Source organism: Oreochromis niloticus, linkage group LG23, assembly GCF_001858045.2.
Source record: "Oreochromis niloticus isolate F11D_XX linkage group LG23, O_niloticus_UMD_NMBU, whole genome shotgun sequence".
NCBI classification, from domain to species: Eukaryota; Metazoa; Chordata; class Actinopteri; order Cichliformes; family Cichlidae; genus Oreochromis; species Oreochromis niloticus.
In genome coordinates this window covers 14,662,169-14,732,741 of record NC_031986.2, presented here as the reverse complement: position 1 = coordinate 14,732,741, position 70,573 = coordinate 14,662,169, and the positions used below count along the sequence as shown (strand labels likewise).

Here is a 70,573-nt window from a genome sequence, read left to right as displayed (position 1 = left end):
TGTACAGCAGCTTTAAATGTTTTCCAAAAGCACACATACACTTATCAGTGTTTCTCAAACTTCTTACAGTGTGTACCACCTGATAAAAATGTCAAGCTCTCCCAAGTACCACTATGAAAGCATGAAACTCATAAATCTTACAACACAAAATTAGTATTATTAAATTAGTCGAATTAGTATCTGCAGTAAAGATTTTTATTTGTAATAATTTATTCTGTTTTGGGAGTGCTTTTTTTATGTATCTGTATTATATTATACATACACATTAAAAGTGAATCTCTGTCCAAATGCACTCAGTTTACTTCTTACTCACTATGAGCATCATTCATTATTTTCCCCCAGTAATTAAGGTTAGGATAGGGGTTGGTTTTTGTTTGGTTTTTTTTTTTTAATTCCAATCCATTCTTCTTTTGCAGCATTTAAATAACCTTTATCAGATTTGATGGTTGTGTTACTCTTCAAAAAAAGTGTTTTGCCTTTCTTTCTCAAATGTGGGGATTAAATTGTGTTAAAATGTACAAAACAGTGATGTCATGTTTTGAGATGAGGACCCAGGCACAGAGAGACTTGATGAATTTAAGAATCTTATGATTTAATAAAGAAATTTGCAGACTTGCACAGAGATGGTAAAATTATGATGACTGATAATGGAAATGAAGACAACAGACGATGAGGACAGGGAGGAACAGGGGTTTAAATGCACCCAGGAGACAGTCAGAGAGAACTCGGGACAACTGGAGACATTTAAGGATGCAGGGATTGACAGAGACGGGGAAGAAGTCTCATTGTGACGTGTAAAGTTTCTTGCCTGGCTGGGCAGCTCTCTGGGTGCTCAGCACCCCCAAGGCTCTGATCCTAGAATCACCTGTTATAGATTATATACATACATAGTTTGAAAGAGCTACTTGTGGTATATCAGAGAAAACTAATTGATAATTTATATATTAACAGTAGTTTTTAAGTTAGATTTGGGTGTTTAGAATGTTTATCATATCATATTTATTTTGGAATAATGTAATAGACTACTATTGGTGTTTTAAAATGGAGTTTCTCATTCCCACCATCAAAAAGGGTTCATAAGAAGTTGATTGTTGGGTTTTTCTCCCATACTGTATATCATAGTGGGGTGCCTGTCAATTATTGGCTTTTCTCTCCCTTCTCACATCTGTCAAGCCATACTGGTACTCTCCTTTCCTGTGGGGTAGAGCTCTGTGGTTTCCCACGCTTTAGCCACAGCACCCGTTGCTCATCTGTTGCTCAAAAAGTGAGTATATCATTCAAGACTGCTAAAACTGCGCTATGTGGAAGCTTGAATACAAGACAGAATTAAACTGTGGATACATCCTTGTAATTTAGAAAAACTTTTTGACGAAAAAATTTTTGACCAGTGAGTCCAAAAAACTAAAAAGAAAACGAAATGATATTTTCTGTAAATTAATAAAAACTACATTTTGAACTACTAGAAATTTTTCTACAACTTTACAAATTTAATAAGTTTTACTCGTCCGGCCTACTACTAATCAACTTTGATGACTCATTAAGCATCTAAAACTAATTGTAAAGCTAATTTTCCTCATGGCTGCACCACTTTTACCAACAGGCGGCATTTCAAAATGGATCAAATGTTTGCTTGTCTAAATGGTCACGAAAACCAAAAATTGTTTTGTGCATAACTGTATGCATGGCTGTGTGTATCTTACATGCATGATTTTAGACGAGGAGTTAAATATGGTAATGTAGCTCTTCAAAATATCAAAATGAAAAGCTGGAGTCAGCAGTCGTCTTTTGCGAGACCAAACCTCGCCATTACTGATCAACACACTGTGTCCTGAGACAAAAGAGAAACAGAGTAAGTCATGCTAAAAGGAACATCCTGTAAACTATGTAATCACAGATGAGAAGAACGGAAATATTTGACTCACCCAGCCAAGGCTGTAGGTGGTGATAAATGAGCCCTTTTTTCACCGTCATGCTGGCTAAAGGAAGTAATTGATGGATGATGTAAGAGAAAAACAGAAACTGTGGTTTAATTACTGACTTTTGATGTTTTACCCTACCAGGTGCCATTAACAGAGGTTTGACATAGTCAGGGTGGAAGAGTCTGATCAAGTGATAGAAAGGACCGAGGAACCAGCAGCAGGAGTGTTTGTATGTCTTCACCAGATCATCCATCTGCTGGAGACCTTCTTCTGTGCTCTGGATCTGTCATGTTTTATCACAAAACAAGACAAAATTTTTCACTGATTATAGCAATCAAAGAGCAAATGTTAAGAGCAACAGAAAGTCCATTCTGTTTAACTGTGAAAGCTATAGTTACATCCTATGATGTAGAGATGATAAAAACGTAAACATAAAACTAGATGGTGCCTGTGTATCGTACCTGCCCCAGATGGCCCAACAGCCATGAGCGTGCCTGTGGTTTGCTGAAGCATGACAGCCTGTGAGAGTACCAGACTTTCCTCACAGTCAAAACTGCAACCACAGCAAGCAGTCCAGTACTGAAAATGTACATTAGTGAATAGAGACGCATCCAGCTGAGGACCGGAGAGAGGACACTGTGCAGGAGAGCCATCGCTGAGAGAAAAGTTAATATTCAGAAGTAGAGATGGCATGATACCACTTTTTTATGTCCGATACCGATATCATAAATTTGGATATCTGCCGATACCGATATGAATCCGATATTGTTTTTTGTTTTTTTTAATCAATAAAACGTTTTTTTTTTTTTTTTTAATGGTGCATTTTGTATAAGTTCATACTCAAGTTTAAATAAACAACAACACTAAAGCTATTCTGTTATACCTGTGTGTTTTTAAAAAAAAATAAAAATAAATAAATTACACTGCACCCTAAATATTTCATAGTTCAGCAACACTGATCAATCTAATAAACCTTACCTAACTTAAACCTACTCCATCCTCCCTATTCTGGTATTTTAAAGAGTACTTAGGTTGCTTAATATTTCTGCTAACTAATAGGGTTGTAAACTCCCAGGGGGAAAAAAAAAAAAAATAGGGAACCACCCACCCTCCACCTCATGATGCTTAATCGATGTAATCAACTTTAATTTGATGCAGGGTGAGGGGGGGGGGGGGGGGGGAAATGCACAGAAATCAATTATTTTTCAAGAATAATTAAATAGATTCAAGATCTTTCTTCAACAGAATTGCAGAATTCACAGATGGTACCTTCCCAAAGGAAAAAGTACTATAGCTTACTAGGGTATATTAGACTTAACAGTTACTATATACAGTAATGGACTTCTATACATTTTACATCAGATTAAAACTTTGGGTGTAAGATTCAGATAATTATTTATTAAAAGCTAGACATTTTAAATGAGAATAAGAAAGAAAAGTAGGTCTTTGTGCCCCCTTTTCCCTGTTCATGCCCTATCGGCCCCCCTGGCTAAACTTTGCTAGATCCGCCCCTGCACAGTTACCAGCCGTCAGCTACGTAGAAAAGGATCCTGGTGTAGAAAGTAATATTAAATAAATTCTAACAACAGCTTATCAAGGTTAAACGTGCTGCTGTTGTTCAGCCGCTGGTTTCCTCTTTCTGGCGCAAAGTGAAGAGACGGACTCGACAGAAAAGCCGATCAGCTGATCGTTAAGCAGTTTCACGATTGAAGTAGCGGCAGGAGAGGGAGGGAGAGAGGCAGTCGCTCCATATATCGGTTGTTAAGCTTAAAGTGGGAATGCTTTACAAACATTCAGAGATGAACTTACACACTTGCTTTACTTCTCTCTGGGATAACTTCCTCGGAGTTGAAATGCTGGTTTGGTAGTGAGGCTACAAATACACACAGCCGCTCAATCACATGAGGCATACTGCTCCAACGTGCTACGGTTATGAGCCGAGTTACGCAGTGTTGCAAGTTTTGTGAGATGCTTTTTTGATTATAGTGATACAGTGAGTTAGCAATGTACTTATGCAATGTACTTAAACACAGTAACAACATAATTTTTATGGAATGGTGGTACAGTAAAAGGTAACTGCACAGTTAGTTTTTTCGTGTGACTCTTGCTACAACCATACAGAGGAAATTCAATTTTCAAATTCAATTTTCAATTGAATTTTATTTATACAGTACCAAATCACAACAACAGCCATCTCAAGGCACTTTATATTTTAAGGTGGACTCTACAATAAAGCATCAGAGAAAACCCCAACAATCATATGAATCATATGAAGAAATCTCCCCCAGAACCAGGCTCAGGGAGGGGTAGCCATCTGCTGTGACTGGTTGGGGTGAGGGGAGGAAGACAGGACAAAAGACACGGTGTGGAAAGAGCCAGAGATTAATAGTAACTAATGATTAAATGCAGAGCTGTATAAACATGAGTGAAAAAGGTAACTGAAGAAGAAATACTCAGTGCATCATGTAAATTTCCCAATAATCTAGACCTATTGCAGAGTAACTATGGGAGGATTCAGGGTCATCTCATCCGGTAATAAGTATATGCTTTACCATAAGGGTATTCTCTTCTCTAATGGTTACATTTTTATTTGTAAACAAATTCCCTAAAGTCATTAGTTCATGTTAAAGGAATGGTTGGCTCAACAGCGCTCTGACTTTTGTCATTACTGATTAAGTTTCCAAGAAAGTAATCCCATTACTTTACTGATTACTTATTTTCAAAAGTAATTAGTTACTTAGTTAATTTTTAAAAAAAAGATATACAACCTGAATATGTAATAAAGCAATACACCATTCAGTCCAATTCTATTTTGCCTACATAATCCATCATATAAAATTGAATCAAATGAAAAAGTTTCTTTTTAAAAATGTTTTTTTTAGTTTTAATCTTTTAACTTTATGCACATTACATCAAGCAAAAATTCAATTATGCCATATGTTAAAATAAGATCTAGAGTGTGATTAAAGTGGTGGGTGGAGTCCTTTTGCATTTTGAGAGAAGCCAGTTCAGTCTAATAACAGATTAAATGCTGTGTTCAGGCTCTCATTTTTAGTATCAAACATGGATGTTAAAATCACCAGCAGTAATTATTTTATCTGAGCTGAGCAGATCAGATAAAAAGTCTGAGAATTCAGACAGAAACAAATTAGACTGGTCTTTGAGTTTTTCACCTAGGGTGGACAAGGCTAAGTATCAGACTTTCAAAAAAATTAAACCCTGTCTGGGTATTTGATTAATTAATAAGGTGATGTGCAGGGGCGATTTTAGCCCATTTTTGGGGGTGCTTCAGCACCCCCAAAATGAATCAAAGCACCCCCAAAGATTTCTTACTTTTTTTGGACAATATTTGCTGTCTGTGTGACACACTGCTAAAAATATAAAAACCATACAGTACTTGGTTGAAACATAACATTTTAACAACAAAAGTATAGATAACACCCCCCCTCCCAAAATGGTTTGTTCCAGCTCGGCTCTCCCTTACTCTGGCTCTAGCTCTGTTGCTGCCAGAGCGGCAGCAGACGCAGCGGAGCGGAGGTGTAAGTGCCTGGCTTAAAACAGGACATATTAGCTGCATTTAACCTTCAGTTACTCTTTATATAGTTAGGTAGCAGTCAGGCCATGTTTCTTTTTAGCTGAAAAACATTACACCAGGTAACCTGCAGTGTTGAAAACATGTTTTCCGACAATGTTTGCTGCCCTACAATCCGTCCTACTCTGTAGTAAAATCAGCGACATTTGACCGTCCTGTTGCTCCCATTGAAATTTATATAGCATATTTAAAATCTAAAACTAAAAATTGTCCGTAGCCTACTGTTGTTACCACTGTCCTGTTTGAAATGGATACTAACTAGCTAACTGACTGGATGCCCATTAACCTTAAAACTACGGTTGTGTGTGTGTGTGTGTGTGTGTGTGTGTGTGTGTGTGTGTGTGTGTGTGTGTGTTTGTGTACAGAGAGACAGCCAGGTTCATAAGGGATATAAGGAAGTTTTTTCAAAAAAAGGAGCCACATTCAGGTAAAAGTGTAAAAACAAATGATCCATCAATAAAGGATAATGTTGGATCAGTGTTTCAATATTTATATCTTTTATTAGATGTTCATGTGGTTTGGTTATTTGCCTTTTGGTTGAAAGTACACTGAGAGAGGACTTTTTGTTAGTGATCTTAATAGTATTTTTTCATATTAATGTAATTTTTCATCTAATTGAATACAATCTATTTGTGTATGATTGTCAGTCCAAAGAGGGAGAGAGGAAAGAGGGAACGTCAGGAGAAAGTACAAGGTCAGGAAGAAGCAGGTAAGAAAACAGACAGGGAACAGTGACAGGCAAAACAGAAACTATTAAACTGACAAAGAGAAAAAACCTGATTTTACTCACACAGTCAGGAAGTTGTCCTCCCTATATTAAAGCTGCTATACAGAAGCTGCAAAACAAACTGGGTTGAAACATTTTTGACCCTCTTTAACAGCATTCCAACATTATCATTGATTGGGGAGATTAAAATTAATGATATATTTTTATGTGGTTCAGCCACAACTCTACTAAAACCTCAGCCAGTAATAGGTGGGCCAACTTTTGGACTGTCCAGTTGTCTGTATGACTGCTACAGTACAGTATCAGAAAGTGCCAAACAGCCCTGGTGGAGTGAGGAGCTGTAAAGAGAAGCAGAGTGCTCTGTTTATATTCTAAAAGTGTTTTAAGCTTGTTTCAAAGATTCTGTACAGCAGCTTTAAATGTTTTCCAAAAGCACACATACACTTATCAGTGTTTCTCAAACTTTTTACAGTGTGTACCACCTGAGAAAAATGTCAAGCTCTCCCAAGCACCACTATGAAAGCATGAAACTCATAAATCTTACAACACAAAATTAGTATTATTAAATTAGTAAAATTAGTATCTGCAGTAAAGATTTTTATTTGTAATAATTTATTCTGTTTTGGGAGTGTTTTTTATGTATCTGTATTATATTATACATACACATTAAAAGTGAATCTCTGTCCAAATGCACTCAGTTTACTTCTTACTCACTATGAGTATCATTCATTATTCTCCCCCAGTAATTAAGGTTAGGATATGTATTTTTTTTTTATCCCAATCCATTCTTCTTTTGCAGCATTTAAATAACCTTGATCAGATTTGATGGTTTTGTTACAGACTTTTCAAAAAAAGTGTTTTGCCTTTCTTTCTCAAATGTGGGATTAAATTGTGTTAAAATGTACAAAACAGTGATGTCATGTTTTGAGATGAGGACCCAGGCACAGAGAGACTTGTTGAATTTAAGAATCTTATGATTTAAGAAAGAAATTTGCAGACTTGCACAGAGATGGTAAATTATGATGACTGATAACGGAGATGAAGACAACAGACGATGAGGACAGGGAGGAACAGGGGTTTAAATGCACCAAGGAGACAGTCAGAGAGAACTTGGGACAACTGGAGACATTTAAGGATGCAGGGACTGACAGAGACAGGGAAGAAGTCTCATCGTGACGTGTAAAGTTTATCTTGCCTGGCTGGGCAGCTCTCTGGGTGCTCAGCACCCCCAAAGCTCTAATCCTAGAATCGCCCCTGGTGATGTGGAAGATTGCTGCCACACCGCCCCCTCGGGCTGTGCTTCGAGGACTTTGATAGTTAGTATAACTTGTGGGTGTACTAAGAGAGACCTGGAAGAGAGAGACCTAATGTTTAATAATCCACATTTCACTGTTTTACTCTTTGTGCAGTTGTATCAATCACTGTTTCACACAGGGAAAGCAGGTTTGGATTTTTTCTGCCTTAATAATAAACAACTTCATTTAAAAACTGCATTTTGTGTTTTCTTATCTCTATATAATATTTAAATTTGTTTGAGGTGCAACAGCTAGGTGTAACAAACATACAAAAAATAGGAAAACAAGAAAAAGTCAAAAACATTTTCACACCACTGTAGTTAATTTGGGCTCATCCCTACAGGTAAGTTAACAGCACTGTGCATTACATAAATAATGACTTATTTTGGCTGAATTAAACTGTCGATACTGGTTGTCATTGAAACTATTGACTTGGTCTCTGAGATTAAAAGTGATTACCGCCAGTAAGTAACATGGTTAGTAGCATGGCTTGAAGTCCAAAAACAGAAAACTGATTCAAAGCCAATTCAGTCTAATAACAGATTAGAAATAAACTTTATTTTGAACATGTAAAATTATTTTATTAATCTATAGAATATTTCATTGATTGAGTAATAAAAAATGCTTTTGACTTATAAGCAATAATAAATAAATAATTTAGATTCACCCCTGGTTGCTGCAGGTGTGCAAAATAGGACGGCTGCCATTAGCCTTCAGCAAGCTCTATAATTTAAATATTCTGGGATCAGACTACCTTAACAATTCATCTGCACATTTCAATATGACTTCTGGAGGCTTATTGCAATAAATTATTACATATAATATTGACATAAAATTCCTGCAAATAATTAAAATGTGTTCAGCAAGCTCTAACATTTAAACATAGTAAGGAGGGATATTAGACCCCTTCTGTCAAAATATTCATGAGCTTTTTGAGTGTTAGGTTCTATGAATTATTCATGAGCTCAGGAAGTAATTAAATTATGATAATAATTAAATTATGATAATAATTAAATTATGATATTCATAAAAATTATGATTTTCATAAAAATATGATATTCATCCAAAATATGCTAGTTCATTGCTTTTCTTCCCCCAAAAATAAGAACTAATTGCTTATTTTAGAAAAGTTTTTATATCAAATAGCATTCTTTTATTCTTTTAATCCAATAAAAACTTTTTCCTTTTTTCCCTAAAGAAACGCCATCTGGTGGTGGGTCAGCGTATGACAGCGCATGAGTGCACAGGGCGCGCACGAGCGCGCCTGTGTGTCTAGGCGCGCTCGTGCGCGCGCCTGACTCGGGACCATGCTTCTGTGGGGGCTCCGTGTTTGTGTATTTAAAATGTGTTAAACCAGTATAAATGTGCTTAGTTAAACTTGTGCTTTTGTAACGTTCAGTATGGCCAGACATACAGGGTGCATGCCTTGTGGGAAAAGTTTATTTCAATTTATATGCATTTGTTTAATCCAAACAAAGAAATTTAAAATCAAAGTCCGAGTCGCAAAAAACTCTCGCGATCATAAACGCACCGCGGCTCCCAGTGGCTTACAGCAAAAAACAAACAACAAAAAAAAACCTCCTGAAAAACAAAACAAAACAAAAAACCCTCCGCGTTTTTTCTCCAAAACCCCTAGAAATAACCTGTAGGCACCCTCCTATCCCCAAGCCTTATACTCGATAACAGGGCAAATCCTGAAACAAAAGCCTTAGTCTTTTTTTTCTCAAAAAACAGCCCTATCACTAGCTCCGTGTCTAAGTTCTTACTCGCGATCCTTAGGCACATAACCGGCCAATCCTCCTGAAAAAAAAAAAAAAACCTCCGCGGTTTCTCTCCAAAAATACGCAAAACAAAATACCCCTAGAAATAACCTGTAGGGAACCCCCGTATACCCAAAACCTTATACTCGATAACAGGGCAAATCCTGAAACCAAATCCTTAGTCTTTTTTTCTCAAATCCCGCTCAGAGTCTAAGTTCTCCCTTCGCTCCGAGCCGCACCGGCCCGCAACCAGAGCATTCTCTTTTTCCTTCTTGTTCGTTCCCCGGCTCATCCCCGAATGCTGCTTACCTCGTTTGAAATTTGCGCCGGAGATCCACTCCGCCTCCCAGGTGCCGCCACTCAGACTGAATTCACAATAATACCCCTTCGCCAGACCACTAAAACAATTAGCGGTACTCAGACCAATTCACAATAATACCCCCTTCGCCAGACCGCTAAAACAATTAGCGGTACTCAGACCAATTCACAATAATACCCCCATCGCTAGACCACTAAAACAATTACCGGTACTCAGACCAATTCACAATAATACCCCCATCGCTAGACCACTAAAACAATTCGCGTCACTTTTACCTGTGTGCATATCAATCATACCAGGTAAACCTTACTGCCCCGCTGACAATTACATAACAAAGGGGCGGATCCATTCGCACCCTACTCACCCAATTGGATACAGGCCCGATTTATCTTCTCAGCGATAGGTCTATTCTCTCACTTGCATCAGGATAAATAATCTCACATTTCAAGTTGAATTTAACAGTTTTTCCCTCTCAGAAAAACAAGTTTTCTCCTTTTTTCACAAAACAACATGGCCACCAGACCTACCAACCTCACTGTGGTCTCTCAGACCCCCGTAACCAGCTACAGAGCCTCTGCCACGCCAGTGCAACTCAGACGATTGCATCTCTGTAGGGTCCAACCTGCATCTGCTATCCCTTTGGAGGAGAGATTCCCTCTCAACACCGGGGGATTTTGGGGCTATGCTTTCAGCCTCCCGGAGAGCCAAATCTATTTCTACCAGCTAAAAGCAGGTGAAAGTTTTGGCCCGCTGACACCACGGATTGCTTTTAGCTCCTCTGATTGGGCTGTTTTGACCCTCATCGCGACCCCTGAAATCCAGAAGAGCCTGCAGGATACGAGCTCCCAGCAACCGCGAACAAGGGACCAAGAAACGCAGACGCCTCGTGTTTTCAAAGGGGCCCACGCGTCTCCACCATTCACCCAACAACACCGGCCTTTAAACGCGGTGAGAAAAACCGTGACATATGCGCAGTGGGAGACTAAGAGCACGCCGTTTTGCAGGTGGGTCTGTAAGGCCAGTCGTCAGACAGCAGAAAATGCCGGCAAGGATGAGTTCGTGCTGGAGCTTACGAACACCCACTCAGGTGTTTTCAACACGTTGCTTCGGATTCCCATTCAAGACTGGCTGAAGATGGTGGGGGAAAAGAACGGCAGAATTTTAGAGCTTTTTAAGCTAAGTACACGCACCTCTGAGTTGGTCCTGGTTGGAAATAACCCCCCGCACTCAAAATAACCCTGCCCCCCTCATCCGGTCCCCTTACCCCGCCGCCTCCTCCCCAGTGCTTTTAAAAACCGCAACGACCGTCTCCTCCACATCGTCTGTAAACAGCCATGAGTCACCACAGCTCTGGAACTCCCTCTGCTCTAACCCCAGCATCCTTTCGACCAGCAGCTGCTTCTACTCCAGCCGGGAACCCCGTGATGGATCTTGCTACTCCACCGCAGAGTCCCCACCGGGGGTCATCATCTCCGGCTGCTATGCTTCCAGATTCACCGCTCCTGCCTCCATCACCTCAAGGTTGGAACTCTCCCGGCCACCCTGCTCTCGGCTGGCAATCACCCGAACAGACCCCGGTAAACAACCCAGTCTCCGGTGTCTCGCTCTGGGCCTTGGGCGACCCTGTGTGCCGGGCTCTTTTCAGAGAGCCTGAAGACAATGATCCCCATCCCGGGGTGAGCAGTGGACAATCTTCGTCCCTGGACATTGACGAGGCCGCTACTCTACTCCCCACAGCCGTTTTTGAACTTATAAAACTAACTCTCAAGTACCTTGTCATGTCGCTACTCCAGAAACACCGACAAGACGTGTGTCAAGGATGCGCAGTCTCCCACCCCTCACAGAGACGCCATTCTTGTCTTTTCCCGTTGGAAAAATATTACTTTTTCAAGTACTATGATGAACTCTGTAAAAGATTATGGAATGGACATTTCACCAACACATTATTACAAATTTTACGGTTAGAAGGCTTTTCACCACCACCCGAGCAAGTCAGAGGTGTGGCCCAGGCGTATCTCTTTGAACTCAGAGACGCCCGCGATATAGAGGGCACTCTGCAAGAAATCGATGCCAGTGTCACTGAAGTTACCCGCACCATAATTGATCAAGTGTTAGATGACAATTACTCACGGTGGCTGTCCTAGTATTTGTTTTTCTTCTCTTTCCTATTATTTTTCTTACTGTTAAGTTTTTGTTTTTGTTTTTTACTCGTTTCAGATGTAATGTTTTTTTTTTGTTTGTTTTGTTTTTTCATTACATCAAATAAATTGTTTTTGGAAAAACGTTGTATCAAATAAAACTTTCTTGGAAAAGCATTGCAAGAATCAAACTCATTATTTGTTTTTACTCGTTCAAATGTATTGTTTTTCATTACATAAAATAAATTGGTTTTGGAAAACCTTTACATGAAATAAAACTTTCTTGGAAAATCATTGCAAGAATCAAACTCGTTATTTTTGTTTTTACTAGAATCAAAGTGCAATGTTTTAATGACAACAAATAAAATATTTTCATGAAGTTGTTACATGAGATAAGTAACTGCTCGATCATGAAATAAAACCATAGTTAAACATAACTTCAAAGAACACACATGGCAGAGCAGATTCTATTGAAACGTGCATATTACGACCCATCTCGCCCCGGTAGTTTTTGCGGAGTGCAAAAATTGATTAAAAGCGTGCAGGATGAAACTGGTACAAAGATTAACGCGCAAACAGCTCAAAACTTCCTCGCAGAACAGGATGCGTACACCTTACACCGAGCCGCACGCCTGCGCTTTCCGAGAAACCGTGTGTTTGTCCCCAGACCTCTTAATCAATTTCAAGCAGACCTTTGTGATATGAGGGCGCTAGCTGAGCATAACGATGGCTATCAATATTTACTTACAGTTATAGATGTTTTCTCTAAAAAGCCTATGCAAGAGTGTTGAAAAACAAAACAGGAGTTCAGGTCACTAAGGCTTTTGAGGCTGTCTTAAAAGACAGCCAAATTCCTCAAAAGCTACAGACAGATAGTGGTAAGGAACTTTTTTAATTCCAGTTTTCAATCTTTAATGAAAAAACATGGTATAAATCATTTTGCTACAGGGAGCGATCTAAAAGCCTCAGTCTGTGAAAGGTTTAATAGAACTCTTAAAAGTAAAATGTATAGATATTTCACTGCTCAAAATACCCGTAGATATATCGATGTGTTACAAGATTTATTACACAGCTATAACACTAGTTATCATCGTTCCATAAAAATGGCCCCCAATCAAGTAAATTCAGACAATGTAGCGTTAGTATTTCAAAACCTATATGGCACTTTGTCTCGTTGTAGAAAAAAGCCCATGAAATTTAAAAAGGGAGATCTTGTCAGGCTCTCTAAAGTTAGAGGTGTCTTTGATAAGCGTTATGAGCAAACATTCACAAGCGAGGTATTTACGATTGATCAATGCATACCCAGAGACCCTCCTGTTTATAAAATCAAAGATTACGATGGGGAAGAAATTATAGGTAGTTTTTATGAGCATGAGCTGCAGAAAATCGCTCTTTGCAAGGATAAGCTCTATCACATAGACAAAATTCTCTCAAAACGTAAACAGAGGGGACAGCTTTATTTCCTGGTGAAATGGAGGAATTGGCCTGAAAAGTTTAATAGCTGGATTAAAGCCAGTGAGCTTAAAAACCTGACATAACGAACTCCGTACATCACTCTCACCCCCGGCTAGCCTTTGTAACGGTTCAGCATGACTCTCAGGGCGCAGGGTTTCTACGTCACACTACCATCAAACGCAAGTCTGAATGTTTTTAAAAATAACACAAGTAGCTCCTTTCGTGTGGATTTGGCTCACCATCTCAATCTCGATGGGGCCTGGGAGGTGGCTCTCACTGAAATTTCATATCCCTATACATGGCTTAATATCCCGAATGATAAGGCTTATTTTGAATTCAGGAAAAAGAGTGACGCTGAGCAGCGGCCTGATGACGTGGTTAAGACAAAAATACGCGCGGGGTTTTACGAGGATGCAAACACGCTGAGAGCAGAGATCGAGGCATGCCTTAGACGTATCGACTCGGATATATATCTAAAATACCACCCCATTGTTAAAAAGTTTGAATTCACCGCTGGGGCATATATCAACTCAGGTTTTTTCCTCCTCTGGCATATATGCTTGGTGTACCGGCAGGTGTCTGGCAACGGTTTGAGCGCAAATTTGCCCCTTATCCTGCAGATATAAAAGCGGGATGTTATCATCTATTCTGTTATTCAGATATAGCAGCCTTGCAGCTGGTAGGTGATAGCTATTCGCCCCTGCTGCGTACTGTCAGAATAGAGGGTAATTACGGAGATATCGTTAACCTTTGCTTTAACAAACCAGACTACATTCCTGTTGCTCGGAAACACATAGAAAATATCCATATTGAAATCAAAACTGATCAGAACGAGCCTGTAAACTTTACCTACGGTAAAACGATAGTAAAGCTACATTTCCGCCCTGTCAAGGATCTCATCTAATAACAAAAATATGGATAATAATAGATTTATAAAGTATTACGAATCGCAAGCTGGTAACGGGCTGCCAGGCTTTTCAGGGGCGCCCGTAATTTACGGACGAGGAATAGCATCTATTTTCTCAAACTTGTTTAGATTTGTAACCCCATTCTTAAAGCGTGGTGTCAGCCTTGTTAAACCTCATTTGAAAACAGCTGTCAAAGGGATTGCTACAGATGTTGTGACCTCCTCGCTGTCTAACTTGACTCGCTCAAACACACGAGAAGAGCAAGAGGGCTCAGGGTTAAGCTTATTGGCGCGCAGACCCCTAAAACGTCCTCCCGGTCGCAGGCTGACGGAGTTTAAAAAGCGGAGGAAAACGGTAAAAAAGAGACAGAGCACTAAAACCACCAAACGGGCAACACGCAGGTCGAAGCAGGATATTTTCTAAAAACTAAGAAACAAGCAACAATGTCTTTACTTCACGAACGATCAAGCGAATGCACCTTGAGTGAACTGGATCTGTTCACAGCCCCCCTGACCCAATTTTCAATCGAGGACAAATGTTATTCAGAAATATTACCAGTAACAGCGCTCACTGATCGGGGACCTGTGGAATTTTACGTGCCTGGAAACGGGCTGCATTACCTGGATTTAAATGACACATTGCTGAGTTTAAGATTGAAGATAACAAACGCGGATGGGTCTGATATTGATGCTGACGCTAATGTTGCAATTATAAATTACCCTATAAATACCATTTTCTCGCAATGTGACATCACATTGGGCGACAGACTGATTTCACAAGCCAGCTCAACCCACCCCTACAGGGCTATAATAGAAACATATTTAAATTACTCAGAAGAAAGTTTGAAGACTCAATTTAGCGCTGGGCTGTTTTACAAAGATACTGCTGGTGCTTTGGATTCACACGTGGTAACCAACGGGCCGAACCGGGGATTAGTTCGGCGTGCAGCTTACAGTCAGCGGTCGCGAGAGTTCCACGTCATGGGCCCGTTACATTCTGATATTTTTTTCTGCGAACGATTATTGCTCAATAATGTGGATCTGAGGGTTAAGCTCATGAGAGCCAACGATGCTTTCAGCCTTATGGCCCCTCAGAATGCTAATTACCACCTGAATATTCTAGGAGCTTCATTGTATGTGCGGAAAGTTACTGTGTCCCCAGCTGTACGTGTAGGCCATGCTTCCGCTCTCATGCAAGCCAATGCACTTTATCCCATCTCCCGGATTAACGTAAAAACATTTTCAATACCTGAGAATTCGCGGATATCACATCATGAGAATCTGTTTCTGGGTTCACTCCCCCGTTATTTAGTCATCGGAATGGTCGATCATCAAGCATTTACAGGCCGTTATGATTTATGTCCTTTCAACTTTCAACATAACGATCTGGAGTTCCTGGCTTTATGTCATGAGAGTAAGCAGATTCCAGCCAAAGCGTTTCAACCCAATTTTGCTGAGAATCACTCCGTAAGAGAGTTTTACAGCCTGTACACCGCTACCGGAAGAAACCTAAAGGATCTCTCCTTATGCATTGACAGACAGGAGTTTGAACAAGGATATACACTGTTTGTTTTCAATTTGAATCCATCAGATGACAGTCAGGCCTTATCACCTGTGATAAATGGAAATTTGAGACTAGAAATGCGCTTCAGAGTACCACTGCCTCATACAACTACACTGATCGTTTATGCATGTTATGATTCCATTCTCGAGATCAACTCCAAAAGACAAGTTTTGGTCGATTATTACTGAGAGGCTCCACACATTTTGTATTGAATTATGAACAACCACCAATTGGAGAGTATAATGAGATTGCTAGTTGGGGACCGTTTCTTTGGAGTATATGCAGAAGATGAGTTATTATCATTACTCAAACGTTCATTTAAAAAACCTGCATATTTTATTATAAATACAGATCCACGGGATAAACCTGGAACTCATTGGCTTGCAATATCATTAGAGGAAAACGGAGGGGCCAACTTTTTTGACTCATTTGGTTTTCCCCCAGATTATGCTTTTTATCCTAAAAGCATTATAACGTTTCTGAAAAAGCATGCTAAACGAGTATCTTTCCATCAAAGACAGCTACAAGCAACACTATCCACGGTATGTGGACAGCACTGTATATTTTTCTTGGCTCAGAAATCGCGTGGAAAGAGTTATGATGATGTAGTTTCTTTATATAGCTCTAATCAAAACAAAAATGATAGCATGGTGTCATGTTTTGTAAAACGATTTATCAGATGTGTATTAATATGTAAAGCTGGCAATTTTAATCAAACTTCATGTTCTTTGAAAGCTTTTAACGATTGTCATTTGTGCTCAAAATAATTTCAATAAAACTGAAAATGTTTCTGTGAAAAAAGTGGTGTATTGTGCTTATTGTTAAATAACAACATGAGAGAAAATTAACTTTTAAAAACACAATCTTTTATTTATGGTTTGGATTACATCAGAAACTTAACCATGTGGGTGATAAGGCAATTCTCTTTCTTTTCTTCTTTTTCTTCACAATAACATCTTCATCAGAGGATCTGTGGTATTCTCCTGTTTCTCTCGACTCTTTTATTGCTGCTATTTCCCTTCTAGCCGATAAGTTTGTAATAGTGGATAGGGGTATTTTTAGATCCGCCAAAGTTCGTGCAAGCGAACTCCAGCCTGTTGGTTTTACACTTGCCCGAGAGCTCGATAAAAATTTCATCAAATCGAGCATATGACTTCCTGGTATTGGCTTCTGTCTATGCATGAATTCCCCGTCCTCAGTCCATCCTCCGTGCCCTTTTGATGCTATTATTCTATGCATTAGATATTCAGTGTTTCTCTTTGAGCGAGGGTTTATGTGGTTTAAAACATCATGTAAAACTTTATTCACACTACCCGTCTGCTCCCCCTCCTGGCTTGCCTCTTCTTGTTGGTAATCATGTGATCTCTCATTCTCCACTACTTCACGCTCCCCAGGGAGTCTTAGTGTTATTTCTCTGCTTTCATCTGATTTTTGTCTTTCAAGTACAAGGTACTTTTGTAAAAGCATGTTATACTTTTTTATCTTCTCATCGGAGGGTAGCCCCTGAGTTTCCAATACACGTCTCATTTCACTGTCGAGCTCATCTGCAGCCTTGTCTCTGATGGTTGGTCGAGAACCATTTAAATGTGTTTCCTGTAAGCGTTTGATCTGGTCAGGTGAGATCAAATACATTTTCTGCATTGTTATTTACGGATTGCGCCTATAGCTAAATCAGCTACCATGGGTAAAACTGTTGTGAGGAGCGGTAAAAGAAAACCTCCTTTTTGATTCAATAATTTTTTCTTCTTCCTAACTCCAGCCTTTCGGCATGCCATTTGTCTGATCTTCTCCTTATATCGTTTCAGCTTATGATGCTGGCATTGTGTGATTGGAATATTTCCTTTTAAGAGATTCATACAAATCTCACAAATAGCCTGAATTAAATCAGGTGGGCATTCTTGTAAATAACCTTACGAATTTTAGGCGAGCTTCTGGTTAGTGTTTTCAGCAAAGCAAAGTTTCTTCTCAATCTTACAGACATTGTTTCTGTTATTTTTTCTTCGGTAAGAAAACACACAGCTGTTCTGAGGGTAGTATCCCTGTTCTCAGTCTTAGTTGCTCTGGACAGGCGGGGGTTAAATCTATCAATAAATATCCGTGTGGCTCTCTCGTGGCTTCTTCAAAACTCTCCAAGAACAACTGCAGACGTCCTGGGCATATTTGTCTAGCTAGTGTATTAACTTGTAATTTATCACGAGGGTTTTTAAATAACACCATATAAGTACTGTTCAGACTGATCGTCCTGCTGTGTTTGCCTTGTAAAAACACATTTTGTGTCAAAAACATTATGCTCATATCTTTATGATGCCTGTATTGCGTGAAAATCTTAACTACTTCTGGATGATTAGCTGCTTGAAAAATAACATCATCCAGTACAATGAGATGACTTTGGTGTGAGGGAAACAAGCTCTCATCTTCAAAAGATTCAGGGAGACCCTCAATGAATTTAATGCTTTTATTTTTCTCTTGAAGCTCAGAATACAGAGGCTGAAAGGATGTATAAACCCACACAACATTGTCAATAAGCTTGTTCAAAACATGTACACAGTTTTCCAATACAGATTTCACAAAAAATGTCTTTCCCGAACCACTTGGCCCAACAACCATACAGGAAAATGGCACATGAAGTCTGGGATCAAACTCGATTAAAGCAGGTTGAAACATTTTTAAAAAAAAACAAACAAACAAAAAAACAAAAAAAACAAAATACAAAACAAAAAACAAAAGAATAATCAATAACCAAAGGGCAAAGTCAGACCTCCTGGCAGCAATCTACGCTTGTCATAAACAACCCGGAATTTTTTGGGGAATGATGAATTTTTCAGTGCAAACCCAGCTTTATTACGAAGGATAGTGTGCTGTGGTGCCTCAAGTGTAGACCCTCCTTCACTGTTATCAATGTAATTGTCAACCAGGTTTTTCACAGATTCAAAGTTGACCCTTTCGCAGACATCGTGTGTTTGTGTGATCCCTTTTGCTTTCAAGACAACTTTACCTTTTTTTGGTCATATAGCCATAGCTTTTGGGTCCAGCTGCAACAAACTCTGTAATGAAATCATCCTGCTCTAGTTCATTGGTGAGGTCACCCAAATATCTACCTAATTCTAGTTCAGATTGATTTTGTTTGGTGAGATAAACAACACTGTCAGTATCGTAGTAAATTGCTCTCTCCTGCAACTGATCCAAATAACTGTAGAGTTTCATACGCCCATATGAAGTAGTGAAGGCCGCAATGAAGATGTTATCTGTGGAGTTTGGCAATGGGGTACAGAGATCGCCATAACACCATTGAATAAGCGCTACATCGTCACTGACAAAAGAGAAATAGGTCACTTTGTATTTTGGAGAAAACATCAGATTAAAGAATTCCTCGGGGTCACTCACCAGTTTGCTCTGTGTGAGATTATTTCTCTGGCCAAATTTTCCCCAAAAAGAGTTTAAACACAGTTTGGCCATTTGTCATTTAGCTGGGTTTAGTTTTATGTTTTCAGGGTCTAAAGTGATGCCTTGCTTAGCCTGGTAGTCTTTAATGTAAAGCTGTTTATCCTCCTCAGTTACAACATCTGATGGGTAGCCTGAAGCTTCTTGTTTTTTGCGCAGGAAATGATGTACATAGTCTGTGAATATTGTGTTACTCTGTTTCTCAAAGTGCCACACCTCGGTGATTCTACTTATTTGATACCCCTTTTCTAATGCAAGATTAAATTCTACAGTGGTCCAAACCCCTTTGAGGGCTCTCTCCTCGTTGCTATGGTTACACGCCCCCTGTTGGTTGTTCATTTCGGCACAGGTGCGGCAGAGGGTAAAGAGAAGCTTTCCTGACTTAGTTTTATAGGGTAAAACTGGAAAATAGAGTGCTCTGGGTGGGTATACAACCGCTTTGATAAACCCAAAGTAGTTTTTAGGGTGCTGAAAATTTGGAAAGATTATTTGAGGATGTCCTAAGGGGTAACTACAGGTGCTATTTACAAACGGATACAGCGAGGTAACATCCACATAACCGATTCTCTCCCCAGGGCCTGCACTGCAGCACAGCTGTGCAGGGCTTGTACGCCCTCCAAAGAGGGCATGACGGGGGTTCAAAGGTTCTGGCGGTTCGTAATGTTTGAGGAAGTTGATTACACTCACATCAGTACGTTTCAATTCGGTCCACTCATGCTCCCAGATTGTAACAAGACACACGTTATGTTCAGTTCTCAATTTAACCAGTTTTTCTTCAGTGCGGCTGTTTAGCTCTGCAAAAGTTAGGTCTAACAAGGGATTAATGTCGGCCTGATTTGAAAAACACTTAACACACCCATGAAAGTAACAACCCAAAAATTCCCAGACATATGGTTTATTATTAATTAGGGCATATCCATCTAAATAATAACTACCCAGCTTTTTTTCTCCTTGATTTAGCGCATGTCTGATAAAAACACCTTGCGTGTACGAGAGATATTCTAGCCATTGAATTGAGGCAGAGGAAAATGATTTGACCTGATTACAGTAATTTAAGGGACATGGTATTGCTAAAGAATTGGCTGGCATGAAGTTTGTTAAAAAAGTTTTCAGGCAGGCACTTGCAAGCGTGTTGCGGCTGAAAGGATCTACTCCTGTTTCTTCAATAAACCCGTTTCTAAACAATTTGCAGCCCTCAGCTAGAATCTCAACATCGTTTTCGCAGTATAACAGGGCCTCTTTCATGAAATTGAAGGTACCGGAGCTGACTGAATCATACCATTTGTAAAAATCATCCCTGCCTTTTGTTGTCATTCTCTCTATGCTGTAAGCTGAGGGTGGAGGGTAGGGGCCTACATATTTTAGAGTTTCTCTGGAACTGAAAGAGTGAGGAAAGAAACCCTTTACGCTGTCTGAAAATCCCATTGCTTTTGGGATACCTGACAGGGGCATAGGGAGAAAGCAGCTTGAATCCATGTATCGTTGATTATAGTCTGAGTCTGTAAAACTGATCACTTTGGATCCTTGCATAATTAAATGTGGTTTTAAGCGTTGTTTAGCCATTCGGGATAAAATAAGGTACCCGTCAAAACCTTTTGCATTATGGGCGATAAAAATACAGCCCTTAAAGAGTGGACGTCTAAAATGAGCGAGAAACTTTTCTGCACAGTCCTCCCCAACACAGTTCCAGGATTTACCGTCTGAAGTTTTCGTACAAACCAGAAAAGGAGTGTGCTCACCGCTTTCATTTACAAACGTTTCAAAATCGTAAAAAATCAACTTGTTGTTGTGTTTTGTCTCGCGTTCTAAAACCTGCATGTAGCACTGATGCGTTTGCTGATCAGTGGAGATTTCCTGGTGACAGATTGGGCATTTCCTGTTTTGACATTTGTGAGGTTTTTTGTTTGCTGCTAAATAATAAAGTCTGGAACACTTGACACATTTTTTATAGAGCTGACAGTTGCTGGCGAGTCTTTCACGCCTCTGCAGGAGTTTTTTATGGCTCTCGAAACAATAGGAAGAACGGCAGGTGCGATTACAGTCGCTACATACAACAGGAGAGATGGAATATTGGCTACAGTCTGGCTTCATACAGACTGAACAGCGAGCAGGACAGAAGTGTGATAACACATGGTTGTACCCGATATAACAATGATTACAGAGATAGGATGTACCCATAAACCCTTTTAGATTTTTGATAGCATAGTAATGATTCTCAAATAAAAATAAACAAAGGGTTTTTTCTGTATTGGGTGTACTAGTTTGAAATTTACAAAGGCTGCGATCGTTTTCGTTGCGGTAAAATACTATAATTTTACATCCGAGTAACCTTTCAAATGTAATAATCTGATTAAAGCCGACAGGCGTTTGATCATTTAGACCAGCTTTTTGCTGAATTTCTCTACCGAAAACCTCTGCTTGTTGATCGTTAAAATCAGGGTGCAGAAGGTGGGCAAGGCTTATAGCAAAACATAACTTATTTGCGGGGTTATGAACAATATATAAAAAGCGCCTTTTCTTTCTGACAATTTCATTGTCAAGTATGTGTTTAAGCATCCTTTTTCCACTACCGGATGGGGGTCTAACGATCTGAGCTACAAGCTCGAGCGAGCCTTCACACATAACGGACCAATTTGACTGAACGGTTCTCAGGAACAGATTTTCAAATTCACTTAAATCACAATTGTCCCTTAAAATGACTGAAACATTATTCTGCAACTGAGGCCCTATCAACTCTAATTGTATAAGATCACCTGGACGTGCATGTGAGAAAATCCTGTCTGAAATTTCACGGGCCCCGGCCATTATACCTTCATAATATCGGGCGTAATCAGGTATATCGTTTGGAGGAGGGAAATTCAAAATTTCTCTAATTTGAACGTTATTAAATTTATTTCTGACAATTATATGCGGCTGTGATGAATTGCTGGAACACCCCTGCTCTGGATTACCCCCTTGTTGAAAGGGGTGATCGGGCGCATTATTCATGGGGTTAACAGAGACAATCTCAGACGATTGTTGTTGATTAGACTCATTGAAACCGTTTAACAACGGTGGGGGTGGACTGTGGTTAACAGACTCACCGCGTGGTGTAGAACTGAGCGAATGCTGGCTATCATTAAAAATATTTTGATTTAACCTATTTATTTGACTCAATAATTCTGGAGGTATTTGAACCTCGTGCTGTATTTGTGCTAAGGCTTCTAAAGCGCTATTAAGAGCGGCGAAAGGGTCAGAAGAGGCAATGTTTTGCTGAGAATGAGCCTCAACATGCTCGACTCCTAAATTCTCAGTGTTATTTTGGTGGGCACTTTCACTACGGGCTAGTTGTGCAAGAGCTAAATCAATCAGTTCTAGAGGATCGTTATTATTATTGATCACCTCAGGGTGTTCATGATTCTGCGGAGGTGTATTCTGTGAATGACGGGCGTTTTCATTTAACCGGGCTAACTATTTCTAATGCAAGAAAGGGGTCTGGAATATCTTGTTCCTGGTTGTCCATTGTTTTTTATTGTTTAACAAAATATATATATATATATATATATATATATATATATATATATATATATATATATATATATATATATATATCTCGTTAGCTTCATAGCATAAGTGCCTAAGTCATTTTCTGGTCAAATTGAGATTTTTGCCTAACTTTACTCCCCTACCACTGCTGCATCATCCTGTCCGTCTGCCTATGTCATTGGCCAATCACAACACTCATAAGAGTCAAAAAACATACTTGCCTAAGTCATTCATTTGACTTAGGCAGTTTTACCATTGGACTTAGGCAGTTTTGCTACAATCAATTTGACTTAGGCAGTTTTGATGTATGCAAAATGGCTGATAAGAAGAAGAGGTTGACCGCAAGTGAAGCCCTTGCTCTTCTTTTTGATTCATTTACATCTGGTAAAAGTTCATATTTTTTTAGTTTTTTGGTCACTAAATGTATTTTCATTCAATCAAAGAGGTTATGACCATGTTAAAAGATTACTTTGTTGTTGCAAACAAAGTATGATGGCTAGCTAACATTAGCGTTAGTAGTGTAGCATTAGCATAGTAATGTAGTACAAGCTAGCAGCTAGCTAACAGCAGCATGCTACCAGAGTAAATCTTTGGCAATTTCAAAGGCAATTTGAGCATTTTCAGCAAGTTTGCAAATTATATTATGTTTCAAACATTTGCTTTTTATTAGGAGGGGAGTCTAAGGACGGGGGACGCCCTGGGTTCATTGTTAATTGTTAAATTGGACTTTATATTGACTGTGTTCAAATGACTGATACTGGTTGAACTCTATTGCCAGTAATATTCATGTAGCCCTTTGAGGCGACTGTTGTTGTGATTTTGGGCTATACAAAAATAAATTGATTTGATTTGATATTAATAGTACAAATTGATTTTTTTTTTTTTTTACATAGCAGACATTTTGACTACACAAGTAGATTTAGATGTCATCTTGATTTACCATTTTAAGATACTCCAACAGCATTTTATTTTCTGTTGTATCATCAGGAAAGGAAGTTGATGTGAACTTAGAGGAGTTGGTGGATATAGATGAGGGAGAAGGAGGAAATTATGTTGATATGGGGCAACAGACTGATAAGCAGCCAGAGGAAGGAGAGGAAGATGAAGGAGAGGAAAAGAAAGGGGAAGGAGAGGAAGATGAAGGAGAAGAAAAGGAAGGGGAAGGAGAGGAAAAGGAAGGAGAAGGAGAGGAAGATGAAGGAGAGGAAAAGAAAGGGGAAGGAGACGAAGATGAAGGAGAAGAAAAGGAAGGGGAAGGAGAGGAAAAGGAAGGAGAAGGAGAGGAAGATGAAGGAGAGGAAAAGAAAGGGGAAGGAGACGAAGATGAAGGGGAGGAAGAGGAAGGAGGGGAGGTGGAAGCAGAGGAAGAGGAAGCCAGTCCAACCCCCAGCACTTCTACTGTTCGTCACAAGCGTCCACTGCCCCATACGTGGAAGAAAAATGTCATCAAAGAAAAGCGTCTGAAGGGAGAGAATTACAAGAATACAATGGGACAGGAGAGACCACCAAAGGCCATGGGCCCACCATGCACATCACAGCACTGCTTCAAGTCAACGACAAGAAGTTGTGAGCTACTGACTGAAGTTGAGAGAAGAGGAATCTTCAACAATTTCTGGTCCATGCCTTCCTGGGAGACACGCAAGGTGTATATCCAGACTGTTGTTGAAAATGTGCCCATAAAACAGAAGAAAGGTGGTGTTGATTCAAGGAGAACAACATCTCTGCTATACCACCTGCAACTCTCAGATAGATGCAAAATACCTGTGTGCAAAAATCTTTTCTGTTCCACACTTGGTATTGCCCTGAGAACCATTGGATCATGGTTAACTGCAGGCATGAAACCCAACACTCATACCCAGCCCAACCCCAAGATCAACAAGACTGGTCCTCATATGCCAATATCAGATGGAGACCAGGCCTTCCTGAAAGAGTGGCTCTCTGGAATACCTACAGTCCCATCCCATTACTGCCGCCAGGTTCCCTCTTATCAGAACAAGAAGTTCCTGGAGCCAGGAACAGTTTTGAGAGAGCTTCACAAGGAATACCAGAATGCTGCCAATGAGAATGGAAAGCGTGCTGTGAGTGAGACATACTTTCGGAAGGTTTTTGGAGAGCAGGATTACTCTGTGTTCATTCCAAAAAAAGACCAATGTGACATCTGTGTAAGCGCCAAGGTAGGAAATACAGATGAGGATGCTCTTGCTACACACTTGAGATTGAAGAGTCAGGCTCAAGCTGAAAAGGCTGCAGACAAAAATGAATCCAGTGACACACTTTCAGTGTGGACAATGGACCTTCAACGCGTTCTTCTTTGCCCCCAGACAAAAGCAAGTACAATGTACTACAAAACTAAATTACAGATGCACAACTTTACCTGCTTCAACATGAACAACAGAGATGGGTACTGTTATGCTTGGGAAGAACATGAAGGCTCCCTCAGCAGTGAGGTTTTTGCACATCTGCAGTCCAACCACTTTGAGTCTGTCCTACAGGCCAACAGAAACATTGAGAAAGTCATTGTCTGGAGTGATGGCTGCGGGTATCAGAACCGGTGTGCTACCATCAGCAACGCCTACCTTTACCTGGCCATGAAGCATGGTGTCAGCATTGAGCAGAAATTTCTAGTTGCAGGCCACACACAGATGGAGTGTGACTCCATGCACAGTCTAATTGAACGGCGCATTGTGCAAGACGTTTACACTCCACGAGATTACGTTGTCATCTTTGAGGCTGCACGCATTAATCCATCCCCATACAGGGTGACTCAACTATACCACAATGACTTCATGAAGTTATCTGGCACCTATGTCACCAATATTCGACCCGGCAAAAAAGTTGGGGACCCCACAGTCCATGACCTCCGGGCTTTGCAGTACTTGACTGATGGACGGATCAGGTACAAGCTGGATTTTGAATCTGACTGGGAAGACCTGCCTCGGCGCATCAGCATACCCGACAACAAGCCATTCAAGTGGATCCCACTCTTTCCTGCTCAGTTGCCCATCACCCTGAGGAAATACAGTGACTTACAGTCAATGAAAAATGTACTACCAAGAGTGGCCCACAAGTACTATGATGATCTTCCTCATCAGTAGTATACATAGCCTACCAAATAGTACACACACACACGCACGCACACACACACACACACACACACACACACACACACACACACACACACACATGCACACACACACACCCGCACACGAAGAGAAAGAGAGAGAAGTGAGAGACAAACACACACAGACAGATACAAACACACATAGACACACGCACACCTCTTTTATGAGCCTACAGGCCTCCTCTGCAAATTAATGGGTGGGTGAGGTGAAGTGAGTAAGTCTCCTTACTCTAGCTGCCATTTTGTGATTAAAATTGAAAAGTTACAGTGTGTTATGGTTACATTATAGTATGTCATGTTCATTTTATAGTTTGAAGAAAAACTGCCTAAGTCATAGGCATAATCTGCCTAAGTCACTTTTATTAGACAAAAGAAATGATGTTGGGTTTTGTTCTTTTTCCATACTTTTCCTCACATATACTTAAATGTTCTGTGAAAATATCAATTAAAAATATGCATGTGATATTTAGAAAATTAGTTTTTTCTTGTTTTCCGAAAACACAAAAAAATGACTTAGGCAATTATGCTATCAAGCTAACGATATATTTTTTTTTTTTAAAGAAATAGAAAAATAAAAAATAAAAACAATAAAATAAAATAAAACCTTATTATAAGATGAGTTGTACTAATTCAGCGAACAGTGATACAGCTCGAAGAGCGATGGAGGCGAGCTGGTTTCGCTGTCTGCGTGTTTGCCTTGTCCTGAGTGGCCTAATGGTCCTCCTACGCCTCCTTCTGAGATGCCCTAAGAAATTGAGGGGTAAGATAGAAATTAGTTAGTGATGTTTAATAGAAAAGGAGATAGTTTTTATAAAATGAGAGAAAAAGCGAGAGTGACTGACCTAGATTGGATCTCCGAGGCAGGGGCTGTGGATGTCTTGGCCCCGATGCAGGAGGAGAAGCTCCGAAGCCGGGACTGGGAGCGTGTGCCGCGAACAGTTGTTCCCTCTCCCGGGCGGTTAGATTCAGGTTTTTCCCCGAGGCACGCTGGGGAGCTGAAGCTCCGAAGCCGGGACTGGGAGCATGTGCCGCGAACAGTTGTTCCCTCTCCCGGGCGGTTAGATTCAGGTTTTTCCCCGAGGCACGCTGGGGAGCTGAAGCTCCGAAGCCAGGACTGGAGCGTGTGCCGCGAACAGTTGTTCCCTCTCCCGGGCGGTTAGATTCAGGTTTTTCCCCCCGGGGCACGGTGGAGCTGAAGCGCCGGCAGAGGTGGATGAAGCTGGGCAAGCCCTTGCAGAAAGCAAAGCCTGTCTCTCGCGGGTCGAGAGACGGATGTTCTTGCCTGTAGCTCGCTCTAAAACCGGTGGTGGTGAAGAACTGGGCGAAGAACTAGGTGAACTCGAAAAAACATAGTTATCCAAATCCGATATGTCTGAAAAAGTTTGATAAGTTAAAAAGAGGGTTACTGTTTTTGTTTTTCTTGTACAATTAACTGTTAAGAGGGATAAGAAGAATGAAGCAGACCTACCGATTTGATCGAGATGATCCAAAAGAGAAGAATCAAGCAGGCTTATTTCAGAGTCTAAAAAGAAATAATAAGTATTTAAACAAACAGGAAATACAGTAAAATATAAGCATTATATGAACAAGAGTAAGAAAAAAAGAGGTACCTGAGGAGGACATGATCGCTGCTAGTGTACTCAAGCTCTGAGTGATAAACTGGGAGCTTATATATATATATTTTTTAAAGTGTATTACAGGTGTTAGACTACCTATTTTCTGGATGGCTTTGAAAAGCTTATTGAGAGAAAATGGTTAAAAAAAGGAAAGCAAGAGTAACACTTACCGATTGATATGCACCCAGGTAAAAGTGCCGCCAATTGTCGAAGTCGTCTGGAGACCGGGGTAATATTGTGGATTCGCTCTGAGTGGAGGCAGCTGTTGAAGTGGTCTGGAGACCGGGGTATTATTTGTGGATTCAGTCTGAGTGGAGGTAGTTGTCCACGCGTCGGAAGTCAGACGGCTTGTGAGAGAGGACGCCAGTCTTAACCTGAGCGGGGGGATCGTGAAAATCCAAGCTGAGCGCGATTGGGTGAGCGGGGTGCGAATGGAGCCGCCCCTTTTGTTATGTGATTGGCAGCGGGGCACCTGGGAGGCGGAGTGGATCTCCGGCGCAAATTTCAAACGAGGTAAGCAGCATTCGGGGATGAGCCGGGGAACGAACAAGAAGGAAAAAGAGAATGCTCTGGTTGCGGGCCGGTGCGGCTCAGAGCGAAGGGAGAACTTAGACTCTGAGCGGGATTTGAGAAAAAAAGACTAAGGATTTGGTTTCAGGATTTGCCCTGTTATCGAATATAAGGTTTTGGGTATACGGGGGTTCCCTACAGGTTATTTCTAGGGGTTTTTTGTTTTGCGTATTTTTGGAGAGAAACCGCGGAGGTTTTTTTTTTTTTTTCAGGAGGATTGGCCGGTTATGTGCCTAAGGATCGCGAGTAAGAACTTAGACACGGAGCTAGTGATAGGGCTGTTTTTTGAGGAAAAAAAAGACTAAGGCTTTTGTTTCAGGATTTGCCCTGTTATCGAGTATAAGGCTTGGGGATAGGAGGGTGCCTACAGGTTATTTCTAGGGGTTTTGGAGAAAAAACGCGAGGGTTTTTTGTTTTGTTTTGTTTTTCAGGAGGTTTTTTTTTGTTGTTTGTTTTTTGCTGTAAGCCGCTGGGAGCCGCGGTGCGTTTATGATCGCGAGAGTTTTTTGCGACTCGGACTTTGATTTTAAATTTCTTTGTTTGGATTAAACAAATGCATATAAATTGAAATAAACTTTTCCCACAAGGCATGCACCCTGTATGTCTGGCCATACTGAACGTTACAAAAGCACAAGTTTAACTAAGCACATTTATACTGGTTTAACACATTTTAAATACACAAACACGGAGCCCCCACAGAAGCACGGTCCCGAGTCAGGCGCGCTCGTGCGCGCCCTGTGCACTCATGCGCTGTCATACGCTGACCCACCACCAGATGGCGTTTCTTTAAGGAAAAAAGGAAAAAGTTTTTATTGGATTAAAAAAATAAAAGAATGCTATTTGATATAAAAACTTTTCTAAAATAAGCAATTAGTTCTTATTTTTGGGGGAAGAAAAGCAATGAACTAGCATATTTTGGATGAATATCATATTTTTATGAAAATCATAATTTTTATGAATATCATAATTTAATTATGATCATAATTTAATTATGATCATAATTTAATTACTTCCTGAGCTCATGAATAATTCATAGAACCTAACACTCAAAAAGCTCATGAATATTTTGACAGAAGGGGTCTAATATCCCTCCTCCTATAGTATCAGACTAAGTTAACAGTTCATCTGCATATTTTGGAGACTTAAGTCTTTTCCCAGTGTAAAACCAACAGAAGTAGATGGAGCAGCTACAGAGTTTGCTTTTTCTTCAAGTCGGAGTTTGTTAATCAGGTGGTTTGATTCCCATTCGCTTTTCCCAGTAAAGGTCTTAATGTTGAAGAAACAGAGCTGCTGTTTTGGACTTCGCGGTTTGTGTTCCAGAAACAAGTTGTGCCTGTACCTGTTCTGGGACATAATGTCTGCTCTGTTTAATATCTGGACCAAAGAAAGTTAATAATAAAACCAGGACATCCTGAACCAGCTTGCATAAGAGTTTACTTTTAGCCTAGTGGCTAAGCCAATCAAAAACAACCATGATAGCTTTGATATGTCAATCCAAGCTGCTCAAGAAAACAACTTTAAAACACATATCCAAAAAACACATCAACACTCGAACTTCTCTCTGAAATAGCAAGGCTTTAGATGTCATCAATGATGTCACTCATTCTGAAGAAAGCAGGTCTCGATATGCTCTTCTTAGAAGACTTCATGGATTTCTCAATACACGCTCTGAAGCCTCGTCACAGTGCGGCCCACCACTAAGCATCACTACTCACATGTTACTTGCCTTGGATTACTTTTGAATTCTGATTTCTCCAGCCTCTTGGACAGGCAGCTAAATAAAGGTTGGTTTTTGTTTTCTTTAAAAATTCTCCTGGAGTCTGAATTCTGGGTCCTAATTCTCCAAAACCATGACAACCAAAAGCAGGGCTGCTTCACAGACACACTTTTAACCACTCTACAATAATCTGCAGCACGTGCATTGAGGACAAACAAACATTAACCTGGTCCTGTTCCTCTCTGAGAAGTCACTCTACTGTTTCAGCTTAAGCTCAGTTTAAATGTTGTCTGCTTTTCTTCATCAGCTCTCTTCTGTCTTTTCCTTTCTTGATGGTTGTTTCTCAAAGATTTCTACTGAAGTTGCACTAAAGAGTTTGAGAGAGCATAGATGACGGAGGGAGTAGCTAATTCTCAGAGTTATTCCAGTCAGAGTTTATTTCTAAACTCAAAGTTTGTTGAACATAATTCCAGGAAATGGGCCCAAATCTTAAATTTAGGTACTGTCTTTTTTTTCGAAAAACTAAGCAAAAATATAGTTGCCGTATATTTTGAAGAAAATAAGGTTTGGCTCGCAAATGTGTCCACTGTACAGTAAAGCCAGCTGCCAATAAATGTGCACATTTTGTTGTCATGGTCCTTGGTCTTTGACCCAGTATTTTGACTTTTGTTCTGAACTTATTAGTAATGTCTGTGAAAGTATGAAATAATTTATGTTCTAGTTTTATAAAATGTTATTTCCTAGTCCTTATAAGCTTGACATCTATAGTTCTTGTCTTCTTGTTTCCTTTATTCGTTGCATGTCCAGTCTGTCCAGTCTCACCTCGGTCTAACATCAGCATCTCCATGTTTTGTTACCGTGTCTGTCTCCGTATTTGTCTGGTCTCTCTGTGGGTTTCTTACATCTTGAGTCCCTTTGTCTCTTTAGTCAATTTCCATATCTGTTTATCTCCAGTGCCTGTGTCAAGTTCACTTCTCTTAGTCTGGTCTCTGTGTGGATTACTTCTGTGTGCATGTGTGTACCCAATGTCTGGAAATGTTGTGAGTTGAGATGAGTAACATTTCCAGTTGATCAACACATGGTGAGGATTCCAGAAGACCTTCAAGATCCCAGGATATTCTAACGATGTTTAACTATAAATGTCAAGACAAGAAACCTCCCGTCTTTCTAAAACAAAAAACAAAAAAACTTTTACACTTACAGGCCCTGTTACTGACATTAATCTATGGTACTGGTGTGGCTTTTTTTTTTTTTTGTCTGTCCTGTCCACCAGTTACTGCCATCAGAATTATGTTGTGAGTGCACTGTAGTACCAAACATATTTGCTTTTCCAAGAAGAACTCTATAAATTCTTTATAGGCACCTCTTGGTCATGTTTTTCTTTATCGTTTTTCTGTTCATTCATTCATTTCTGTTATTATCATTTCACATTAACATTGCTATATTACACATTTAATGCGGACAGGAAGGAAAGAGGGAAAAACAAGAGAGAAAGGAAAAAAGAAAACAGGAGAGAGAATATAATAAAAGGAGCACAAGTAGAAGGTAATAGTAGCAGGGTTGCCAACTGCTGCACCTGTAAGAAGAAAAATGCAAAAAAACAAACAAAAAACCCAGCAAGAAAGAGAGGAATAGAAAAATGTGAAAAACACATACAGTGTGTGGGTGTGTTTCTGTGCATGCATGTTTGTCATGAAACATGTTTGATAACAATGGTGAGAAGCCATAATAACATTCTCCATTAGCCAGAGACAGACATAGAAAGACTCGGAAGTCCTGCACCATCTACAGTACTAAAGACCCAAGGCCACACATCAAGGCCCAGATCAAGTGTCCACGGCCAAAGGGTGAGAGTCTCAGAGAACCAGAGGCAATGGGCAATCAACCCCACCATAGGCCAGCCATCAGCATCAGCCAAACCCTTCTGATTTATGACTCTGTTTGTCAATCACATTATACTCAATATAACATCTTTTATTCACATTGGAGTCTAGGATTCTCACACTATCCTCCATCTTTTACCCACTTACACACGCGCTCACACACAATTCAGACGTTAAACTGTTGATTTACTACAGTTGATGGAGTAGTCTGATATAGATGAGAACTTCAATATAAGAGTGGTCAACTTCAGACGAGAGGTTTGTGGGTTTCCAAGGAAAGCTAATATATCATGAGCAAGTAGGCTTTTCTCATGTTCTTTATTTTCAGTTTAAATTCCTTTAATATCTAAATTTTGTATGATATCTATATCTGTACATGCAGCTAAAGTCCAAATTTGTAAATAACTGCTAACAGAAATTTCCAGTAAACAAATCCAATATTTTCTTGCATCTAAAGAAGCTACTGTGGTCTTATAACACAGGACAACAAAGATTTTGCTACTTGGAATAAAACATGTTCTTTACATAAAATACAGTGCGCTGATGCTAAATCAGATGTTAAGTTATAGGCCAAGTACAGTTTGGCGACTACGTTGTAAATGGGCCCGGGTACTGATGTATGGCAACATTATATTTGATGCACCATTACCTGCATCATGGCTTCCAGCGCCTGGTTTATAACACATCATGACAGCAGCATGTTCCTGCAGCGTCTGGGCACATCTGAGCAGGTCAGTGAGCTGATGTCAGTAGTTGCTAAGCCTATATATAATGCAAGATGAGTCAAGTGCAAGCTTATTGTTGACAGTACTGTTTTCTTATTTTGCTAGTAAGTCTATAAGTCTGTTTTCTTCTAAAGATGAGTGGGTGGAGCTGCATTAACCATCCAGACAATTTTTGCTATAATTGTGGTAAACACACCTCATGCGATCAGTACGAAAACCTGATGAAGATAGTGACAGTTGCTTGCAAGTATTATTTCGGGTGTAAAGTTAGGGATTAAGACAAAAGCTGGGCACCTCACAGCTGCTGCACTGTGTGCTACTATGGCCTCACACAGTGGCTCAATGGCAAGAGAAAGGCAATGCCGTTTGCTGTGTCTATGGAACAGTTGTGATGATAGCAATCATTACAAAGTGAACAATGGCCATCCAGAGTTGAGCATACTGTTGGCTGATACAATGTGCTACATGCATCACTGATTGATCCACTGAAAGTGTACCTTCCAGTACTTCACTTTAAACTGGGCCTAATGAAAATCTTTGCTGTGGTAATGGATTGTAGTGGAAATGGTTTCCAGTATCTGAAGGATAGGTTTGGAAAAATCAAAACGGATGCCAAGCTAAAAGCAGGAATTTTTGTTAGTCCTGAAATCTGCAAAATAATGCGGAACACGCTTGAACTCGCTGCTTGGGATTCACTTGTGCTAGTTGTGCAAAACTTTCTTGAGAGCCATCAGGCTGGAAACTGCGCTGAACTTTTAAGTTGCATATCGGCAACTCGGCTGCCGAATGTCACTCAAAATGCATTTCTTGCATTCTCATCTGGATTTTTTCACTTCAAATTTGGGTGATGTGAGTGATGAACATGGAGAACGGTTCAACCAGGTTATTGCCACCATGGAGACAACCCAACATGATGGGTGACTACTGCTGGTTTCTGCAGCGGTCAACAGCAAAAACTCACAAGTGCCTAAAGCACTTTTTCAACAGTCTATGTGCTTTGCATAACCACTCAAGTGAACTTGTTCACGTTTGTTAATGTGGACAAGTTTTTGTAGTCTCTCACAGTTTTGAAGCAAAATTTAGTTATGTACAGTGGCTGTATAAGGAATATAAAATTACTTTCTCGCATCTCTATAAATAGCCAATGATACCATGTAAAACCTCAGAACCTGATGTCCTAGGCAAAATCTGACTATAGATCTGGACTCAGCACACTCGATTTAGTATAAGACACATGAAATACCGGAAGTAGCTGTAGCAAGTAGCAGACAATTTTTTTTCTGTGATCCTGTGTAATTTGTTAAAGGAACAGTAGTCTATTACACAATAAGTCTGTGTGTATTATTGGCTGAATGTCTAGCTTTGATGAAACCTGTTTGGTTGGGATGTATTTTAATGAAGTGACTTTTTCTACTTTTTTTGTTTTTCTACTCTTCTGGAAAGAACTTTGCAAATGATTTTAAGACTCATTTTAATTATTAATGAGTAAGACTGAGCAGTAGTTGTATGAAATATAGGGTGTTTGTCTGGTTTAAGAAAGAGACTAATGATGGCACAGTATATGTTTGAGCATAGTGTGTGGTCATTCTGAATTTGAGTTATCATTTTTTTTTAAAGTGGGCACTAGCACAGGCCAATATTTGTAAAACTCTGTTGGAAAACCATGTGGACCTGGGGCTTTATTTTTTGGAAGATGCAGTAGAACTCCATAGAATTCAGACTCTAAAAGAGATTAGTCCAGAGCCACAGCCTGTCCATCCTTTATTTCTAATAGACTGAAATTCTTTAATGGCAGAATCAGATGAATTAATGCAGTGGTTCCCAAACTTTTTTTGCTGGGCCCCCCTTGTTTAACAAGAAAAATGTTCGCGCCCCCCCACCCCCGCGCGTGCACGCGCGCACGCACACGCACAAACACATCCTTCAACCACACACACCCATATTTTGCTCCATTGCGGTTTATTTCACACCTCAAACATTTATTAAACAATTAAGCAAATACAAATAATCTGCAATAAATTACAGGTAGTAAGAAAATAAACTACTAACTCTTTTACGCTCCCTCCGCACCTACACCGGTATTTTTGAACGCGCAGCTGTTTCGGGCACATGTAAACGGCGTATCGAATCACCGAGAACGGAGATTTTTTAAAACTCCTTTTTTTTTGCGTTTACGTGTGGACAAGGAATACAGAGTTTGTCACGCAATGTCAAAGGTATGTGCCTTTTTCACGTTACACTGTGCGCCACGTTATTGTTTACATGAGATGAATGGCAGATAGAGACAAAATACTGTTAATCTGACTCTGCAGGTTTTACACGCTTACATATACAGGCCATTACTGTCCCTGCATTTAGAAAGGCAGAGGCATCACGGTGTAATTATTTTACATGTAGTTGTTTTTTTTTCCTGTGTAATAATGTTCAACATTGCTATCAATACATTTTTCAAAAAAACCCTCTACAAAATGGGTTCAAAAACATAAAGAACTGTGGGATACTGTTTGTCCGTGATTTGAACAGCCCAGAGCTGCTCCCGATGCAGGGAAAACTAATTCTGCAGGGAGACCTACCTCAGCACTTGTGCAGGTGAAACCAAAGGGAAGATGTGCTTCACCATATTTTCTAGTCTTTGGCTTAGAATGAAGTTGGTTTGGAAACGTATTCAGCTATGCTTCATCTCCTGCTTTGCGTTTGTGTGGGCGCCTCGTGCTAGCAGTGTCCAAGCGTTGTTTTTGTGTTTTTTTCCCTTTTCATGCCGCGCCCCCCCTGCAATAGCTCTGCGCCCCCCCTAGGGGGCGGGCCCCACACTTTGGGAACCACTGAATTAATGCATGAGGACAAGCAAGGCAAGCACTGTGTTGATCACATAGTCAGGGTGATAAATTATGACAGTGGAAAACCTGTACACCTTTTAAACTTGAAAGACTCATAATGAATCAAGTGATAATTATGTGGCTCATTATGTTTTCATGACGTTATTGTGGAAATAAAAACACAGGTGATTGTGGAAGCAGAAGATTTTGAATACATCGAATGGAATATAGCAGACTAAACTTTCTTAAGTTTTCAGGAAGAATAAATATTTGCAAGACTATCTGTGCACATTTGCCCCATAAAGAGAAAGCTTTTCCTTTTTTCTTAAAGCACAATAACAAAATGCAAACAAAATTCTTAGACAGGTCTGCTGTAGTTTTAATGTCAATGTCAAGTTTCACTTTCTAGCTGATCTTTTCTTGACACTTTATTAAAAATTAAGTTCAAGTATTATCTTTGTGGATCATTCCTCTGACTGTTTGTTCAGTCTGAGTGTGTTCAGAGGCTCCAGCTGCAGCCACAGGCCTCCCTCTGCACGCAGGACAATTTGGGGAAGACGGCGAACTCTGCTGCTCCCGAGTTCAGGGTTCACCCCTGGGGTCAGTCGAAACCTGAGAAGGGTCAGGGCCACTACAACTTGAAGCTCTGTCATGGCGAATTTCTGACCAATGCAGTTCCTGTAAAGACATACTTGTTATATTTTAACCAATCCATTTCCTAGTTGTACTATTTGGATTAAGGCTAAAACTGAACCTGGGGCCTGAAGAGAAGGGGATGAAGGCATGAGAAGCTTGGCTCATTTTGTTGCCTGGGTCAAATCGATGGGGATCAAACTCCTGGTTAGGGAGCAAATGGGAAAGGTTAAACACACAATAGGTTTGTAGAAATGTAGATTATGTTACCAAGTGCTTACATTTGGGTTTGTCCAAACAATAGGGTTGTGGTGTGTTCCGTAAATGCTGACCAGGCAGACTGTACCTGTTTCACAAGAAAAAGTTTAAGTTTCCCTTTACAGCATCAATCTCTATCGGTCACCAACTGTTGGCGTGATCCTTTAACATACGGTCTCACAAATGAAGTATTGAATAAAGTTGAGTATGATTCATGACAAGACACAGCTCTTTAACCTCTAAAATCTATTTAGAAATCTTGAAAGAGAGCTTTGACTCTCACCCGCTGGGACTGTTCGATTTCCTGGCAGCACCATGTCCTGGGTGTAACTCCGTGATACAGCCTGTACAGGAGTGTGGAGTCTGAGGCTCTCTTTGATGCACATGGTGGTGAAGGGAAGGTTGGACAGATCCTCCCTTAAAATTAAGATATGTCAGTGCACTGAGATAATATTCATATGTAACCATTTGAAACTGCAAATAATGTTGTTGGCATTTGTATTCTCTGACCACTTGATTTCTTGTCCATCTCGTCCCTCCATCAGGTCCATCACTTCCTGTCTGCATTTTTCCTGATAGTGTTCATGGCGTGCTAAATTATACAGCATCCAGCAGATGGCACTGGCTGTTGTGTCATGACCTGCAGTAGACGAAGGAAGATTTACCAATTGTTGAGACATCTGAAGGACAACAAACTGTGAGCTGCAACTCTAAAGACACATGCTCATCCTAGTGTATAGCAGCAGTTAACATTATAGTGTCGTTTTTACATCTGACCACAAAAGTTGGTGTCAGAGTAGCGTCTCACCTGCAAACATGAAGGTGTTGGCTTCAGCTTGTATCTCCTCATCTGTTAGGCCTCGTCCGTCTTCGTCCTTCAACACAGACATCAGTAACACTGATAAAGTCCCAAAAATGAAATACATTTTTAGATGTTCTCCTTCACTTTTTAAATCTACCTTTAACTATTTACTCACTCTGAGACCAACGTCGACACCCTTTCACTAAGATTGCACGTATGTTGGACATTAACTGTTCCAGTCCCTGTAGTCCTTATTGTCAGTGGGATATAAAGCTGTGTAATGCTAAATCTGCACTAATGCAGGCTTATTATCTGCACTCTGCAAGTTGAGGTGCTATGTCTCGTATAAACAAAACTTAACACATATGTGATTATTTCAGAACTGTCTCAGTAATAGCTCATATTAAATGAGTCTGGAAGTGGATCATCATCCCTTGTTTTAAAATACTTTCTTCACTTTACACTTCTCTGACAGCAGCTTAAAGTTTTATAGATGCTGACTGGAAGTTTGTGTTCCCGTGGGTGTTGTGAAACTGTCCGGCCCACTCACGGTTTTACAGACACTTCAGCAGATGCTATATTGGGATTAGGAATAGGACGATATGCTCCTCAGAGTCCCTCTGTCCTACCCTTGTCAGCAGTAGAATGTCCACAAAATCTTTCCTCCTCTGTGATGTCGGGGCAACAGATTGTGTTATTATCTCCCTCTGTTTTTTGTGAAGGGCACGTCTCTTCTGAACCACATCCCTGCTGAATCTGCAAACCAGAATAAAGCAGACTAAAATTCATGATGCCTGCAGCTTCCTACATAACTTGTATAACAAATATCAGAAGGTCAGAGCATTACCTGTGTACAATATTTAAGGTTTGTTTGAACAGTTTCCCCTGCTGAGTCTTCCAGTAAATCCAGTCCCAGTGATGTAAAATGTTGTGCTGCCGCTGTGCTACCAGGTCACAGAGCTGCACTATGGCTGACACGTACTCACTGGGAGACCTGGAGGGACAATCTTCTTAGAAACACCATCACAAAAAAAATGGAAGATATCAGTTGAAATAAGTGGCTGTTCTCACTCCTGACAGTTGCTGTCATAGCTGAAGGCACATTTCAGTAAACTGTCCAGAGTCATCAGACTGACGTGGTCAAACATTTCTAGATTAGTTTTGCCTTCTGCCACAAGTCGGCACCACTTGTCCTGAAAACAGAAACAAGGAGGGAAGAACAGGACAAAGATGTGAGATTCTGCATGGAAGGAAAATCATATTTGAATGTGTGATTAATGTGGTCTAAGTCTTCAAGTTAAAGAAGCTAAACTGTGCGTGATCAGTATAAGGGTTTAATGGAAAAAGTGAAAACTACGGTTTGATCTTGATCTACGGTTGATTTCAATTTTTTTTTCACAATTAAATGTTTCACATCAAACAAATGTAACTATTAGACAAAGATAACGGAAGTTAACACAAAATAAAGTTTCTAAATTAAGTTGTTAATTATTAAGGGTGAAAAAGTAATTGCCCCCTAATCCTAATAACTGGTTGGACCACCCTAGCTGTCATGGTTCTGGTGTTTCCTGTTTTATTTTGACAGTTACTCGTCCTGTTTTAAGTGTGCTCCAGTATGTTTCCACCTCACTTGCCACCCTTTGGTGTGCACAGTGTGTCTGTTTATCTTTGTCCTTTGTCGGAGTGTCTGTTCGTCTCTCGTCATGTTCCAGGTCATGTTGTGCTTTTTTTAAACCCTATGTTCACGGTTTTAGGTCCCATGTTCCAAGTGTTTAGTATTTTAGTTCTCACAGTTTTAGTCAGTTTCATCGTAGTTACCTTATGCCTTTTGGTTTGTATTCATCTTCTGCCTCAAATAAACGGTTCATTTTTTATTAAGATTCCTGTTTGCCTCCCTGCTTCTGCTTTTGGGTCTTCACTATTCTAAACCCCGCCCAGTCAGCTGCCGCTGATTGAGACATCAGCAGCAACAATTGCAAGCAAGCGTTTGCGATAACTGGCAATGAATCTTTTACAGTACTGTGGAGGAAATTTGGCCCACCGCTTTTTTAAGGTTATCTCACAGCATCTCAATTGGATTCATGTCAGGATTTTGACTAGGAAGTCAGGAAGGGGGCAAACACTTTTTCACACCACTGTACATTTGAATGTACAGAATGTACTGTACATGAATTTAGAAGATCACCTGTAATTCTGTAAAGTGGAATCAGTGTGGGTGTCGAATGTTTTTCCATTTTCCTGGATGTTTTCTTTGCTGATATTAAATGAAACACGTCATTTTGTTCACAATATAAACAATATATAATTAGGGTGAACAGACTTGAAAACAGACAAGTCCTTACAGCAACATGTATTTAATGATGTGACTTTACTTTTAATAATGAGATATGCAAATTCTGCTTCATGTAACACCGCGCAGAATAAATATATAAAGTAAATACAGATGACGGATACAAACATCCTTTCAGTGTCACTGTTTGAATGCCATTTCTAAATGACAGCCCTGGCGTGTGCTTTGTACATTCTTTTGAAAAAGTCAGTACATCTCATAAAAAATGCTGACAAGCAAACATTTGATCTTCTTGAAAGAGTAGGCCTACCTACAGATAGAAGTGGTGCACTAAAACAAATAGATAATAAAACTGGATTTGATCAAGAAAACAATATCCCAGAATAATTTCCTGGAAGTGAAGGGTTGGTCACACTGTTGTATGATTAAAGTAAATGCCCTTTTCATAGAAATGCTACATTTAACATGAATAGATTTTACATTTTACGATGGAATGGTATATGGCTCCCCTTGTCTGAGCCTGATTCTGCTGATTTCTTTCTTCCTGTTCACTCGCTGTACCACAGACTGGCCTAAAAGCCAGCCCGACGTGTTTCTACTACTATGTGTGTATAATAATCTTCTTTAACATACTAGATTTTATTCTTATTCAAATTATATCAGCACTTTACAGTTATTCAGGGATAAAATACTTAAAATATTTTGCACTATGTGTTTACCCCTGAGTCGTCTCAACAACTCTGACCATTCATGTAGTCAATGTAGGCTGTCAGATCACAGTTTAATGCATAATTATGACTGTGGTGAGTCCACAATCACTTACTCTGGATGAAGCTGCAAAATTCTGTAAAATGAGTCCAGTATGAGTCGATGAGTGTGGTTTATTTGAGGAATAGTGCCCATCTGACCCATCTAAAATTTATCCTCTACAGTCTGTCTGCACCTTGGTCAGTACTCACATTCTACCTGGATCATCCTGCATTCACCACCTGCCTGCTCACCCTGCCATGGGGGGGTGAGCAGGCAGGTGGTGTTTGCCTCCACCACCTGCCTGCTCACCAGCTCACCCTGCCATGGGTGATCAGCTCCCCATTGCCTTTGATACTACACCAAAGAAGTCAAGTAATAGATGAACAATTAAATTACAAAAAATTCCTGTTTTTACACAATGTTCTATCAAAAGAAAAAAAACATTTTTCAAAGTACAAAAAAACCAAACAAAAAACCAAAATGATATTTTCTTTAAATAAACGAAAAATTTACATTCTGAACTACCAGATTTTTTCTTTTGAAGAATTTTACACCTTTAAGATTTTGTTTTAGTCGTCCAGTCTACTTGAGACAAAACGTAATAATCTGAGCTATATGTGGCCCATGTTTCCTTACTGCATACTTACGCAGACTTACAGCATAAAATTCGTTGATACCCTTTTTGTTAAATAACACCTTGATGGCTTACTTTAGAACCTGAAACTTGTGGTACAATAACTTTCCTCATGGTTGCACCACTTTTACCAACAGGTGGCAATTTAAACTGGATCAAATGTTTTCTTGTTTAAATAGGTCACTAAAACCAAAAATTGTCATGGAATCAGTATTGTGCATAGCTGTTTGTGTTACTGTGTGAATCTTACATGCATGATTTTAGACGAGGAGTTAAATATGGTAATGTAGTTCTTCAAAACATCAAAATGAAAAGCTGGAGTCAGCAGTCGTCTCTTGCGAGACCACACCTCGCTATTACTGATCAACACACTGTGTCCTGAGAAAAAAGAGAAACAGAGTTAGTAATTCTAAAAGTCAAAAGACAAAGTCTTAATGGAACATTAAAAAAATGGGAAACAATGGAAGTCCTGTAAACTACATAATCACAGATGAGAAAACGGAAATATTTGACTCACCTAGCCAAGGCTGTAGGTGGTTATAAATGAGCCCTTTTTTTACTGTCATGCTGGCTGAAGGAAGTAAATGATGGATGATGTAAGAGAAGAACAAAAACTCTGGAAATGTGGTTTAAATATTGACTGTTGGTGTTTTACCCTACCAGGTACCATTAGCAGAGGTTTGACATAGTCAGGGTGGAAGAGTCTGACCAGGTGATAGAAAGGACCGAGGAACCAGAAGCACGAGTGTTTGTATGTCTTCACCAGGTCATCCATCTGCTGGAGACCTTCTTCTGTATTCCGTATCTATCATGTTTTAGGACAAATCAAGACCTTAAGCTCAGCAGTCAAAAGGGAATTTTGATATGTGTTGCAACAAAAAGTACCCGTGTGTTGTACCTTCCCAAGATGGCCCAACAGCCATGAACGTGTCTGTGGTTTGCTGAAACATGACAGCCTGCGAGAGTACCAGATGTGCCTCACAGTCAAAACTGCAACCACAACAACCAGTCCAGTACTGAATATGTACATTAGTGAACAGAGACACGTGAAGACCGGAGAGAGGACACTGTGCTGAAGAGCCATCACTGTAAAAGAAATTACTATCCAGAGGTCGACTGGTCCTGCTCTGTGGTTGAGGAAACTGCTCCAACCCTCAATTCTGATTCAACAAGGAGAAAAACAAATGCCAACAGTTTTCAAAAAGAAATTCAAAATTTAGTCATGCCTCACACTGCTTAGGTTCCTGATACCAGACATATATGGAATCTAAAACATGCCAGTCATCACTTTTGTTTATGTTCACAGAAGCATAACAAGTCTTCTTATACTGATACAGCTACAGCTACATACAGACACAACACTTTTTCACACCACTGCAGTTAATTTTAGCTCATTGCTACAGGCAACTTAACAGCACTGTGCATGATAAAAATGACAAATTGCTAACTTCAACGGCAGATACTCGTTGTCATTAAGAATTTAGAGACTGGGTCTCCGAGCCACCTGTGAGATTAAAAGTGATTATGGTGAGGAACTAACAAAGTCCAAAACCATAATTTAGCTTTATTTTGAAGATGTAAAATTATTTTAGTAATCGAGTAATCTATCGATTAATCAAGTAATCCGATAACAAATACCTTTGTCTTATTAATGAGCAATAATAAATATTCAAAAGAAAAAACACAGGTCTTTCAGAATGAACTGCTCATTTGTTTCCATTTTAGAAACTACAGTGTTTTAAAGTACAACAACAACAACAACAACAACAACAACAACAACAACAACAACAACAACAACAACAACAACAACAACACCACTTTGATTGCATGTATGTGTCGTATTGAAATTTAGTTTTTTTTAAAGAAAACATTTGGTGAAGTGAAAAATATATAAATAATCTCAAGTACAGTCAAAGGTCAAATTCAAATAAAATAAGGTATATGAATCTTTACTCCCTCATCTTGGAAAGCTTTCTGATGTTAGTAGGAGGCAAAGTATTTGCTGCTGAAAACAGATGTTATAATGCCGAAGACATTAATTAGTATCAATAATAATTCAGTGTCCAACCCTCAGGTCAGTGGCTCAAAGTTTTACTGGCCCATGTACTATTTTATTGGCATTTGAAAAAAGCTTATATTATTAAAATGGGAATGTAATTTAATTAACACAATAGTTGATATTATTTCACTTTCAAAAAAAAAAAACCTTGAAATTAATATGGTCTAGTACACACCATACCCCCCTTTAAGACTCACCCATTGGCTGCAGGTATACAAAATAGGACAGCTGTGAGTAAGCTCTACAATTTAACCAGTCTTGTGTCATGTTAACAGTTCATATACATATTTAAATACAACTTCTGTGGGCTTACTGCAGATTCTGTGTAAAACAAACGGAGGTGGATGGAGCATCTACAAAGTTCACTTTTTTCTTCACATGGGAGTTTGTTGATCAGGTGCTTTGATGAAGGACTCGCGTTCGCTTTTTCCCAGTTAAGATCTTAATGTTGATTACAGGAAGAGAGTTGCTATTTTGGTCAATAGAAACATGTTTTCTTTCACTCAACTAGAGCGCATGTTCTGTTTATACACACATACCCTGTCTTTGCTCTTTGCAGTGTGTAAACAGACTCCAGTTTTACTCCAAATTTTACTTACTTACTTGCTTAATAATCTTGTCAGACTTTTTATTCATACTGCTCCTAAATAGGTTTGTATTGCAGGTTTGATATTAGTCGCAAATGAGGGTGAAACGCTGGCTTTTACATCTTTAACATATTGCAGGCTACAGCATTAAACAAAGCATCGAAACAAAGAATTAGTGTCAAGATTTTTTTACAAATCAAATTACTCGATGAATCATTGCAGCCCTAATTTACATACTCACAGAATCGAGGTGATGCCAAAATGTTTTGAAACCCATTTCTGGATAGTAAATGGAAATGGAAAGCATAGCCAGGAAGAGAGAGAGAGAGAGACAGCTCTCATTGTCATCTGTAATAGAATTTTAATATATAAAATATTCTTACTGTAAGAGAAGTGAAGAGCTGAGATGAGCAGAGTGCAACTCATTCTACCTGTTCTGCCTCTTATTATATACTAACTGAGCAGATTACAGTTTATTTTTGTTGGAGTGGAACAAAGAACACTTGGTCCTAGATGCTTTCATAAATATCAAACTATTCTAGTGCACTAGCTCACCAATTTCATCAAATTTGACCACGTTTCTCTTTCAGAAACACAAGTTGTGCATATTTGTAAAAGCTTCTTGAAATGAATAACCTGTTTCAACATTCAAAGGTATCTGGTAAATAATCTCTACTAGGGTCTGTTTAAAATCTGGAACACAGAAAGTTAATATTTGAGCATTCAAACAACCTGCAGTTTTTAACCAAACAAACACATCACTCATCAGACTGAGCCCATCACCTTGGTCATGTCTGGTAAACACCAAGAGGTTCTCACACTTTTCATGTTTAGATCCCCTAACACCCTGTTAATTCTTGGTTACCCTTGGTTAAGAAAATATAATCCCCAAACAGACTGGTCTGGGCACAAAATCGCTAACTGGAGCCTGTTCTGTTTGGCTAATTGTCTCACCTCAGCCCTTCCACCAGGACGTACGGAATCACCTCACATCAAGGACAGTCCTCCGGATCTCACCTCAGTCACCACAGGAATATCAAGAGCTAAGCAGATTTTTAGTACGCAGGCCGTATGACTCCGCTATTTACCTCCTCCTCTTCCTCCTATATAACCCATCCAGGCCCAAACAGGAGGCCAAACGGCTGGCTTCATTCATCTGTCTTCATACCCGGTTGATGCTGGTTTTATAGATTATCTTTGTTTAAATGAGATCACAATTAAGATACAGATTTCTCTAAACTAAAAAACTGCTCACCTCTGCACCAGTCCTGATTCACCTTGAAATTAACACACCATTCATTGTTGAGGTTGACGCCTCTCACACTAGGGTTGGAGTGTTGGTCTCCCAGTGTTCGGGTCCTCAAGCCAAGCTGCAGGCTCTTTTTACATAGTTTAGCCCCTGCCTACTGGAACTATGATGTATGTGAAAGAGAGCTGTTGGCAGTGAAACTCACTTTGGAGGGGTGGCGCTATATGTTGGACGGAGCTGAGCAACCCTTCACTATCTGGCTTGACCATAAAATTGACATACCTCAGAACCTTGGCTTCGTCTTTCCTTTATTCTTTTTGTGTCCAGTCTGTCCCAGTCCCACCTCGGTCATGTCATCAGTATATCAGTGTTTTGTTATTGTGTCTGTCTCCCCAGTTGTGTCCTTTGTTACGACTGTTGCCGTAATTATAACATGCAAATTTGAGTGTGCAGGTGCTCCTCCATGATTGGTGCATCCAGGGCGGATGGATCACCGATTGGCTCACGACCGGGAGGCAGCGCATAAGAAGCCACCGCCAGGGACTCCCAGGTCATTCATCCTCCGCCCAACCCAGCCGGCAGACCGTTCACTGTGTCACTATGTTTGTGGAATGTAAGAGCATGTAGGGGTGGACCGCCTTTTTGTTTGATTAGTTTTCTCCTGTTTTTGCTAGTCAGGGAGGAAAGTACTTGTCATTTGGTTTGGTTCTTTTGACTAGGTAAGTTGTACTTATTCCTGAGTTAGGCTACCTTTTGTTTGTTGTTTTGGCCTTGGGTTCACCCTGAAGTTATAATTTGCTCCCTTCCTTTGTTTAAATGCACTTATTGTAAATAAATCACTGTCACAAAGTATTAAGTGTGTGACGTGCTGCTTGGGGTTGGACGGGGATGGATCACCCTTTGTGTTGTGGTCTGGCCGCGCCTAGACGGGCCATAACACCCTGTATCTGTCTGATGTCTTCATGGTTGTTTGGTTCTTACATCTTGAGTCCTTTTGTCTCTCTAGTCAGTCTCTATGTCTTTTTAACTCCAGTGCCACTAAGTTTATGTGTAGTCCGGGTCTCAGTGTATGAGTTACTTCTGTGTGCAAGTATTTACCCATGGTCTACAAATATTGTGAGTTTAGAGCAGCCCCATTTCCAGTTCAGCAACATGTGGTTAGGATTCAGGAGACCTTCAAGATCCCAGGATATTCTAACCATGATTAATTATCAATGTCAATATAGTGACATACATGTCAAGACAGGACAGCTCCTGTCTTTCTGAAAAAAGAAAAAAAAAAATCACAGTAATCTATGCAATCCTATACAAAACTACTTGTTCCATTACTGCTTTAATAGGAATTCAGAAAACAGATAAAAGATATTTAAAGGTCCCCTTTACACCAGTGCTGTTACTGATTAACAGAGGTGGGAAGTAACAAAGTATAAATACTTCATTACTGTAGTTATGTTGAATTTGCAGGTATCTATACTTAAGTGTTTTTTTCTGACCTTTTTTACTTTTAATTATACTCCCTACATTTTTAAACTGTACTCTCTTCTGTACTTTTTATTCATTACATTTTCAAAACAGGCTCATTACTCTTGGTTTAAGGCATTTGGGGGGAGTTATTATTTCATCACTGAGAGCCACTGAGAACATCAAACTAATTTGAGCCAGTAACACATAAAAGCCAGTTCTGTTCATTTATTAGTCATCAGAGGATGACATGTGCCAAAGTCAGGAGTTAAAAGTGGGCTGGATTTTGTTGTTGTTTGTTTATTTGTTTGTGTTTTTGCCACAACAACGGAATGACTGCAGGTGTCCAAAGGTTGCGGTTGCAGTACTTCAGCTAGCTTGCTAGCTAGCTACTAACATTTGGTTAGCACTACTGAAAAGGGGCATAAAGGGGGTTTACGCAAAGTTTCTATTAGCTTAAAAAACATCAGCAAACACACAAACTGTTTGTGTGCATCTTGTCATACATTGTGTTGCTAGCTAAATGTCCAGCTGCTGTATTTTACAGGGAGAGGAGAAAAAGAGCTAACTTCACTCAGAGATGGAGAAAGATAAGAAAGACAGGACAGGAGAGGAAGAAGAGAGGTTAGATTTAAAGGTAAGAACTGCTCAGTGGTATCTGATAACCTGGAAATTTAAAGCTTACATGTAAGTCCTCATGTTTGTAAATCAGATATTGGGTCTGTATACATGATTATGTTTTTTCATATTGTGAAGCATGCTGCAAACTAAGGTTGTCATGTTCCATGGGAGTGTCTAGGGTTTTTCCAGTTTGTGCCAGGATTGTTTCCAGGGTTCACCCTCTGAGGTGGAGATTCCGGCATCTCACCTGAGCCTCAACACAATCAGTACGAGGGCTTTTTTATATGAGCGCTGCCTTAACTCTTTACCAGTTCATCCTGCTACCTTTGGTGGTAACCAAGACTGTGGAAAACATGGACGACGCGAAAGCTCCCCAAAAATGAAGCCAAAACGTCTCTATTGCTCCCTGGTGTCTGGCTGCAGTATAGGTCATAAACCCCGCCTCCTCTATGTTAGCGGATGGGACTGGGGTCAGACTAAAATAAATTAATTCTCCTCAGATACATTTTTTCCAAAGATTCTTTCTTTTATTTTCAATAGTTCTCATCACACTGATTTATGTCCAAGGGGTCTCCTTTCCTATAAGTTTGAATCTAATTACTGTCACAGTGATGCTAAACTGGGGTGAAACGCCATCGTGACAGCTTTTACTGGCAGCTGCAGTCACGGAGAAACTTGCGCAGAGTGCAACTCATTCTACGCTCTATCTGGAATAGCATAGGCTCTGAGAGGACGGCCAGCGCTCATGTTACAAAACGACATCCGACTGTTTTAACCTGACAGCCTGAGGTGTTCTTCAGTAAACTGGACTACCCGACAGAAGGAGCTGAAGCCCCGCCGCACTTTTTCGGTAAATTAAACGTTTTTGTAAGCTAATCCCTAACTAACGTCCTGAGCTAGGTCCTGAGACCTAGCTAAGGTCCTGAGACCTAGCTAGCTAAGATGAGTACTCAGCTTTCATAGAAACTTGTTTTGTACAGTTTGTTTAGTTAATCCGTGCAGGTGAATGGATTTACCCCAACTATAGAAAACAAGAGAAACGCCCCGGGCTTCTCAGTCACTAACTACTTACCGTTACTGTACTTCTATTACAAGTATTATACTGTAAAAGCAACAGGCTTCAGCTCCTGTGCAGAGCTGATTATTAAATATGTGCAAACAGCAACATTTTTTTCAGTCTCTTGTAGGGATGGGTATCGAAACCCGGTTCTTGTTGAGAACCGGTTCCCACTGTTTCAATTCCTTGGAATTGTTTGCAATTTTGCAAACGATTCCCTTATCGATTCCAGTCGCCCCGAATGACGTCACCACGTTGTGGAGCGTCATTTACCTGGCAGGGCGCCTAAGCGGCTCAAACGCTTAAAAGTTTGGTTATACTTTACGAGAACGGATGACAACGGGGCAACTTGCAATATTTGCAAAGTAGATATTTCATTTAAAGGAGGAAACACTACGAATATGCAAAAGCATTTGCTCACAAAACACGCGATAACCTTAAATGAATGTCGTGTTTTTAATTCTGCTCCGGACTCGTGAATCTCAACCCAGCAGCAGCGGTAATGTCTGCACGTCCTCTCCCGTTAATGCGGCAGGTAAATAATCAACTAACAGTGCATATTATGTTAGCGCGATCTGCCTTATTACAAAACCTACCATTACTGTGCGCTGCATTTAGGTGACCATGATGAGAGAGACAGACAGAGTCTGGCTGGCAGTTCTCGCTGCAGTCTACCGGTAGCGTCTCCTTTTAGTCCAGGATAGACGAATGTCACCGAGCAGTGACTAAGTTTGTGGTCAAAGGCTTGCACCCATTTGCCACAGCAGATGCCCCCGATTTTCGGTAAGTGAATGTGTTTAATTGTAGGCAGTGACATTACTGGATATTCTTGTGTAATTGCTACAGAATAATTTATGTTATGTTAAGAATATTTATTTTATTATTTTACATTTACAATTTTTTTTCCTGGGGACCCTGTGACACCCCATTGAAGAGCCGTAGGCTGTGGATCTCTTAAGATCTCACTGTTGGGTTTGTAAGGCCATGTTACTCCTAAATTTCTATCCTGTTCAAAGAGAAGATATAAAACAAAGTTCTAAGCTAATCGACCTTAGTGTTGTCCTTTTTTAAAAATAAGAATCGATAAGACAATCGATAAAGAATCGAATCATTAAACAGAATCGAAAATGGAATCGGAATCGTGAAAATCTTATCAATACCCATCCCTAGTCTCTTGTAATATCTGTAAAGACAGTAACACCATTTTTTTAAAGCTTGTACTTCAGTAACTCCTCATTAATCAGTAACTATGGATTAAACTGTAGAACTGAAATAATCTAAGAGAAGAACTTCAGATTCCAAGTGTGTGAGGACAGAGAAGGATCAGCTCTTTTTAGATTTGAGAGATAAACTTTATATTTCAGTTTGTGATTATTCTGTTCTCGTTGTGATTACAGGAGCTGCCCTCAGATTCAGACTTCAGCACCATGAAAACATTACAAAGGTTAAAGTACCACATGTGCTTTCAGTGAAAGCTGCTGCTGTTTTTATTGATAAAGTTAAAGACAAAAGGATTAATCACCCATGTAACTGTTCCACTATATATCAGCATTAACAGGACCTCAGTTTTGTGTTTCGGAAACCTGCTGATCTTAGACTTGCAGAGCTTTTGTTTTAAACACTTGATGTACTCAGCTGCATGAAGAGCATGAGATTTTCTCTGACACAAATAAAACCTGATGAAGGTCAAAGGTCATCACTTGTATGTTGAACTACAAACTGGTGATTCAGAATTCTTTCAGTTTTTTTCCGATGGTGTGTTATTTACCATAAAGTGATTCAAAGTTACTCATACCAGAGTAACCAGAGAGGATCATATATTTTTAAATATTACGTCCAGAGCCTCTGAGGATTATCCAAGTATTTATAACATTACACAAACCAAAGGTCTTCATCACAGTGTTCATGAAATGCTGGATTTATTCATCTTCTGGGGCGGGCCTACAGTGGAGCTCTGAAGATTTCACTGTGACGGAGGTGCTGGTGAAGATCATGAGGTCCTCCTTGATCAATGCCATGAGATTCAGTCTTTCTGAACTGATGCCTCTCTCAGTGGGTAAACAGAACTTCTGGCACAGGACAGCTGTGATGAAAGAAAGGGAGGATGTTTCTTCAAACCTCTGGACCCAGGAAACCCAGCTTGGTCCTGATGGTCTCCCTCACTAGTTTCTCCCCAGGGTGAATGTAGCTGTTGATATAATATGGACTCTATTATTAAATGAAAAGAACCAATTACACTACACTACTGAAACCTTCTGCTGCTGTTTTTAAATTTTCCATGTTACCAGACTGTAGAGTGCTCTGAAGATTTAAAGTTTTAGATCCACTAACATCTAATGTTAAAATCTCACAGCATCACATTTTTGATATTAACAGTAACTCTGGACCTCTGTGGAGTGTGCAGCTGATCTCATGGCTGTCTAAAAATGGATAACAAAAACTAAGGAATGCTGAATTATTCAAATACAGACTATTAGAGTAACAGGTGTGTAGCATCACTAACTAGCTACCAACAAGCCTCAAACACAGTCGTATGCCAACGGCTAATCTAGTAAACGAATTAACAGCAGAGTGATTTTAGATGTTGTAGAACTATAAGATGATAAGCTGTGTGTCTTTTTTATAATAGTGATGTAGTTGTATTTACCTTAATTGAAACAAGTTGTCAGTTGTGGTAAACCCATCAGCAGATTAACTGGAGCAGCTGGGCTACGTAAAAAGTGTAGGGGGACGTGATTGCAGGCATGTCCAGCGGGTGTGTGGGTGGGAGCGTGACCCAGTTGCTCCACCTCAAGTTACTACTGCGCAGACTCTGGCTCCAAAAATGCAAGATGGAAGCCTCCAGAAGCGAGATATTTTTGCTTCATTTTTGTACAGTCGGAGGAGGTGCTGTCACGTCATCCATGTTTTATACAGTCGTGGTAACTAGGCCTCCCTTGTGCTCGGCTTTTGTGTGTCACTTTCATGCCTAACGTTATCTCTCTGTGTTTCCACTCCTGGTTACAGCCACCTCGGATTCACCTTCTGCCATCATCAACTTCCAGTGCTAGTTCAGCTGGCTCTCACATCGACAGTCAGTCACAACAAAGGATCCATACTCACCTTGCTTACCTGCCTGCCCTCCTGCACATCGTGACTCTCCTAGACCCCCTTCAGAAAAACGACCTTGTCCTTTAACACTGCTTTTCCCACTCTTTAGATTCCCACGGGTACCTTCCCCAAAGCAACTCACCCTTCTTAGTGTCTCCCCGTGATTTGTCATTCTCCATCCACGATCCTTCACAGCTGCCTGTGCTCTGCTGGCTTGTACCAAGTCATGTTCTAGCTAATGCCGTATTCTCCCTAATAAAAATCTTGTAAATAGTTAATCAAGTGTAGAGTCTGCATTGTCGGTTTATGACTGTATGAACTGACCAAAATGGACCAGCAGACCCAATTCATCCTGCAATTAATAAGCAGGGTGCAGTTTGCAGGCGGCACGAAGAGACTCTACAATCCCTAGAAGCTTGATAGAAAGCAGTTAGTGACAAACAAGAACAAATTGTCACCAAGCTCTCTGAACTCTGAATTCTCCGTCTCTCATCAGCCCTCCTGTTGCTCATAGTTTCCCTGGGCCACCTCCTGTCGATATCTCCCTCCCTGTGTTTGAATCATTATATCATGGTGTTACCTCCACGTCGCTTGAACCATTCCACAGTTTAAACGTCTCTTTTTCCTACTGTCCAGGCTCCAGAAACATCAAGCCCGACACTCTCTTGCATCAATACTCCTCTGATTCGGAACCACTGGAACCAGCCACAATCCTTCCCTCCACCTGAAGAGTGGGCTTCCTCAAGTGAGACATTGAAGAGGTAATCCGCCAGGCTCTCCAGGGTGAACCTGAACCTTGGTATGGGCCCTCCTGATTGGCGGTTCTTGCTCGGGCAGCAGTCATCCACTGGGCTCACACCACACGGTTTGCCTGTCACCCAATCATGAGTAGAACTGCAACACTACTTAGACATCATTTTCGGTGGGATTCATTAAACAAGGATGTGAAGAATTATGTGGCAACCTGCCTTATCTGTTCCCGTAATCAAACTTCCACTCAGCACCAGTGTTGGGCAAGTTACTTTGAAAAAGTAATTAACCCTTTAAGACCGGTCGGAGCGGGCACGCTCCGTTTTGTGTAACTATTTTTAAATCCCTGTAGAACCGGAACCACATAAGCTAGCGCAATAATTTTTTTTGCATATGAAACCAGAGGAGTTGTACTTATATCTTATCCCATCGGCTTGCCCTAGGTCACGGTTTCTTTCCACAAATAGCTTTGCAAAACACGGAAACACGCTTTGCCGATCCGATCAGCTGTTCAAAACACTTCCTACGTTGGAATAGACATCAGCGCGAACTATTGCATGTCCGCCATTACTTACCCGAAACCGGAAGTGATGTCTTTTCACAGAAAATGTAGTTTTTTTTTTTACCTTCGGGGCCTTATAAACCTATACTGGTGTTGACATGTTTGACTCTATGCTTTTCTGAATACTTTCTGGGATGCTTAGAACTCAAATTGCACTGCTGGAAATAGTTTATTTTGATGCCCATGCTGTTATTTTGCAAATTTGGATTATAATATTTATTTTCGTTTTTCCTGCAGTATATAAAAATTGGTGTATCTCAGAAATAAAACTATGAAGACAGTCAAAATAAATTTCCTGTTGTTGGAAACTATTTTGTGCAACTTTTTTGTATTTACACTTTTGAGGGATAAACCTCTTAAAGTTCTCTAACTAGAAATATATGTAAAAAGACCAAAAACAATTTTCATTTTTTTTGCAGTTTATTGCACTGTTTTGCAATTTATGTAGTTACTATGGACTTAATGCATACATATTATTACAATTTGGGCTATGACGGTTGTATTGATGTATAGTAACTTAAAATGTTCCCAAAAATGGCACTACAGCATGTAAAAATGTAAAGATAAGCTCTAACGCACTTGGTTCTATGGTAGGTCTTAAAGGGTTAATTATAGTTAATTATAATTACTAGTTACTTCTTCAAAAACGTAACTATAAAGGAGAACATCACAAGCCTGATACCTGCAGGTCTGACAGCAGCAGGTGTATCACTCCTGTTCTCTACCTGGAGACAGCAGTCACCTCATTGTTCTGACACACAACACAAAACTATCCACAACACTACACACTAACTACACAAGGCAACACATTAACTACACACTCCGAACACGCTAAACGTCAAATCAAATCTCTCACATCTCAAAACTCGCTCTCTCTCTCTCTCTCACCGTCACTCCTAAAACTTCCCCCTTTTCCTAAACAACCAAATGTCATGTTGCCATATCATTTTTTGATTGGTCGACATGGTGCATTTTTCCACCAACACGAAAGGGCAGTTTTTGTCAGGGTCCCTGTGCCTACCCGGTCGGCTCAGCATGGCTACATATGTTTTTATTTTCATTTTTGTTCCTGCTCTCTCCCTTCCTCTCTTTCCCTCCTCCCTCGGCCTGGGCGGAGCTCACCTGTGGGCTCCTGCCCCTGCCCCACGCACCTGTGGCTCATCACGAGAGTGTTCCAGCTCCTTTATAAGATGGCAGCTCTGTGTCTCTCGTCGCTGGACCGTTGCCGACCCTCGTCAGTGTAACTCCAGCTCAGTTAACTCTAGAGTGTTTCTCAGTGACCTTCCGTTGTAATCCCTTCGTGTCTCTGTGTACAGATTCCCTGGACCCACCCCTGTGTTTTCTGAAGTGATCGAGTGTGCGTAAGCCATCGTGCTTTCTGTGGAGTGTGAAGAGGAGCGTGTGGAGTGGACGGAGTGTGTGCGTGGACTTTCAGCGTCTTTCCCTTTCGTGTGTGGATCCCCGGAGTCTGGCCTTCCCCTCACCTTTGTAAATAGATCACCTGGTGAACTGTGATAAAGACTTTTTGTGTTTTCGAGACTTAGGGCCTGCGCGTGAGTCTGTTCTGTCCCGCTGTGACAGTTTTTTGTTTTGTTTTTAAAATTTTTTGGTCATAATCAGAGAGTGCTTGCTAGCACTGCCCTTAGACAGTAAATGTGATGAAACTATTGAGGAAAAAAACACATGCGTATATATTGTTTATCATTACTCTGGTTTTACGTGGCCTGTCAACACAATTTAAAAACTGGTATATATCACCTTGTTGCTTTGTCATCTTGAAGTAGTCGTGTGATTGGCTTACCATGAGTATTTGATTCTTCCTCAGTCAAACAGCAGCATTCATGTGATTGTTTTGCCCCCTTAGCTCCAGGTCTTGTGCCAAAAAGTGATCGTCTGCCAGAGCGTAATTGCCGTCTGCAACTCTAAAGACACATAGTCATCCTAGTGTATAGCAGCAGTTAACATTATAGTGTCATTTTTACATCTGACTACAGAGGTTGGTGTCAGAGTAACATCTTACCTGCAAACATGAAGGTGTTGACCTCAGCCTCTATCTCCTCATCTTTTTGGCCTTTTCATCTTAATACTTCAACACAGACATTTTGTAATGATGTCAATCAGTAACAATGGAATAGACATCACCGCGAACTATCGCATGTCTGCCATTACTTACCCGAAACCGGAAGTGACGTCTTTTCGCAGAAAATGTAGTTTTTTACCTTCGGGGCCTTATAAACCTATACTGGTGTTGACATGTTTGACTCTGTGCTTTTCTGAATACTTTCTGGGATGCTTAGAACTCAAATTGCACTGCTGGAAATAGTTTATTTTGATGCCCATGCTGTTATTTTGCAAATTTGGATTATAATATTTATTTTCGTTTTTCCTGTAGTATATAAAAATTGGTGTATCTCAAAAATAAAACTATGAAGACAGTCAAAATAAATTTCCTGTTGTTGGAAACTATTCAGTAACACTGATTCACCTTCTCTGGTTCTCCTTCACTTCACTTTTTTGCATCTACCTTTAATTATTTATTTACTATGAGACCAACTTCAACCTACAACCTTACCCCCTACAACCATTTACTTAGGTTGCACGTATGTTTGACATGAACTGTTCCAGTCCCTGTGGACTTTAGTAGGAGTTGGATATAAAGCTGTGCAATCTCAAATCTGCACTAATGCAGGCTTATTAACTGCACTCTGAAAGTGGAGGTTCTTTGTCTCTTTGTCTCATTTGTCTAAACAAAACTAAACACATATCAGTTCCATGTGATCATCTCAGTACTGTCTCACTAATAGATCAAATTAAATGACTCTAGAAGGTGATTGTCATCCCTTGTTTTCAAATACTTTCTTCAATTTAGACTTCTCTGCCAGCAGCGTAAATGGTAGATGCTGACTGGAAGTATGTATTTCTGTAGTTTTCAGCTTAAAACAGCTAAACTCAGCTACTGGACAGTATTCAGTATCCGTAAGTTTTATTGGAAAAACTGTGAAAATTATGAAATTATAAAATTATTTCCTCTAGCCTCTATGCGGCAAGTGGTGGTTCAGAGTACCCAGCCTTCTTGGAGTCCCTGGGTGAGGTGCTGGAAGGTGCTCTGCCTGGGGACGCTGTAGTTCTACTGGGAGACTTCAATGCTCATGTTGGCAACGACTGTGAGACCTGGAGGGGCGTGATTGGGAGGAATGGCCTCCTGGATCTGAACCTGAGCTGTTGTTTGTTGGTGGACTTCTAACGAACACCATGTTCAAACATAAGAGTGTCCATAAGTGCACGTGACACCAGGACACTCTAGGCCGCAGGTCGATGATCGATTTTGTAATCGTATCATCAGACCTGTGGCCATATGTTCTGGACACTCAGGTTAAGAGAGGGGCTGAGCTGTCAACTGATCACCACCTGGTGGTGAGTTGGATCAGGTGGCGGGGGAGGACACTGGACAGACCTGGCATGCCTAAACGTATAGTGAGGGTGTGCTGGGAACGCCTAGCAGAGGCCCCAGTCCACAAGATCTTCAACGCACACCTCCAGAAGAGCTTTAACAGCATTCCGAGGGACCATGTTCAGCACCTCCATTGCCGAAACTGCTGCACTGAGCTGCGGCCGCAAGGTGGCTGGTGCCTGTCGTGGCGGTAACCCCCAAACCAGATGGTGGACACCAGAGGCGAGGGGAGCCACCAAGCTGAAGGAGGCGGCCTATCGGGCTTGGTTAGCCTGTGGGACTTCGGAGGCAGCTGATAGGTATAGACAGGCCAAGCAGAACACGGCTCGGGTAGTGGTTGAACTAAAAACTCAGGTGTGGAAGAGTTTGGAGAGGCCATGGAAAAAGACTTTTGGACTGCCTCGAAGAGATTCTGGCAAACCGTCAGGCAACTCAGGAGGGGAAAGCGGTGCTCTACCTGAACTGTGGACAGTGCGGGTGGAGCGCTGCTGACTTCGACTGAGAAAATTGTCGGGCGGTGGAAGGAATACTTCGAGGACCTCCTTAATCCCACTTGCACGTCTTCCGTGGAGGAAGCAGAGTGTGGGGATGAAGGGGATGACTCGCCATTCTCTGGGGGCGAGGTCACTGAGACAGTTAAACAACTCCTTGGTGGCAGAGCTCCTGGGGTGGATCAGCCCCGAGTTCCTGAAGGCTCTGTTTGTTGTAGGTTGTAGGGCTTTCCTGGTTGACACGCCTCTACAATGTTGCGTGGAGATCAGGGTTGGTACCTTTGGATTGGCAGACTCAGGTGGTGGTTCCCATCTTTAAGAAAGGGTGCCGGAGTGTGTGTTCCAAATATAGGGGGATCACACCCCTCAGTCTCCCTAGGAAAGTCTATTCCAGGGTGCTGGAAAGGAGAGTTCGTCCATTAGTCGAACCGCTGATAACCGCTGGTTTTCGTCCTGGTCGTGAAACACTGGACCAGCTCTTTGCCCTCTCAAGGATACTTAAGGGTGCATGGGAGTTTGCTCAACCAGTCTACATGTGTTTTGTGGACTTGGAGAAGGAATTCGACCGTGTCCCATGGAATGTCCTGTGGGGGGGTGCTCCGGGAGTATGGGGTGTCTGGCCCATTGCTATGGGCCGATTGATCCTTATACAACCGTTGCAAGAGCTTGGTCCGCATAGCCAGCAATAAGTCGGACTCATTCCTGGTGGGTGATGGGCTCTGCCAGGGCTGCTCTTTGTCACTGATTCTGTTCATAATTTTTATCTTTTTATGTTTTGAGTTAAGAGTCATGACTCTGTGTTTGTCAATCACAATATACCCATTAAGGTCTAGGATTCCCACACTTTCCTCCATCTGCCTCTCATTCTCTCCCCCTCCTGTTGCTACTTCAATCATGAAACTGATCAATGATCAGCTGATTGGCTTTTCTGTCGCGAGTCCGGTCTCTCTTGTTTGTTTATCGCCCACTTTGCGCCAGAAAGAGGAAACCAGCGGATAAACAACAGCAGCACGTTTAAGCTTGATAAGCTGTTGTTAGAATTTATTTAATAATACTTAATACACCAGGATCCATTTTTACATAGCTGACGGCTGATAACTGTGCAGGGGCGGGTCTAGCAAAGTTTAGCCAGGGGGGCAGGTAGGGCATTAACAGGGAAAGGGGGGCACAAAGACATACTTTTCTTTCTAATTGTTATGTCTAGCTTTTAATAAATAATTATCTGAATCTTACAACAAACGTTCTGATGTAAAATGTATAGAAGTCCATTATTGTATAGGAACTATTAACTCAAATTTATAACTTAGTAAGCTATAGTACTTTTTCCTTTGGGAAGATACCATCTGTGCAATCTGCAATTCTGTTGAAGAAAGATGTTGAATCTATTTAATTATTGTAGAAAAATAACTGATTTCTGTGTATTTCTTTTTTACACTGCATCAAATTAAAGTCGATTACATCAATTAAACATTATGAGGCGGAGGGCAGGGTGTGGTTCCCTATTTTTTTCTTTTTGCTGGGAGTTGGAAACCCTATTAGTTAGGTTGCTTAACATTTCCACTAAGTACTCTTTAAAATACCAGAATAGGGAGGATGGTGTAGGTTTAAGTTTATTAGATTGATCAGTTTTGCTGAACTATGAAATAATTTGGGTGTAGTGTATTTTTTGCATACAGGTATAACAGAATACCTTTAGTTTTGTTTTTTTTAAACTTGAGTATGAACTTATACAAAATGCAGCACGATATTTAAAAATGTTTTATTGATTATAAAATACGCTATATCTGATTTATATCGGTATCAGCAGATATCCAAATTTATGATATCGGTATCGGACTAAAAAAGTGATATCGTGCCATCTCTATTAATGAGTAAGACTGAGCAGTAGTTGTATGAAATATATGCTCTTTGTCTGGTTTAAGAAAGAGACTAATGATGGCACAGTTTATGTTTGTGCAGAGTCTGTGATCATTCTCAATTTGAGTTACCCTTTGGAAAAAATTGGGCGCTAGCATAGGCCAAAATTCTTTGTAAAACTCCATATGGCTCCATAAAACTAAAACTTTGAAAGAGATTAATTTAGTTCCTGTGAAGAGATACTGTTCATCCTTTATTTCTAGTAGACTTAAGTTCTGTAATGGCAGCATAAGATGAATTAATCCACGAGGACAAGCAAGGCAAGCACTGCTTGCCTTCCTTGTCAAATAGACATTAATAAAAAATGCACCAAAGTACATCAATCGCTCTCTTTTCACCACAGACAGCACTATCATGAACCTCCTCAGAATTAAGATGTGTATCCATTCTTTATATTAACACCATCTTGTGGCCACAGTTAGCTACTATCACTGAAAACTGAGAGTGCTTATCTAAATCTCATAGCAAAGTCTAATCCTCTCCGTCTCCGTTGGTGTGTCTGTCCCCCATTAACAATGACTAGATACTGACAGTGATCCATGTTACACACTACTCAAGTATTTTAATTCAGCTTATTTTTTAAATAGTTTTTTTATTTCTATGCTGTTTGAAAAACTCAGGATAGACAACTTTCTTTTTCAAAGATCCCCCACAGGACAGCCACTGCAAACACCTGACTTAATGGATATAATGCTGGACAATAATGGGATTTAAAGTATTTAAAATGAGCTCAATATTAAACATGTGCAGCAGTAATATTAATACAATTAACAATGATTGAGAACTCTGTAGGATATATATTTTCATGTTCGATACTCTATGCACAATTCTTCAGTAATACAGTTTTATGTAGTGACGTGTGGTTCGTAGTGTTTTATTGCTTCGTAGGAATGGTTTGAAAATTTGCAGTTTTAGTTTTCTCTGCTTGCTAAATATATGTTCTTATGGTGAGGTAGCTTCTAAAGATTTGTTTTGTCTTTGTTTTAATTCTGACACATTTTTTATATGTCTTATGTGAAGAGTAAGATATTATTTTGCCACACATTCGATCCTTTCTTGCCCCCCATAGAACACATGGTGACATTTTAGGCATATCATTATATTCTATTCACCACACTGGTGGTGTGAGTCTTTTCTGTGTCAGAGAGAGAAACCAGTGCATGATCACTGACAGTGATAGAGTGAATCTGAGTGTCTGTAATATCCATCATAATGGCATTGCAGTCTAAGTAAACTGCACTAGACATGTTATTACTTCATGTCCAGTCTTCATGTCTTGTTTTGTAAGACAATTTTTTTCAAGTATATGACAGAAAACGAGGAGAAACTCGTAATTGAAGTCTATCGTCAAGTGTAAAGACACATTTTCAAGAGTGTGTGATTTCTATGGTGCCCTTCTTTCAGATGGCCTGAGCCAATGCAAGTTACCCAAAGTTAACCTCAAGTAAAAAATTAAGTTAACTATCCTAAAGTTTAGGAGCTCTGTGTTATTCATAATTTGCTCATGCGAAATAATAATTGATTTGAGAAATGTGACTTTGTCTGCAGTAGTTATTACAGACTAACAAATTCAAATTACATTTTTGATGGCAGCCCAGCATTATGTTACTGTCAATTTACATTTAAACATTATTTTTGTCCAAAGTAAATTGTGATGAAATGTGATAAAAGCTGACGTGCACTATATTGAAATAGAAGAGGAAAGAGACCAGCACTCTCGTCAAAGAAAAGTATTTAGAATCAATTTTGACTTTTTGTGCAAAAACAATTAGAGTATGACTTTAGGCAGTCGAGAATGAAAGGGTGATAAATTATGACAATGGGAAACCTGTACACCTTTTAAAGTTGAAAGGCTCAAAATTAATCAAGTGATATGTGGATCATAGGTTTCATTAAGTTATTCTGGAAATAACAACAAAGGTGATTGTGGAAGCAGAAGAATTTGAATAAATCGAATGGAATATAGCAGACGAAACTATTTGCATTTTACACTTTACAAAACTGGAATTGGGAGTACTGAAGACTATCTGTGCACATTTGCCCCATAAAGAGAAAGCTTTTCCTTTTTTCTTAAAGCACAATAACAAAATGCAAACAAAATTCTTAGACAGGTCTGTTGTAGTTTTAATGTCAATGTCAAGTCTCACTTTCTAGCTGATCTTTTCTTGACACTTTATTAAAAATTAAGTTCAAGTATTATCTTTGTGGATCATTCCTCTGACTGTTTGTTCAGTCTGAGTGTGTTCAGAGGCTCCAGCTGCAGCCACAGGCCTCCCTCTGCACGCAGGACAATTTGGGGAAGACGGCGAACTCTGCTGCTCCCGAGTTCAGGGTTCACCCCTGGGGTCAGTCGAAACCTGAGAAGGGTCAGGGCCACTACAACTTGAAGCTCTGTCATGGCGAATTTCTGACCAATGCAGTTCCTGTAAAGACATACTTGTTATATTTTAACCAATCCATTTCCTAGTTGTACTATTTGGATTAAGGCTAAAACTGAACCTGGGGCCTGAAGAGAAGGGGATGAAGGCATGAGAAGCTTGGCTCATTTTGTTGCCTGGGTCAAATCGATGGGGATCAAACTCCTGGTTAGAGAGCAAATGGGAAAGGTTAAACACACAATAGGTTTGTAGAAATGTAGATTATGTTACCAAGTGCTTACATTTGGGTTTGTCCAAACAATAGGGTTGTGGTGTGTTCCATAAATGCTGACCAGGCAGACTGTACCTGTTTCACAAGAAGTTTAAGTTTCCCTTTACAGCATCAATCTTTATTGGTCACCAACTGTTGGCGTGATCCTTTAACATACAGTCTCACAAATGAAGTATTGAATAAAGTTGAGTATGATTCATGACAAGACACAGCTCTTTAACCTCTAAAATCTATTTAGAAATCTTGAAAGAGAGCTTTGACTCTCACCTGCTGGGACTGTTCGATTTCCTGGCAGCACCATGTCCTGGGTGTAACTCCGTGATACAGCCTGTACAGGAGTGTGGAGTCTGAGGCTCTCTTTGATGCACATGGTGGTGAAAGGAAGCTTGGGCAGATCCTCCCTTAAAATTAAGATATGTCAGTAGACTGAGATTAAATATTTACATGTGAACATTTAAATGTTCACATGTAAATATTCATACGTAATGCTGTTAGCGTTAGTATTTTCTGACCACTTGATTTCATGTCCATCTCGTCCCTCCATCAGGTCCATCACTTCCTGTCTGCATTTTTCCTGATAGTGTTCATGGCGTGCTAAATTATACAGCGTCCAGCAGATGGCACTGGCTGTTGTGTCATGACCTGCGGAAGACGAAGGAAGATTTGCAAATTGTTAAAACATTTGAAGGACAACAAGCTATGCGTTCTAAAGACACATACTCATCCTAGTGTATTGTAGCATTATAGTGTCATTTTTACATCTGACCACAAAAGTTGGTGTCAGAGTAACATCTCACCTGCAAACATGAAGGTGTTGGCCTCAGCCTGTATCTCCTCATCTGTTAGGCCTTGTCCATCTTCGTCCTTCAACACAGACATCAGTAACACCGAGAAAGTCCCAAAAATGCAATGCATTTTTAGATGTTCTCCTTCACTTTTTAAATCTACCTTACTCACTCTGAGACCAACTTCAATTTAGCCCCTAACCATTTCACTAAGGTTGCATGTATGTTTGACATGAACTGTTCCAGTGCCTGTGGACTTTACTTGGAGTGGGATATAAAGCTGTGTAATGCTAAATCTGCACTAATGCAGGCTTATTCAATGCACTGTGAAAGTGGATGTCGTATGTCTTATATAAGCAAAACTAAACACATATCAGTTCCATGTGATCATTTCAGAACCGTCTCTGTAAATTGATCAAATTAATGGGTCTGGAAGTGGATTATCACCCCTTGTTGTTTATTTATTATCATTATTATTATTACTATTATGATTATTATTATTATTATTATTACTACAAATGGGACGATATGCTCCTCAGAGTCCCTCTGTCCTACCCTTGTCAGCAGCAGAATGTCCACAAAATCTTTCCTCCTCTGTGATGTTGGGGCAACTTCACATTGTGTTATCTCCCTCTGTGCTTTCAGAAGGGCACGTCGCTTCTGAACCACATCCCTGCTGAATCTGCAAACCAGAATATAGCAGACTAAAATTCATGATACCTGCAGCTTCCCACATAACTTGTATAACTTGGCTACACAAATATCAGAAGGCCAGAGCATTACCTGTGTACAATATTTAAGGTTTGTTTGAACAGTTTCCCCTGCTGAGTCTTCCAGTAAATCCAGTCCCAATGATGTAAAATGTTGTGATGCCGCTGTGTTACCAGGTCACAGAGCTGCACTATGGCTGACACGTACTCACTGGGAGACCTGGAGGGACAATCTTCTTAGGAACACCATCACAACAAAAATGGAAGATATCAGTTGAAATAAGTGGCTGCTCTCACTCCTGACAGTTGCTGTCGTAGCTGAAGGCACATTTCAGTAAACTGTCCAGAGTCATCAGACTGACATGGTCAAACATCTCCAGATTAGTTTTGCCCTCTGCCACAAGTCGGCACCACTTGTCCTGAAACCAGAAACAAGGAAGGAGGAGCGGGACAAAGATATGAGAATCTGCATGGAAACAAAACCATATTTGGGGCGTCATTCATGCCTTCTTCAACTTAAAGCAGCTGAACTCTGGCTGAGGCTCAGATGGAGATGTGGGAGGAGAAAGCAGTGGAGAAGGCAAATTAGAGGAGGAGGAGGAGGAGAAAGCGATGATAAAAATATAATTCTACAAATCTTACAGACACATATAGTTTAAAAGAGCTGTTTTTGGTATAATTGAAAACTAATTCATAAGTGACATTTAGCAGTAGTTTGTAAGCTATATTTGGGTGTTTACAATGTTTATCAGATTCTTCCTTCATTTCGGAATTCACAGGATTCTGGAATATTGTAACAGACTTCTATTGACGTTTTAAAATAGTTTCTCCTTCGCACTGTCATAAAATGCTTGCTCATAAGGAGTTGGTTGATTGTTGGAGTTTTCTTCAATTCCGTATGTCACAGCTGGGTGAGAGTCAGTTGTTTTTCTCTCCCTTCCTTCTAGCATCTTAAAGTCAAGCCATGCTGGTACTCTCCTACTCCTTTGGGGTGGAGTTCCATGGTTTCCCACGCTTTAGCCACCGCACCTGTTTCCCATCTGACTCATCTAAAGGTTATGCGCTATAGTCTGTCAGTATGCTGGTCAATACTCGCATTCTACCTGGATCATCCTGCATTAACCACCTGCTTGCTCACCCTGCCATGGCTGTCACCATGTGGACACAACCAGCGTGCAAACACTTCCTCCGGAAAACTCTCCCTCATATTCCAGGTGAGCAGTACATTCACTATTGGCAAAACTACGCTATCTGAAAACTTGAACACTGGACAGAATTAAACTCATCCTCCGAACCTGGAAGAAACTCCTGTGTTCTTTTCCCAGACTCACCTCTACTTTTTCTCCTGGTGTGAAAAACTCTATAAAATCTTTATCCGCTTCTTTGTTGGCCTGTATTTGGATATTGCACTTTTGCTTAAACGGCCCTCACAGCCTTGACACTGCAAGGTGTTTATGTTACAACAGGGTTTTATAGGTTTTCTTATTGACAAAGACCTGTCCATATTTCCTTTCACAATACAACTAAAGTAATTACGTAAAGGATAAACAAGTTCCTGCCTTTACACAATCTGCTAATTAAAAAAGGTTTTAAAACAATCCACATTGGGGAAAAAAAGAAAAAGAAATGATACAACGGCCCATGCACCCCTGACTTACAACATCAGGTGCCTTGATAAAACTGTTTTTGTGGAATGACACTATAGAAATCAACCGAGATGACTTATTTAGAACCTAAAGAACTAACTAAAAAGCTCATTTTACTCATGGTTGTACCACTTTTACCAATAAGCAGCAAATCAAACTGGATCAAATGCTTGTCTAAATGGTCACTTAAAACAAAAATCGTCATGGAATCAGTTCTGTGCATGGCTGTGTGTATCTTACATGCATGATTTTAGATGAGGAGTTAAATATGGTAATGTAGCTCTTCAAAATATCAAAATGAAAAGCTGGAGTCAGCAGTCGTCTTTTGCGAGACCAAACCTCGCCATTACTGATCAACACACTGTGTCCTGAGACAAAAGAGAAACAGAGTAAGTCATGCTAAAAGGAACATCCTGTAAACTATGTAATCACAGATGAGAAAAACGGAAATATTTGACTCACCCAGCCAAGGCTGTAGGTGGTGATAAATGAGCCCATTTTTCACCGTCATGCTGGCTGAAGGAAGTAGATGATGGATGATGTAAGAGAAAAACAGAAACTCTGGAAATGTGGTCTGTTGGTGTTTTGCCCTACCAGGTGCCATTAACAGAGGTTTGACGTAGTCAGGGTGAAAGAGTCTGACCAGGTGATAGAAAGGACCGAGGACCCAGTAGCAGGAGTGTTTGTATGTCTTCACCAGATCATCCATCTGCTGGAGACCTTCTTCTGTGCTCTGGATCTGTCATGTTTTATCACAAAACAAGAACTTAAGATCAGTAATCAAAGAGGAAATTTGTTGTGTCGCAACAGAAAGTACATGAACCCTATCATGTAGAGATGATAAATACGTAAATATAAAACTAGACCATGCCTGTGTATCGTACCTGCCCCAGATGGCCCAACAGCCATGAGTTTGCCGGTGGTTTGCTGAAGCATGACAGCCTGTGAGAGTACCAGACTTTCCTCACAGTCAAAACTGCAACCACAGCAAGCAGTCCAGTACCGAAAATGTACATTAGTGAACAGAGACACATCCAGCTGAGGACCGGAGAGAGGACACTGTGCAGGAGAGCCATCGCTGAGAGAAAAATTAACATTCAGAAGTCCTCTGATCCTGCTCTGTGGTTGAGGAAACTGCTCCAACCCTCAATTCTGATTCGACAAGGAGAAAAACAAATTACCGACATTTTTCAAAAAGAGGCAGTCTCACTTTCAAATATTAGTCAGGCCTGATACTGCTAAGGGGCCTGATATTGGTCATATATGGAATCCAAAACATGCCAGTCTGATTATAGTGATACAGTGTGTTAGTAATGTACTTATAGAAAACAGTTAAACTAGATAATTTTAAATAATATTAAAGTACAAGGTAGCTGCACAGTTACAGTTTTAAATGTGATTGTTGTTACAACCATACAGAAGAAGATTCTTTAAACATAGTTCATTTGGACTCATAGCTACAAGCAAGTTAACATCACTGTGCGTTATACAATTCACGACTTACTGGGGCTGAATTCAAAGGTAGACACTGGTTGTCAATGAGTATCTAGAGACTGGATCTCTGAGATTAAGTGACTACTGCGAGGAACATGAACATGGATAGCTCACAGTCCAAAAACAGAAAAGCGATTCAAATTAAGTATAGTAAGGTGGCATTATTGTTAACATGTGAAAACAAAATGAAGAAAAAAAAACAAAAACAAAAACAAAAAAAAAAGAAGCTTTTTTTTATTATTTCAAGAATGGTGGATTTCTATGATGTCTGTATCCAGTATTGTGGATTGTGTCCCTCTTTTAGTTCTATAGTATCATTTTCTTGAAAAGTTTCACATGTTCTTTGTTCCCTAGTTATGTACACTTTCCTTAATTCCCTTTTGCGCATTTACAACCTTGGATGTTAATCTCCTCTCGTGTGTTCCCTGTTGTCCAAAGAAGTTTTGATTTTGCTGTTTATTTTTTCAAAAAGATGCTTTTGCATTTTATGCAAATGCAAAAAGCTGTTAGACAATAAAGTTAACACTTAACCTCTTTCAACACAAACACTACTTTACAGTTACACTGTAGTTCTTCTTTAACCATGTTTTCAGTTAAAAGCAAGAAATCTAACCAGTGTGTAGAAAGGAGATCATGAACTCAAAGATCCTTACTGGCAAGTGACCAAACACTAAAAAACCGCTGACTTTCAGATATTCCAGGAGTTTAAAGCAATGTGAGGTTTATTCCCAATCTGACATAAGTTAGACTGACTTCCGAGTTGTTTGTAGGCTTAGGTTCCCAATTACAGCTGAAATGGTTGGTCAGTCATGTGGGCATTGCGTTGTATGTTTCATGTAGTTGTATAAGCTGGCAAATCTGGCATGATTACTTGCATATGCAGATAGAGGCCTGTCTTTATTGATTTATATTATATTTAAATAATCTTTAGTTTTAATTCAGAATAAGTGTGCAATCTGATGTTGCCTATTCAGTTTTATAATGGATTTACTGTAATCATTCATCACCTTCAGAGCGTTTCATTCAGATAGTTCATCAGTTGCTGTTCCAGATGACCTACTTGTACCTGACCCACTGCAAGTTAACCAACCAACCAACCAACCGTCTGTATAGGATCTCAGTCACAGTCATAGTAATCCAAGGAGCTGGGAAAGAAAAGGGACTGGACGTCTTCCATTTTCTTGAAGATGTTTCGCCTCTCATCGGAGAAACTTCTTCAGTTGTAAGACCAAATGGTGGAGTGTCCCAGATATTTAAGCCTTAATGGGAGTTGTCCCTTAAGAGGGCCGTTAACCCACTATTACCCACCCCTGATATTACCACCTCATAACAAGTGTTTAAAAATCAAAGCATCATCAGAGATCAACAAAAAAACAAATTAATTATTAAACCATGAGAGTATTCTGCAGCAAATGCTGTTTGTATAAATTCACTGTAGTACTTTTCTCACAGCAGCTCTTATCAAAGTAGTGCTAACACAGCTGTAACATATATGAAAACAATACTGAAATAAGACTCGCAATATTGGGAGTGAAGGAGTGCTTCACAGACATAGTTTCAGCCACTCTCCAATAACCTGCACTCTTTACACTGAGAACAAACAAACATTAACCTGGCTTAACTTCATTTTTACAGTGTTTGAAAATCAAATCATATCAAAGCAAACGGGGGTAATTACCTGTACAGCAGAAAAGAGCTTCAGCTAGTTTTGACCCCGTCTGCTTCTCCTCATAGGCGCTCCTGTCCTTTTTTTCTTTTGTCAGTGATTTATATACTGAAGTCCACTAAAGAGCTCTAGAGAGCTTGCGCCAGTGGGCGGGGAGATGTACAGTGTGTGCACTCAGGTCTCCCACTTACAAAGGTCTTCAACAAAATAAACAGTGAGAAATTTGAATCTGTCCGTTTGCGTTAGAAAAACACTGTAAAACATGTTTACAAAAGAAATACTTTATTTTACACACAGATTTGGGGAAAAGAGTTATTTTGTTATAATAGTTAAAAAGTTAAACTGAATAAGCATAAAGAATAGATTAAGAAAGCTGAAGTATGTATGGTTGAAAAAATATATTACCACATGACAAGACAGATATGTTGAGGTGAAAGGTAATTGGAAATTAAAATAAAGACAACAGGTCAAATAAATGATATGAAATAAAAAATTAGGTCATTTATTTCAAATTATATTAGGGCTGGGCGATATGGCCTAAAATCCATATTGTGGTATAATATGAAGCGGTAACGACATATATCGCGATATATTCTTTTCTTCTGTATACTGTATTTTCCGCACTATAAGGCGCACTTAAAATCCTTTAATTTTCTCAAAAATCAACAGTCCGCCTTATAATCCGGTGCGCCCTCTGTTTGTATTCTGGTTGTGCTTACTGACCTCGAACCGATTTTGATGAATGCCAACTTTTTTCCACTCGATAAAAGTTAACGTGGCGTGCTTCGTCTCTTCGCTATTACTGTCACCCGGCATAATTTGCAGGTGATATTGCTTGCAGCTGCTGCGATGCTTTCAACCAAAACAGGCGCAGTTTGATGACACCATCAACATGTGCTATCTTGGTAGAGCGGTATAGTCAAAGAGGGTGTCCAAATTCATAGGCTAAGGACGGATTTGTAGGTAAATTACATCACAGTGACACAACGAAGGCTATCCAAATTCGTAGACTCTGACAAATGCATCCTCCTTTTCCCCAGATTTGAAGGACGGGTCAGGTTGTCACTACCCACTACCACGAATCTTATGTCACTTCCTCTCTTTGCCAGCATTGCGACAGTTAATATATTTGAATGATACGGTTAGCGCCCAGTTACTCCTAGCATTTCTCGACAGCTCTGCCTCCTTTTCGACTGCCCGGGACATTTAAACAATGGATAGCTGCCTATACAAACAAATTCACTCTTTTCTCCTCAACGGAGAGCTTGCCCCGATTGAACAACAGCACTGTAAAATAAGAAGAATGGCTCCTAATTACAGACTTAATATGTCACATGAAGATTCATGAGCCAGATTAAGTGTTTACTGACAATTGACAGTGATAGCAGAGATTATCATCACAATTCCAATCAATTCTCTCCACACAGAAAAGCATAAACACACTCAACTATCACTAAATAAAATTTAACACACAAACATGTTTTGTAATGACACAAATTCAGTTTACAATAGGGCTCATTCGCTGGTCAGCAAGTGGCAGTATCCTCATACACTGGAGAGTAAACTGCCATTAAACGAAACAGGAGAAGAAGAGAACATCTGCACACGGTCTGACTTTGCACATGTGCAGTAAGGATCGGGGAGTCCTGATCTGTAACTTTTTTGTTTTTTAGTTTTAATATGATGTAGTTCTACATTATATCAAAATGTTTCACTATTGCAAACATTTTAAGAGAAACTTAATATTGTTAACATCTTAACAGATACGCTGACCCGTAACTAACGTAAAATGCTTCGAGCGGAAGTAGACGCCTTTCGCACATGCATGGTACGGATCGGGTTTCCTGTATGGATCGGGTAGTGACAGTCGGGTGTATCCTTCGTGGCCCAACCTATCCCAGAATTCATAGCGCGGCCAAGCCAATTCCAGTTTCCAACAATGGTGGCAGCTACTTAGTTTTAATTTTACTCTTATTACGTTTTCAGGGTCAGAAAACAAACTTTTCAGATATTTTCAGGCGAGAATGTAGCTGTGTAAATTTCAAATATCTGCTCAGTTTAGCAAGACATCACGTTCTCCAACATTTTCGGAGATGTCTGTTTCCCACCAGCTCGATAGCCAGCCAGGGCGAGAACAGTGAACTCCCAGCACATTGTTTTCAAACCCCCCACAGTCTTTTGCTACTCAGGTAAAACATGATATATAAGTCACTAAGATAACTTAAAATTGTTTTGGGGGGATTTTTTCAGAGTTTTATTTGTTCGTGAGTAAATTGGTTTGGCTGGGATTAAAGTCACAGTTTTCACACAGCTGAATAAACGTCAAACAGAAAACTGATTAAACAGAAGTGTGAGATGATTGAGAATTTATGCCAGTGTCGTGTTGTCTTTTACATAGCAAGGAGCAGACAGCTGAGTTTATTAAACTCCACCAAGACAGCTAGTGACGCAAAACTGAAGGCTAGACCGTCCAATTTCACAGTCGCTCACTTCCGCTCTCCCTGGCCTTTGGAGGACCCGGCCCACATAGAACGCGAAGGCCGGGTCCTCAGGTGGATGCAGCCTATGAATTTGGACACCCCTACAATATCTACCCTTGGCCAAATTCATATCGTTTCTACCGTATACCGTTTATACTGCCCACCCCTAAGTTATACATATAAGTATAAATATTTTTTAAAAGATGCATCACTGTGAATATTCATTAATTACTTACAAAATTACTTAGTTTTATTTTATTTATTAATTTTGCTTGTGTGGACTGTTAACCTTTATTTTGACAGGTCAGAAGACAGGAAGACTGAGGGAAGGGGGAAAGTAAATGGCCTTCATATATATATTTATATATATATTTTAAGCTACAAAAATATTATGCAAAAGGTTGCTTCTATATATGTTTTCAAAGTTTCTTCTGCTCATCCCAGTTTAAAATTTCAGCAGAGCCCAGCCTCTTCAGTTTCTAAAGTAAACACCAGGACTAAACCTGTAGCCCTTATTTACACAAAGCTATTAAATAAGTGGGCTCTGGGTTCCTTTTCCCCAGTGTACTCTCGTACTATATTCTTAAGTTAGCTTCTCTTTTTTGGGCTCAATGAAGCTTACTTCTTAAAAGTAGCACTACGCGCTAAAATGAACACCAGTTAGACACAGTGCAGTAAAGCATGCCATACACAATTTAAAGTAGACCATAGCAACCCTTCATTAATATACCAAAATAATGAAAAACAAAATAATAAAACGGCAGGTTTTGGCAGTCAAGCAAACCCAAAAAACATACAGTAATTTAGCAGCTGTACATAAATCTGCACATACAGTGTAAACCATTATTTATAGAAACAATTACTGTCCCAACACTAAACCTAAAGCCGGTGTTCTGAGAAACCGTACTACTCTGACAAATCATCCTACCCGTGTTATAATTTGACGGTGACTTGTGACTAAACCTAACCCTAACCATAAGGGGGACCGAAAGCATTGGGATAACGAAAATCGATCCCCCTGGCTAACATCCGAAGGTGATTTTGCAGAATGAAATATTAATTGTAAATTTAACAAAAGTGAGGGCTGCCTCAGACCGAATAAACATCGCCTCAGACCCACGAAACCGATCAGTACATCTCTCCACCAGCCCCCCAAAAAAGAGGCAAGAACCAGTGTGGTGATTTCTCAAAATGATGCTGATTTACAAATTCATGCTTTTGAAAAAGAAAAGGAAAGTGACACCTACTCTCTCCCACTCTACTGCTAAGACAGCGAAATATAGGTCACAGGTCAAAGGGATCTCCGCTGCAACAGATACAATGACAAGGCAGTGAGACACCGTTAAAAGAGTAACGGAGTAATAGCATGATGATGCAGGAACCGGTCAAGA

The 70,573-nt window shown here is 40.1% G+C and overlaps 3 protein-coding genes and 4 long non-coding RNA genes across 12 annotated transcripts; 2 read left to right on the top strand and 5 right to left on the bottom strand.

Moving 5' to 3' along the window:
* Positions 1-1,483: 1,483 nt before the first annotated feature.
* LOC102080405 (leukotriene-B(4) omega-hydroxylase 2) lies at positions 1,484-2,587 on the bottom strand. Its single transcript, XM_005460785.4, has 4 exons — positions 2,381-2,587; positions 2,058-2,202; positions 1,923-1,976; positions 1,484-1,828 (listed from the first exon to the last, which is right to left on the bottom strand). Exons 1-4 carry the CDS (start codon positions 2,570-2,572, stop codon positions 1,635-1,637), a joined length of 585 nt encoding a protein of 194 aa, XP_005460842.1. The 5' UTR covers positions 2,573-2,587; the 3' UTR covers positions 1,484-1,634.
* A 23,752-nt stretch (positions 2,588-26,339) lies between these two features.
* On the bottom strand, positions 26,340-27,959 carry LOC112843783 (uncharacterized). Its single transcript, XR_003216280.1, has 4 exons — positions 27,550-27,959; positions 27,232-27,285; positions 26,606-27,135; positions 26,340-26,508 (listed from the first exon to the last, which is right to left on the bottom strand). It is a non-coding gene; the product is annotated as an uncharacterized LOC112843783 (long non-coding RNA).
* A 7,486-nt stretch (positions 27,960-35,445) lies between these two features.
* LOC100711688 (leukotriene-B(4) omega-hydroxylase 2) lies at positions 35,446-44,760 on the bottom strand. 2 transcript variants are annotated; one of them, XM_003456007.5, is made up of 14 exons: positions 44,635-44,760; positions 41,356-41,617; positions 41,118-41,262; positions 40,975-41,028; positions 40,708-40,835; positions 37,855-37,976; positions 37,631-37,777; positions 37,413-37,539; positions 36,790-36,856; positions 36,492-36,621; positions 36,265-36,398; positions 36,005-36,069; positions 35,845-35,927; positions 35,446-35,768 (listed from the first exon to the last, which is right to left on the bottom strand). In XM_003456007.5, the coding sequence occupies exons 2-14, from the start codon at positions 41,539-41,541 to the stop codon at positions 35,555-35,557; spliced, it is 1,602 nt and encodes a 533-aa protein (XP_003456055.1). In that variant the 5' UTR covers positions 41,542-41,617; positions 44,635-44,760; the 3' UTR covers positions 35,446-35,554. The 2 variants fall into 2 exon arrangements, with proteins under 2 accessions (XP_003456055.1, XP_005460843.1); XM_005460786.3 differs by lacking the exon at positions 44,635-44,760 and adding an exon at positions 43,487-43,593.
* On the bottom strand, positions 39,122-40,701 carry LOC112843792 (uncharacterized). The gene is made up of 2 exons (XR_003216297.1): positions 40,121-40,701; positions 39,122-40,062 (listed from the first exon to the last, which is right to left on the bottom strand). It is a non-coding gene; the product is annotated as an uncharacterized LOC112843792 (long non-coding RNA).
* A 1,628-nt stretch (positions 44,761-46,388) lies between the features above and the next one.
* On the top strand, positions 46,389-51,848 carry LOC112843785 (uncharacterized). 5 transcript variants are annotated; one of them, XR_003216284.1, is made up of 3 exons: positions 46,707-47,284; positions 48,889-48,935; positions 50,498-51,848. It is a non-coding gene; the product is annotated as an uncharacterized LOC112843785 (long non-coding RNA). The 5 variants fall into 5 exon arrangements; XR_003216285.1 differs by lacking the exon at positions 46,707-47,284 and adding an exon at positions 48,260-48,274; XR_003216286.1 differs by lacking the exons at positions 46,707-47,284; positions 48,889-48,935 and adding an exon at positions 46,389-46,450.
* A 916-nt stretch (positions 51,849-52,764) lies between these two features.
* On the top strand, positions 52,765-54,020 carry LOC112843781 (uncharacterized). Its single transcript, XR_003216277.1, has 2 exons — positions 52,765-53,127; positions 53,210-54,020. It is a non-coding gene; the product is annotated as an uncharacterized LOC112843781 (long non-coding RNA).
* A 5,832-nt stretch (positions 54,021-59,852) lies between these two features.
* On the bottom strand, positions 59,853-66,850 carry LOC100711960 (leukotriene-B(4) omega-hydroxylase 2). Its single transcript, XM_019351807.2, has 14 exons — positions 66,715-66,850; positions 64,427-64,694; positions 64,137-64,281; positions 64,005-64,058; positions 63,783-63,910; positions 62,194-62,315; positions 61,970-62,116; positions 61,742-61,868; positions 61,199-61,265; positions 60,914-61,043; positions 60,669-60,802; positions 60,412-60,476; positions 60,252-60,334; positions 59,853-60,175 (listed from the first exon to the last, which is right to left on the bottom strand). The coding sequence occupies exons 2-14, from the start codon at positions 64,637-64,639 to the stop codon at positions 59,962-59,964; spliced, it is 1,629 nt and encodes a 542-aa protein (XP_019207352.1). The 5' UTR covers positions 64,640-64,694; positions 66,715-66,850; the 3' UTR covers positions 59,853-59,961.
* Between the last annotated feature and the right edge of the window lie 3,723 nt (positions 66,851-70,573).

What these genes read in the sequence shown, in the direction of transcription:
- LOC102080405 (XM_005460785.4), bottom strand. Translation starts at nt 2,572, where the DNA reads ATGGCTCTCCTGCACAGTGTCCTCTCTCCGGTCCTCAGCTGGATGCGT. An exon ending in ACCTCTGTTAATGGCACCTG is followed by an intron (nt 1,977 to 2,057) that starts GTAGGGTAAAAC and finishes TACTTCCTTTAG; the next exon opens with CCAGCATGACGGTGAAAAAA. An exon ending in CCACCTACAGCCTTGGCTGG is followed by an intron (nt 1,829 to 1,922) that starts GTGAGTCAAATA and finishes CTTTTGTCTCAG; the next exon opens with GACACAGTGTGTTGATCAGT.
- LOC100711688 (XM_003456007.5), bottom strand. Translation starts at nt 41,541, where the DNA reads ATGGCTCTTCAGCACAGTGTCCTCTCTCCGGTCTTCACGTGTCTCTGT. An exon ending in TATGACAGCAACTGTCAGGA is followed by an intron (nt 37,778 to 37,854) that starts GTGAGAACAGCC and finishes TTGTCCCTCCAG; the next exon opens with GTCTCCCAGTGAGTACGTGT. An exon ending in ACCTTAAATATTGTACACAG is followed by an intron (nt 37,540 to 37,630) that starts GTAATGCTCTGA and finishes TCTGGTTTGCAG; the next exon opens with ATTCAGCAGGGATGTGGTTC.
- LOC100711960 (XM_019351807.2), bottom strand. Translation starts at nt 64,639, where the DNA reads ATGTTAATTTTTCTCTCAGCGATGGCTCTCCTGCACAGTGTCCTCTCT. An exon ending in ACCTTAAATATTGTACACAG is followed by an intron (nt 61,869 to 61,969) that starts GTAATGCTCTGG and finishes TCTGGTTTGCAG; the next exon opens with ATTCAGCAGGGATGTGGTTC. An exon ending in GATGGACATGAAATCAAGTG is followed by an intron (nt 60,803 to 60,913) that starts GTCAGAAAATAC and finishes CTTAATTTTAAG; the next exon opens with GGAGGATCTGCCCAAGCTTC.